Source organism: Amblyomma maculatum, chromosome 10, assembly GCF_055883805.1.
Source record: "Amblyomma maculatum isolate TAMU_Amacu chromosome 10, ASM5588380v1, whole genome shotgun sequence".
Classification (NCBI taxonomy): Eukaryota; Metazoa; Arthropoda; class Arachnida; order Ixodida; family Ixodidae; genus Amblyomma; species Amblyomma maculatum.
In genome coordinates this window covers 158737775-158809863 of record NC_139353.1, presented here as the reverse complement: position 1 = coordinate 158809863, position 72089 = coordinate 158737775, and the positions used below count along the sequence as shown (strand labels likewise).

The following is a 72089-nucleotide window of genomic DNA, read 5'->3' as shown; positions in this document are numbered from 1 at the left end:
CATGCTGGATACGCTTGCTGTTGTGTTATAGTTACAGAGGATAAACCGTACAGAAATGTTTTGGATCATTTCCAGTGAGTGCGTTAAGTTTTTCTGGTAAGGATACCATATTGATGCTGCATACTCTAGTTTAGGTAATACGAGTGTGTTTTAAAGTATAAGTTTAAGAGAAGAAGATGCTTTGCGAAAGTTACGACGAAGATATCCAAGTGTTTTGTTGGTGTTGTTAATAACATGGGTAACATGAACAGCCCAGGTGAGGTTGCTAGTAATGTGAACACCGAAGTATTTATACGAGAATACTGAGTCTAGAAGCATACCGTTAAGGTGATAGGAGGGCAGATCAGTAGTCACTCTACACACACGCATGAATTTGCACTTGTTAACATTGAGGTCCATTAGCCGAGATTTACACCAGGTTGAGAATAAATCAAGGTAAGATTGAAGAGTTAGTACGTCACTTTCGCATTTTATTTACCTAAATATTACGCAGTCGTCGGCGAATAGGCGAATGTTAGATAAAATGTGGGAAGTTGTTGTGTTGGGTTTTTGTGGCGCATAAGCAACTAAGGCTATCATGCGCCACGAGCAAGGTGAAAGTTTTATTTTGCAAGAAATGGGAAAATGAGTGTGTTAAAAACTAATTTGTTTAAGAAGTCCCTTTTTAAAAACTTGGGTTGTGTTATATTCAACGGCGCTTAAGCTGCCAACACCATGATGTGCTTAGCACAAGGTTTCAGTTTCTCCTAGTGAAGTTTGTTTCATTTTTTCCACAGTTTGTGTAAAACATTTGCTTCCCTTATGTAACTGAAAACACAAGATAAATCAACAAGTCCATCATCTTCTAAAATCAGTTTAGGGTGAAAAGGAATGTATTCTTTCTAAAATTTTGCAAAAACTGTTTTTCTTATCCTTTCAAGACTTGCGCATGTAAGTAAAATGTGGTTAATAGTTAGTTCCTCTCCAAATTTTTCGCATCGTGGTTTCTCTTCTTTTTTCGACAAAAATTTGTGTGTCAGGTGCGTGTATCCAATGCGGAGACGGCATAGGATTACTTCTATAAAACTCTCCTGATGCCGGCACGAGATCCATTCTCCAAAAATGGGCTTTACTAAGTGTAGTTTATGGAACCATGGAAGAATGCCATGCCCGAACCATGGAAGAATGCAAACATCCTCATTTATAAGAAAGGGGACCCGAAAGACCTTAAAAATTACAGACCAATCAGCTTACTGTCTGTTAGGTATAAAGTATTTACTAAGGTAATCGCTAATAGAATCAGGACAATGTTAGACTGCAATCAAGCAAAGGATCAAGCAGGTTTTGGAAAACGGTACTCTACTATCGATCATATATATACCATCAACCAGGTGATAGAAAAATGCTCGGAATATAGCCAACCCTTATATATAGCATTCATTGATTACGAAAAAGCATTTGACTCAGTTTAAACATCGGCGGTGATGCAGGCTGATAAGGGTAGATGGAGAATACCTCAGTAATCGGCGATTTGCTGATGACATTGCCTTGCTATGCAACTCGGGTGATGAACTGCAAATAATAATAGATGACCTAGAGAAGAAAAGTAGAAAGATAGGCTTGAAAATCAATATGCAGAAGACTGAGGTTATGTTCAGCAGCCTCGGGAAGGAGCAGCAGTTTACATTAGGTAACGAAGTACTGGAAGTAGTAGGCGAATATGTCTACCTAGGACAAATAGTGACCGCAGATCCGTACCATGAAAAGGGAATAACAAGAAGAATAACATTGGGATGGAGCGCATTTGGCAAGCACTCGCAGATTATGACTAGCAGCTTACCGGTATCGCTCAAGAGGAAAGTATACAACAGTTGCATCTTACCTATACTCACCTATGGGGCTGAAACGTGGAGGATAACCAAGAGAGTTCTACTTAAGTTGAGGACAACCCAGATGGCTATGGAACGAAAAATGGTAGGGGTAACGTTAAGAGATAGGAAGCGTGCAGAGTGGGTCACAGAAATAACTCAAGTTACCAACATTCTAGTGAAAATTAAGAAGAAGAAATGGGTATGGGCATGACAAGTAGTGCGAAAGGAGGATAACCGATGGTCGCTTAGGGTAAAAAACTTGATTCCAAGGGATGGAAAGCGTAGCAGGGGCCGGCAGAAAGTTAGGTGGGTGTATGAGGTTAAGAACTTCGCAGGGGTCAAGTGGATGCAGCTAGCACAGAACCGGGTTAAGTGGAGAGACATGGGAGAGGCCTTCGCCCTGCAGTGGGTATAGTCAGGTTGATGATGATGATGAAGATGATCAGGAAGGATCATTTATTGACTTGAATCTTACAAGTCCACATCAGTGCCTTCGGGATAAGTCGTTCCCGGCACGCAAAATGCCCTTTTTTCACAACAATTGAGTTCGCAAAGATGATCAGGAAGGATCATTTATTGACTTGAATCTTACAAGTCCACATCAGTGCCTTCGGGATGAGTCTTTCCCGGCACGCAAAATGCCCTTTTTTCACAACAATTGAGTTCGCAAATAAATTCTAAATGAAGCTGATGTCGTAAAAAGACGATTGCGAAGCTTAATAAAGAAATAGAAGACCACGCACAAAACCTATCCGAGCGAAACTAGGGAGGCAGATGCAGTCAAATGGAAAATGAAATGGATATGGCTAATATACGGATATAATGCGACACCTGCTAGACCCAGGAAATTGTATACAGGTTTACTGTACAGGATCTGGGATACAGGATTGTGGGCTATTTCAGAAAATTCCTGTACTGCCCTGGAAAGTCCGGAATGAAATCGCGCGGAGCTCTGATACCGGAATGGCCTGTATGATTGATGGCCCTCGTTTCCAGAAAGAAACGCGTCGCCAGGGCGGAAAAAGCATGCAACAATATAAAATAAAAAGACTACATTTAAAATAAGAAATAAAATTAAAAAAGAAATTAACTGCCGAACGTGGAATCGAACCTCGGTCCTTGTGGTCTTCAGACGGGCACCTTATCCACTACTCTACAGCGGATTTTTTTTTTTCAGTAACAAAAAACCTTTATTTACACATATATGTACAAGGCTGCAACTCAACCTATAGCCGAGTGCATTGATTGCTTCTCGTGTTAACGTCGGCCATGGAAACGTGAGGGGAGATTGAGCACAATAGAGAATTATGTCGAGAGGTCTGGAAATAAAGGGCAGAAAAAATGTAACATATAAGCCTAAAATTCACCATTGTAGGTCAAAAAGAACCCCCCCCCCCCCCAAAAAAAAACAAAAAAAAAAAACACTTGGGCAACGCTGCGTGAAGCATCAGCGGCACCCAAACCGTTCGTACTGGCGTGTCTTGAAGACCGTCACAGCGCGGCAGCCTCGCTGTAGTTCCTCCTGCAGGCTTTCGTCGGTGCCAGAGGACTCTAGTGCACTCACTGTTCACTCTGTTTTCTCCAATAGGTGCCGCCACGCTGGTTTCGGCCAACGCACACACTCCACCACATCCACGCGCGCACGCCAGAGGGCATGCAACGCAAGCACTATCACAATGTCTCGAAGCTCTGGACGATCACAAGACGCGTCGAGACACAAGAGCCCTGGCCATGTGACTTCCAAATCAGTGGCGAAAAATCCCAGTACTTCGTCCCAGAAGATGTGCGCCGTGTTGCATTCCATAAAGACATGTTGAGCGGTCTCCCGTCGACCACACAGGAGACAGTTTGCGCCCCATGGTAGGAAGAAACCCCGCTCTTCCTGACGAGCTTTCACGGGCAGAACTCCCGTGTGGAAACGGAAGAAGAAATCCTTGGAGCCTGTTGGAACGGGCAGCCTCCTGAGTCGCTTGAGGACATCAGTCTTGCCCACCCCTATGGGTGGTTGTCGATATACTGGAGGTTGCAGAAATTGTGCCAGCAAGTCCCAGTAAAGCTTTCTCGGCTTTACTGCGAGCAGGTACTCCCACGAAAAAAGCCCTTGCAGCAGCGCCAGGGACTGCGCTACCTCTTTGTAGAAGGCTGTGGCTCTCATGCCGTGACCTGTTGTCTTAGTTGTGGCCAACCAAGGGACCAAGTGCGCCGAGCCTAGATACTGCGTGGCCGCGCGAAGAAAATTATCCTTTTGGCCTCGAAAGAAAATGAGCCTTTGGACTACAAGTTTAAGTTCTATGTTCACTAAGCCCAGTCCGCCTCGCTCCATGCTCCAGAAGAGGTTGCTTCGGCGCATGGGCTCTGCCGTAGAGCGCCAGACGAAGACTGCCCATGATCTGTGTAGCCTGCCCACGGAGCCCCTGTCGATTGTGGTCACTCTGGCTGAGTATAGTACCGCCGGGTAAACCACCGCGTTGCATACGTAGGCTCTCGTGAACATAGCTATGTGTCTCGGCCGCCATGGGTCTAGCTTCCTTTCAGCGGCAACTAGTTTGGGTTGCCACCTGTTCATGATCGCTTTGCTAATATCTAGATTAACGCCTAGATATTCATCAATTTTTCCCGTCCATTCTACTCCAAAGAGTTGGCGGGGCTTCCCTCTCCAGTCTTCCAACCAGGCGCCTTGCGATTTTTTTAAATTTAGTTCGGCTCCAGAAAATCGACAGAAGGAATCCACTACTCTACAGCGGATTATGGTTAGAGTGGTTGTTATTTAGTATATGTAGCTACTTTTGCTCTTTCGTACTTTTATATTTTCCTTGGCAGTAGAATTTCTGGCCGTAATTCACCGATCGCCCTTTAAACACGCTGAATATCTTTGCAGGCTATCACGAAGATTCACAAATGTGCCGTATCTTTATAATGCGTCGCTTTATTGAAAGCAAACCTCAAGATATCATAATTTACTAGTGCTGATGAGTTTTGCATCGTCTACGAACGCTTGTAAGTTTTCCTACATACAGAGATATAGATTCACGTGCTACCAGCGGAGCGTCGATGTCGATGAATACACTTCCGACTTAGCGGTTTCAATATGTAAACATTCGAGAACGCGTCGCCCGGTGTGCTGCTATATGCGCATCTTTCGATGGTCAGCGATGTTTGTTTATTTTTTCTCGAACAATTTTTGGTCATCGCTAGCGAAACGATACGTTCGTGCTTCTACTTTCGTGTTATAGGCGGCAGATCTTCAGTCGCAGATATGAAGATGCACCGCAAGATCGTACGAGCTGCAGCGACTGTTGTACGCGCAAAAGCGACGCGACGCGCGTATATGCTTGCTAGCGCACACTTCGACGGCTTCGCATTTTCGAGGTATTTGGGAAACGAAGCGTGCCCTTTATATACAGAACAGTTGTATAATATGTTTTGTATCATGCTTATTTAGTGCGCTGGCGTGTCCGGCATGGTCATTCTGGTTGAGCTTCGTCGATCGGCCCGGCTTCTGTTCAGAAGCGGAATACTCTGCCCGGTATCAGTTCCAGAAATGACGCGTTCGTCCGGTTTCTGGTTAATTGATACAGGCTGAACACTACATAACACCACTACATTTGAAAAAAAAAAGAAAAAAAGGAAAAGAAACAAAAAGAAAATAAGAAAAGGAAAGAAAATTTACATGTGATTCGAACTTTGGTCTTTTCGGCCAGCAAACACGCACTTTAACCACTACACCACGGCAGCACACGCTACCGGTGGTTATATAACTGCTTATGTAGTCGACATTGCTATTTTGTAGTTTGTGTATTTTTGTAGGGTGTGGATTTTGTGGTCGTAATTGAACTATCGCCCTTTAAACACGCTGCATCTTTTTCCTGGCTATCACGAAGGGTTATCCGTGTCCCGCATCTCTACAATGTATCGCTTTCTTGCAGACAAACCTCCGAATGTCACAATTTACAAGTGCTGATGTGTTTTGTCATCGTCTTCGACCGCATGCAATTTTTGCTACATATAGATATATGCGGTGCACCAACACTTGTAATACTGCTTGTTTTAGCTTCACCTGCTACCAGCGGAGCCGCGACGTCAATGAATTTACTTCTGACCAAGTGTTTTGCATGCGTAAACACTCGAGGAAGCGACTCCCGATGTCCGGCTGACCTGTGCATATTTCGATGGCCAGCGATGTTTTATTTATTCTCGAGCGTATTTTATCCGCGCTAACGAAACGCTATGTTCTTGCTTGCACTTTCGCGTTGAAGATGGCAGATCTTCAGTCGCAGGTTATGAAGATGTACCGCAAGATCGTACAAGCTGCAGCGACGGTTGCACACGCAAAAACAAAACGCGATGCATGTATGTACTTGCTAGCGCACACATCCACGGCTTCATATCTTCTAGGTATATACGAAACAACGCGTACTCCACATATACAGAAACGTTTTAACGTATATTATGTATGGTTTCATGCTTATTTAGCGTGAAGACATGTTCCGACGTGGTCAGCCTGGCTGACCTTCACGATCCGCCCGAGTTGTACTGAGAAGCGGAAATACTCTGTCCCGTATCAGTTTCATTCATATCGGATTTGTCCGATTTCTGTTAAACCGGACATGACCTGTATGCGAGCTCAATTAAGGACTGGTCCGCCCTGTATCATATTCATACCGGACTGGGATGTCATGTATAAAATGCATACTGGAAAATGTCTGCCCTGTATTAACTCGATACCGGACTGGATCGTCCGGATTGTCCGATATAAACCCGTTTATGGTGCACACAGGACTGGTCAGCCCTGTTTCATATCCATACCGGACTAGGATGTCATATATAAGATGCATACTGGAAATGGTCTGCCCTGCATTAACTCTATGCCAGACTGGACCGTCCGATTTGAGATTCATACCGGACATAACCTGTCCGATATAAACCCGTTTAAGCTTCATACAGTACTGGTCACACCGGTATCAAACTTATACGGGATAATACAGGACCGGTTCAAACCCGTTTGTCGCGATACGGGATTTTTCACTAGGGAAATTTCCATCAAGTTGATAAAGACTAGGCACTGTCATGGAGGCAACGATGATGACCTTCTTAAAGAACCTAAAGACAAATATATCCGAGAAGTAAAGAAGAAAAATTAGAAAACTACAAAGAACACCCAAACCAGCAACTAGATGCCCCCATAACGGTAGCTGAATGGGTGGCAGAAATCCGTAGACAAGAGACGAAAATCAGCTCCAAGGCCAGATGAGCTGACCAAAACGATGCTAAGGAATTTGGATAACGACTTAATAGTGGAGCTAATTTCATACAGAGATGCTGGGAAACAGGAGAAACCCCAGAGAAATGGAAATTTGCTGACATAGGGCTAATGCCTAGACCCGGAACACCTGCGACGGTCGATAATTTGAGACCAATATCACTCACATCATGTGTGGGAAAACTAATCCAACATTGTGATTCCCAAAAGACTGAACAGATATATGAAGGAGAATGAGCTATGGCACCGGAAGGTCGTAGAGTTAAGGCAACATCTTAGTACGCAAGATAGTATGCTCAGGCTTCACAATGATATAGTAAAATCAAGATCGAAATATGGTAAAGTTATCTTAGGATTGGACCTGGAGAAGGTATTTGACAGTGTAAAACGTGATGCTATTCTACAGGGCCTCGCGGATCTAAACGTAGGGGAAGGATTTATGAATACCTATATAAGAAACTTTCTATCAAACAGAAAAGCAGAATAAGATACGAAGGGATAGAATCTCAGATATTTGAACTGGGGAGCAGGAGAACACCACACGGAGCAATGCTATCGCCCACACTTTTCAATATAGCCATGCGTGGACTTCCGGAAAAGCTAAAAAAATAGAAGGCATAAAATAAAGCCTATATGCGGATTACAAAACCATTTGGACAAACAAAGGTAGCTATGCTGAAATCGAACACAAATTGCAAGTTGCGGCGAACAACACTGTACAATACGCAAAACAGAGGGGCATGAAATGTTCTTTAGCTAAATCGCAGTTGCTTGTATAAAATAGGAAACACCTAAGGCAAGAACAAATGGACGTAAGTATAGAAGGGGACGGAAAAGCGGGCCCGAAAGTCGAACAATTGTGCGTGCTAGGAATGGTTCTTTTAACAAACTGATACAATAGAGAAACAATAAAGAAGCTCGAAGGACAGGTCATAAAAAAGAACCATCCTTATAAGGAGAATAGCCAATAAAAAAGAATGCCTTAAGGAAAGTAACCTAGTAAGGCTCATACAAGCTTTCGTAATGCGCAGGCTCGGGTATGCCATTCCATACTTATACCTGAAGAAGGCCGCAAAAAATAGGATCGATAGCATGATCAGAAAATATATCAAGACAGTGCTACACATCTAAGCAAGTACCTCCACTGACAGGCTAATAATGCTGGCAATACATAACACATTAGATGAAATAATTGAGGCAACACTAGCTACGCAACAAAGGCTAGATTAAAACTAAGAGTGGGAGGAGCATATTTAGGAAAAGAGGTATAAAACTGAAGGAATGCTTGGACAAAACAGAGGAAATGAGAGGTCAGGACCAGAAAAGAATCCCCCCTTACCAAAGAAAATGCACTCTGAATACAATAAGCAATGATGAGAGAAAAGGGCGAAAAACCAAAAAGGGAGATTTGAGGCAGAAAATCCGGGTAGAATTGCATATGTAGACGTTGCATATTGCGGCAAAGGAAAAATAAATGTAGTCGTAGTCAATTGCAAGCAAGAAATCATTACAGCTATCTTTATAAAAACAAGATCGGTACAGACAGCGGAAGAGGCTGCAACAGCACTGGCTCTTGCTCAGACTGAGGCAAAATACAAAGTGACAACAAACGCGCAGTCAGGAGCTACACCTCGATCAAAATCCTATAGACAGAAACATCAGCCTTGTCCGGACGCCAGCACATGCAGCCGGGCCCAAGAACGAGGCAGCACACAAACTAGCCCGCGATCTCACACACCGGGCAGGAGGAGTGCCACCGGAGCAATGCAAACAAGACGACCTGATTACTATTGCGAAAAAACAACGCACTACAAACTGAACAGGAGGGTCCTACCATCACCGGTTCCCACGTTAAGCAAAGAGGAAGCAGTAGCATTGAGAAAGCCACAGACAAAAATCATATCCGAACACAGTTCTAGTCAACCATATACGGCCGGAAAAACGATGAGACCTATGTTCATTACGTACGGAAAGGGGATCTCTAGATCACATAATATGGGAATGCGCAAAGTCTGTCTTTCCACTTTCACTCCCACCTTCCTCCCCTTACTTACAGCGCGGTTCAGGTGTCCACAGAGCGTGTGACAGATACTGCGCCTTTCCTTCCTGTGAACCAATTATATATATATATATATATATATCTGGCAGTCTTGAAGCCATAGGTAGCGTAAGAGGGTTCTAGCACAGCTTTCGCCCTCGCTCTTGATCACGTTCTACGTGACGCTGGCGGTAACAAAGGACGTCCCACGTCCGCCGCTATGGCTGAGGGCGGCGCTGGTGAACACTCTCAAGGTTCGTATACAGACAACATAAATACCCAAGAAAGTAGCAGGGGGGACAGCGGCCGATGTAGCTCAGTTGGTAGAGCACCGGACGCGTTATTCGGAGGTCGTGGGTTCGTATCCCACCATCGGCACGTTGTTTTTTCTTCTACTTTGTGTCTAATTATCTTTCCCCTAAACAGATTACATTACTAATTTCTGTGGTTATCGAAGTAAACATTAAAAAAAAAAATGACATAAACATACCATCCCCAACGCTTTCCTTGGCCTCGCCGACTGTTGGCTTCTTTCCTTCATATATATATATATATATATATATACAGTCGTGCCTCGTTAATATGGACACTTTAGTTTCCGACCAAAACTGTCCATAAAGCGAGTCATCCATAATAACGAGTCATGAATAAAAACAAAAAGGATTTTATTGAGAAAAGAGAATTGTAATTAACGACTGCTTTTGTACATAACGGTGTGCATTGGACTCAAAATTTCACAGAACACCGGCACTTTTGAGTGCATTATCCTTGTCATTGTTGTCTTCGAAAAATTGTAGTGCAGCCTGAAGCGACTCGCTTACCATGACACCCGTGATGCTGAGCTTTCTGTTGGTCGAACTTTCAAGCACGAACTCCCCACTGGGCGATGAATCAGCGTCTGATTCTCTACTCACCGCCACTTCCAAAATGGCCTCTTCACTGAGCTAAGTAGCCGCTAAGTAGCTGCTTGAGATTCTCCTGAGGCGAGGAAACAGCTGAGCTGTCGATACTAGTCTCTCGCAGCTTGGATTGACTGAGATGCCTTTTGCTGCTTGTATTCACAGATTTCTTCGCGCCTACGTTCAGCTCTGTTCTTTCGCGTTTAACTCCTGCCATGCCAAAAGCCAGACTCAAGTTCAGGGTTACAGGCTCCTGATGCTGTGCACTTTTTTGCCTAGTTAACCTTTCTGCTTTTCCGCCCTTCTGATTCTTTCTTTTTTTTTTGCCTTGTACTGTTTCTGTAAGAAAGCGAAGGAGTCAAGCTGGCAAGCTGCTATGCAGAGGGCTATCGAACATCCCATCTTCTTGGCGCCGTTTTTATGTGTTCCCGTAAAACAAACACTGCAAGCTGAAGTACAGTTCAGAACGACGGCTAGCCGACTACGAAGAGCTCAGACCTTGTCAAGGCAGCATCGTTGACTCAAAGCGGAGCCGACATACGGACTGCCTAGTGTGCAAAGTTTGGCCGTTTGGCAGCGCAACAAGGACGAAAACCAGGAGCATGAGAGGGAAGCGCGTCCAGGACGGGACGCCCGGTCCGTGTTGCGTGTTCGTACGTCGCCTCTTTTGTGAGCGTGTCTTAACTCTCACCGAAAAGCGTTAACGGCTTCATGGAACACACATTGCGCTTTGGGAAAGAAAACTTCAGTTCCCACCGTCACTGTAAGCACTTGTCTTTCTTCCTGTCATTTCTTTCTTACGCTTTTACCGGCCTCTCTGTTCACGTTCAGCAGAATTTATTGCAACCACATGTTGCTGTTTTCGCGACTGCGGCGGCACTTCCGCTGCACCCAGAAGCCTCCTGGTTCCCCCTTTCGAGGTCTTTCTTACGCTGGCCCTCGGTTTGCTGTGTACGCTCCTCTCCGCTCTTGCGCTCCCCTCCCCCCCTCCCCCCTTCCTTAAAACGGCGACACGCCGGCTTTGGTTCTTTCCAACCCCTAAGGACTCGTTCAGGCATCCCGCCGTATCGGCTGTCGCGTAGGTTCGCGGGCGGCGCACCCTTCTTTAACTTGCGTTCAGACTACCCTGCTTTTTTTCAAGCACTGTCCATATTAACGAGACAAAAATACATGGGCCCAAGTGGGGCGCGTGAATTCTTCCCCTGTCTATTGTCCGGACAGCGAGTTTCCATTTTAACGAGGCATAAATACATTGAAAAGGTTTCGTTCCCAGAAAAACTGTCCATAATTCGGGTCGTTCATATTAACGGGAGTCATATTAACGGGGCACGACTGTATACATACCGGGTGTCCCAGCTAACTTGAACCAAGGGTTTCAAAATAATATCTTTGAAGTAGGTCAGTGAAACCAATTGCATACAACTGCCAGCCTCCTTGCGCACTACAGGCAATTTTATGTTTTGCAATTAATTAATTAGCTAATTATGTTAATTTCCCTAATTTAATAAATATTAACTTTAGACCAAAAATATGCATTGGAAAGCTGTAGAGCACCTTCAGAAACCCCCATTCCATTAATTGCGATAAAGGAAGACTCACGTGTATCTTTTTTTCCGGGCTCAGAAGAAAGCCCGCGTAATACAAATAATACCACGTGACCAGCGCATTTGTGCCCCGCGATTGTGGTGCTCTCAGTCGTGGTTTAATCGAACGAAATCAGCTGCGGCCGTGACCCGATGGTCCCGTTGCAGAGGCAGGCATAAATGTTGGCGATGGTTCGAGCGAGCCGTCGCCACCGCGATTTTGGCCAGGCCTGCGCACCGCAGCAGCCTACATCACGACAGGCGGATGGCGATAAAGAACCGTCAAATGAAGGTGCAGCGCTAATTTTAGTCGAGTCACATGATGTCATCTCGCCCCTTTACCCAAGCCTGTATGCGCAGCTTCAATGGCTGATACCTTATCGCTCATCCGTTTGTCGTGACATTCGCTGTTGGGAGAGAAGGAGGCCTTGTTAGAATCTCGGTGGTGTCGGCTCGCCGCTCTCGCTGCTACTGCACCATAGAGAAAGAGATTGGTAAAGAGCGGTCACTCGGCGAAAACTGGCCCCAGGAAATGACGCGCGACTTTTTGCGCTGCCGCCGATTGATGGATGGCGGCACCAACGTGCGCATGCGCGGACGCGCGCGACGGCACTCGCTGCAGCGGTAGCCCGCCGGAGCAGACGACAAGAAGTTGTCAAAGGGCGCGGTTGCGTGCTCGTGCCTCGCCGCGCTTGTGCGGCACAGAGTGTTCGGTGACTGCTGTGTGCGTGTCACCACACGACTGCCCCCTTGCCAGGGTATGGCCGTCATCCCAAAACAAAAACCTCCGCCTCCCGGACATCCGGGAGGGGGGGGGGGACGTGCCGGGGATGATGTATGAATGATGACGGGTAGATAGGTTATGTAAGACCTTGAGGTGCGGTGCCTTCTGGTGCCAAACCTCCTCCCATCTGACAACGGCACCTCTCGTGGACTGCTGCGCAGAACGACAGCGGTTGAAAACGACGGCAAGGTGAGCAACGTTTTTTGCTTAACTACGCTGCATTTCGAACAGTTTACGCTGACCATGTCGGCCGGTTCCAATAAGTTAAGCAGCTCGTGAACAGGCGCGCCGGCTGTTCAGGCGCAGTTCATTACGCCGTAACTCTGGCGGTTCCCAACCACGGCTAGGTGTAATATGTTGTGTTCCCGGGAAGCAGCTTCATTTCGAACAGTTTAGCTCGTCACGCTTGACAAAGTGGCATGTGAAGGCACCATGGCACGCCGTTGCGCCAAAATGGCGTGTTCGCCGGCCGGTGCGGCCATGCTGACGCAGTTTGCCGAACGGCTATAGTTTTGCTAAGTGTCGCGTTTAGCAGAGCAACGGTAAAATGAGAAACGTTTCATTCTTGACTTTCTTGTTAAACTACGCAGTATTTCAGGCGGTGTAGCTCAGTGCGGCGGTCTGCGCTTCACAAAGACGCACGTGAAGGGCAGACAACAGGCATGACAAGGCGCTCGCCAATATGGCTCGCCGGCCGCGATGACATGTGACCTGGCGTGAGGTTTTGCGAACGGCTAGTTTTGCGTGGTGTCGCGTTTAACAGGGCAACCGCAAGGTGAAAAATGTTTCATTCTTGTAAAACTGCGAGGCATTTCGGGCAGTTTAGCTCAGCGCGGTGGTCTGCGCTTCACAGTCTCGTATGAAAGGCAAGTCAACATGAAGTGCTCGCCGGCCGCGGTGAGGCCAGGCCGCGGTTTTGCGAACGGCTACTTTTGCGTGGTGCCGCGTTACATTTAACGGGACAACGTTAAAGTGAAAAATGTTTTATGCGGCAAGCTTCATTGCTTCAGCTGTTCAGTGCTCTTGAGGAATATTGTTAGATTAGTGGCTGTTATTTCACGCTCTGTAGAAATGCATTTTCAGATAGGTTAGGTTAGCCTGCATTTCCTGACATCTACGTTGCAAGAGTAGCTTTTGTATCAATTTTACGAATGACAGCGTTTCTGTTCTGGACCATAACTACTGCTCACTAAGTTTTCAGTACCCACCCACATGCACAGATGTGTGCGCGGTGCAGTGGCCTTACATTTCATTGCAACCTTCTCCATCATGTTCATTCCTTTTCCAACTGCACTGCATGGACCCACGGACTGCAGCCGAAGCACGGCAGATGCGACGAGTGAATAGTGTGGCCTTCCCTCAAGCGTCAGTACTCCTCTCTGCCCTGAACAATACAAGTTACCCTTGCTAAGGTAGCCACTACTGGGACTGTGTAGTTTATGTATAATGCCCGTTTTGTTAAATATCATTTGCAATAATTCGGAAATCAACGTTATGCTATTTACTCTACCCAAGTGCTGTTTTTCACCTTGTGTATTTTTATTTTTCCTTATTGTGCACATCGCCTAATGTGTGTCAAGTATTCTCAATGCATCCGTCTACATCTGTTGCATCTCGTGTTTTATATGCAGCAAAATAAATTCATTTCACAAAGCACTTGGCGTCTTTTCTGCAATACTGTTTTACAAAGGCTGTGGCGCAACTGCGTTGATGGCCAGTTTAGAGAACTGGGAATCTATTTTTCCTGTTGTTATGCATGCTGAAAATAAATAGAAACACTAGCAGATTATTTAAAACCAAAATAATGCGCCAAAAGGGCAGGGAAGGGAGCAGCGCATGGCTAGCATTCAAATCGCGCGCCTTTCAGCAAGACCGGAAGTAGTTGCCGCCGGCCGCTTGGTGCACTACAGTCAAATGGGCCGCTGGGCCCTATGGGAGTGTCCGCTCTTTACCAATCTCTTTCTCTATGACTGCACCGTCAGGTGGGCCTGCTGTCTGACGCGGGCGAAGAAGCCATCGCAGGCATATCGGCCTGCCGCTTTAACGGGGCCAAGAAGACACGGCCGCAGAGAGCACCACAATCGCGGCGCACAAATGCGCTAGTCACGTGGTATTATTTGTATTTCGCGGGCTTTCTTCTGAGCCCGGAAAAAGATACACGTGAGACTTTCTTTTTCGCAATTAATGAAATGGGGGTTTCTGAAGGTGCTCTACAACTTTCCAATTCACATTTTTGGTCTAAAGTCGATATTTATTAAATTAGAGAAATTAACATAATTAGTTAATTAAGTAATTGCAAAACAAAAAATTACCTGTAGTGGGCAAGGAGGCTGGCAGTTGTATGCAATTAGTTTCACTGACCTACCTCAAATATATTATTTTGTACCCCTTGGTTCAAGTTAGCTGGGACACCCGGTATATACACATATATATATATATATATATATATATATATATATATATATATATATATATATATATATATTGAAATGGGTTTTACTGAGGGTTCAACGGAATATAGTCCTCTGTAAGCTGCACGGCTCAGGCGGAGGCCGCGCAGCCACTGCCGCGTAGGTCAAAGGGGCTGGGACAGAAGGTTGGCTATATTGTAGTGGTGCTCCGACGTATCTCAAGGGAGCGACGGCAGGAGCTTCAGGAAGCGTGGGAAGTGCTTCTGCGACTTGTTCGCGGATGACTCTGCAACTTTGGCACCAAAGGAGAGGAAGCGTCAGGACGATGGTGTACGAGGGACAGTTGACGGGCAACTTCTGCTCGAACGAACTGCTTGATTTGTTGCAGCAAGGGGGACTGTTCTGTGAGAGCGAAGAACGAATGATTTGACGGCGCTTGCTTAATTCCTCATTGATGACGTCAACCACGGTTGCTGGGTTTCTGGCCAGAAGCATCTGGCACGCGTCATTGTCGATTCCTTGTAAAATATGACCAATCTTGGCATGTTCTGTCATTGAAGCGTCCACGCGCTTGCACTGGTCAACAACATCTTCAATATAACTTGTAAAATTTTCGCCGGGTAGCTGTGCACGGCCGCGCAAGCGTTGCTCAGCGCGCAGCTTGCGCACTACAGGCCTCCGAAGATATCGGAAAAAGTGGTCTTGAAAGCAGACCACGAGGAGATATCGGTCTCGTGGTTGCGGAACCACAGGTTGGCAACGTCCGTTAGGTAGAATATCACGTTATTTAATTTGAGACCATCGTCCCATTTGTTGTGCGTACTGACCCGCTCATATGAGGACAGCCAATCTTCCACGCCGTGGTCGCCGGTTCCGCTGAAGATAGGAGGGTCCCGTTGGCGCAAAGCTCCAGCGCAGAAGACGGGGGACGAGGAGGCGATTGGACTAGGAGTGGTAGCATCGGTCATGGCTGTTGTCGGTAGTGTGCGGCTGCGAAGCTCCAGGGTGGACAGAAATCCTCACCTCCACCAAGTGAAATGGGTTTTACTGAGGGTTCAACGGAATATAGTCCTCTGTAAGCTGCACGGCGAACAGCACAGGAACACAGTCCATCTAGGCAGAAACCAGTGAGCTCGAGCAGCGCAGCGGCACTTCGATGTTCTCTTCCTCGTGTTTCGTGACATCCGCTCTTCGTTAACTACAATATATATGTATATATATATATATATATAAATATATATATATATATATATATATATATATATATATATATATATATATATATATTATATATATATATATATATATATATATATATATATATATATATATATATATATATATATATATATATATATATATATATATATATATATATATATATATATACCCGCCGGGGTGGCGCAGTGGTTACGGCGCTCGACTACTGTTCCCAAGGACGCGGGATCGAATCCCGGCCTCGGCGGCCGCTTTTCGTTGGAGGCGAAAAGCAAGGCGTCCGTGTACTGTGCGATGTCAGTGCACGTTAAAGATCCCCAGGTGGTCGAAATTTCCGGAGTCCTCCACTACGGCGTCTCTCATAGCCTGAGTTGCTTTGGGACGTTAAACCCCACGAACCAACCAACCATATATATATATATATATATATATTGATTCAAACTATAGTCGACAACGAAGCGGAGACAATCAGTGGCTAGTTGACGTAGACGATGAAGTGGTTGCTAGTTGGCGTAGACGACGAAGTTGGTTGCCTGGAACCGCGCTCAGACAGCTGCTCGGACCACTCTCGGACTTCGGCAGTCTTCTAGGCTCAGGGCGTTGCCTGGACGTTTGGCGCCATACCCGTTACAGTCTGGTGGAGGTGCTGGGTTCGCTTTCCCACGTTTACACGCTTCACGACGGATCTGACTCCGGTCCACCAGCGACTCAGTCCCCCCCTCCGCGGACAGTCGCCTGAGGTTGGGCCCCTTTCCACCCCTACGATGATCATCATCATCATCCGCCTGATTATACCCACTGCAGGGCGAACGCCTCTCCCATATTTCTCCACTTAACCCGGTTCTGTGCTAGCTGCATACACTTGACCCCTGCGAACTTCTTAATCTCATCCGCCCACCTAACTTTCTGCCGCCCCCTGCTACGCTTTCCTTCCCTTGGAATCCAGTTTGTTACCCTCAGCGACCATCGGTTATTCTCTCTTCGCACTACATGTCCTGCCCATGTCCATTTCTTCTTCTAATTTCTAGTAGAATGTCGGTAACTTGAGTTATTTCTCTGACCCACTCTGCACGCTTTCAATCTCTTAATGTTACTCCTACCATTTTTCGTTCCATAGCCGTCTGGGTTGTCCTCAACTTAAGTAGAACTCTCTTGATTAGCCTCCACGTTTCAGCCCCATAGGTGAGTACAGGCAAGATGCAACTGTTGTATACTTTCCTCTTGAGCGATACCGGTAAGTTGCTAGTCATAATCTGCCAGTGCTTGCCGAATGCGCTCCATCCCAATCTTATTCTTCTTGTTATTTCCTTTTCGTGGTCCGGACCTGCGGTTACTACCTGTCCTAAGTAAACATATTCGCCTACTACTTACAATATTTCGCTACCTAATGTAAACTGCTGTTCCTTCCCGGGGCTGTTGAACATTACCTTAGTCTTCTGCATGTTGATTTTCAAGCCTACCTTTCTACTTTTCCTGTCTAGGTCATCAATCGTTATTTGCAGTTCATCCCCCGAGTTGCTTAGCAAGGCAATGTCATCAGCAAATCGCAGATAACTGAGGTATTCTCCATCTACCCTTATCCCTAACTGCTTCCATTCCAAGTCTCTGAATACTTCCTCTAAACAAGCTGTTAATAATACTGGGGAGATTGTGTCTCCTTGCCTAACTCCTTTCTTTATGGGAATTTTGTTACTTTCCTTGTGCAGAACTATGGTTGCTGTGCAGCCACTATATATATCTTCCAGCACTTTCACGTACGGCTCGTCTACCCCCTGATTTCGCAATTCCTGCATCACCGCCGAGGTTTCAACTGAGTCAAATGCTTTTTCGTAATCAATGAATGCTATGTATAAGGGCTGGTTATATTCCGAGCACTTTTCTATCACCTCATTGATGGTATGGATATGATCGATAGTAGAGTACCGTTTCCGAAACCCTGCTTGATCCTTTGCTTGATTGCAGTCTAAGGTTGTCCTGATTCTATTAGCAATTACCTTACTAAATACCTTATACGTAACAGACAGTAAGCTGATTGGTCTGTAATTTTTAAGGTCCTTAGAGTCCCCTTTCTTGTGAATGAGGATTATGTTTGCATTCTTCCATGGTTCGGGTACCGTCGATGACACCAGGCACTGCGTATGCAGGGTGGCCAGTTTTTCAAGCACGATATCCCCCCCGTCCTTCAGCAAATCTCTAGTTATCTGATCCTCTCCAGCTGATTTCCCCCTTTTCATAGTTTCTAGTGCTTTCTGGACCTCATCCTTCGTCACTGGTGGAACGTCTGACTGTTTTTCCCTACCGCCAATCTCATTACGGTCCTGACTACTTTGGCTACTGTAGAGATCTGTATAGAACTCCTCGGCTGCTTTGACTATCTTTTCCATATTAGTGAGGACGTTGCCCGCCTTGTCCCTTATCGCATACATCTGGTTTTTGCCTATGCCCAATTTCTTCTTTACCGATTTAAGGCTACGAGGATCACGCAGTCGCAACTCTCGAGCCACCTCGACATGGCCAGTGATCCCAGGCTCTCAGCTCCGATCCTTTGCCACCCGCCGCGAACACCACCATCTTTTCACGGCGACGTCTTCGAAAACGCTGAGGATTGGCTAGCTACCTTCGAGCGAGTGGCTCGGTACAACGGCTGAAGTGACGAGCGAAAGCTCAATAATGTTTACTTTGCCCTAGAAGAGTCTGCGCGTACGTGGTTCGAAAACCACGAGGGCGCCCTTAACACCTGGCAAGCATTTTGCCATCAACTTCTCACCACCTTCCCCAACACCGATCGCCGCGAGAAAGCTGAAGCTGCACTTCAGTCCAGTAAGCAGCGGCCAAATGCAAGTGTACGCATGTTCTGTGAAGACATGACTCGTCTTTTTCCAGCGCGCAGACCCCAATATGAAAGAGGAGACGAAGTTTCGCCACCTCATGCCTGGAGTTAAGCAGGAGCTGTTTGCGGGCCTCGTTCGCAGTCCACCGCGTACCGTTGCTGAATTCCTCGCGGAAGCAACGACCATGGAAACGACGCTCCAACAACGGGGCCGGCAGTACAACCGAGATGTCAGCAGCCTGGCCCCAGTAGTTTTTTCGTCGTGCCATGGAGGCGGTGCGAACGCCTTACGTGACCTCATTCGGTCGGTTGTTCGAGAGGAACTCCAACGTTTCCGTCTGTCGCAGAGTGCGCCAGTGACATCACTTACCGAAGTCGTCAGAGATGAAGTACGCCAGGCTGCTCGTGAATTCCCGGTCACCAACGTACTGCAGCGCGGCGATGAAATGCCCACGCACACATCCGTTGTTCCTCAGGCAGCTGCCTACGATCCTGTCGCTACCATGCCTCCACGGGTCGACGACAAACGAACGTACGCGTTCGTTGCACGTCAAGCAGCTGCCTGTGGTCCTATTGACCCGACACCGGTGGTTAGCCACATCAGTCCCGGCTCAAGCTGTGGTGCCTGTTACATGCCCTCGCAAGTCGGACGTGTGGCGTACGCGGGACCGCAGGCCAATCTGCTACCACTGCGGGGAGGCCGGCCACCTTTACCGTGCACGCCCGTATCGCCGAGTGGGACTTCGCGGCTTCGGATCCGAAGCGCCCTGACAACGGAACGGTGAACGGCCGCTCGAAATAGAAGCTCATCTGTCGGCCAGTCAGAGGCCTGGGAGATACAGGCGCTATGACTCAGGATCGTCATCTCCGCTGCGGTACTGTTCCCCAAGCCCTCGCAGAGACCCCAGCAATACTGAGCGGCGTTCTTCCAGTCCACACCGGGAAAACTAATTCCAGCGGTCTAATTCCAGCAACAATATAAAGTCTTCAGACAGGGCTACAAATATAACTAAAGACACCTAGGATATCCCTCCGCAAAGCTCAGACACAAGAGCCAAAAGAGAAATTGTTCGGCAAGCCGAAGATGCCACCGCATTACAAGAACTACCGGCCGGCAACTAAGGCGACTCTCTATGGGGTACATTTCACCACAAAAGTTCGACGAGCCGAAAGCATTTATAGCTCGGTGGTCAGCAGCCCTCCACTACAGCCCCTCTTCTTTGTTTCACTGCTACCTTGCACTTTTTGTTTAGGCGTGGAGGTGTGCGACAGGTACTGTGCCTTTTCATTGCTGTAAACAAATTTCAAACGCTGCTGATGCCTACTTTACTGCGTATGCTTCTGTATGCTACGTGGTGTGGCGTTATGGAAGCGCCAAATGAAAAGCGCAGTACGGACTTCTGGATCGGACCCCCGGCGGACTCAGGTTTGTATATGCGTGAATCACAACCTCGTGATATCCTGCTGGACCTCGAGAAGGGCGACACTTTTTGTGGACGCCCGCACAGACGGTCATTCATGAGCTTATGAAGCCTTCTTGTCTATAACTCTCACTAGATGGAATGAAATAGGAAATGATGCGCACAAACAAAATTAAATACCTGGGCACTTGTGTCGACTTTAAAAACGTTGTATAATGCGGAGTACGATGTACACTTACCAAACACTTCCACAGTATATAAGCGAGGTATACCTAGACCTATACTTATGTCAAATACCCTACAAGTACAGACTGCTGCCAAAAAAAGGCGTGCTTTCTAAAACAAATGTCACGCCATTCGCGTTACCAGAAGGTTATATTCTCGTCTGTTTCATTTGGAACCTGCATTATTGTTGGCATTATAAGCATAGCAGTTTTGTAAATTTTCTTTATATGAAAACAACACCAATCTGTTAATTATAAGAAGTCATTTGTTTTCATGGTTGCACTTTTCTGGCACGCGAACAAATAGATGTCCGGTTTAACCTCATGACTTGAAATTAACACCACACATGGAACTTAGGGAATGGAAAAGGATGGACTCTACTTAAAAAGGAATCACACCACATATAATCTCATTTCAAGATATTCATGACGGGGGCCAAAAACAGTCTTCGGCTACCTGATTTCTAGGTGTACAATCTAAATCAGATACCCAAAAAACAAATATGCAATTATAACTAAGCTGTATCATGTATTCAAGCATTACAGATAGACTTTATCATTATCTTCGAGCTATTGTAAAGACACAAATTACGCTGTGCCCATACATTCATACCTGTGTTGTTCCCTTGTGTGGCAAATCAAGATATAATCTAATCTGCATTTTCCTGCCCAAACGAAATTAGCACTCTGTGTCATCGGTGGATGGCATCTGTCCGATTGCTTTCCGTCCTGCATTATATCGTATTTATTACAAGACACTGGAAGCTATGCAAATAAAGATCAGCAGTTCCTGAGTTATTGCAAATTCCAGTCAGGCAAAACAAAATGCTCAACACTACTCCAGAATACCAGGAGCGCCTATGAAATAAGAGAATGGTACTTATCCTTTTCGCTAGCACTGGCGTACCGGTACATGCTTGTGGTTCTCCCGCGCAGTGTCACTACAGCACCCGTACACTGTAACTGTGCGTTTGCACCTGCGCCCAAGAGCAAAGCGGGCGTGCTCGGATATGTCGCACCATCTGTCGATTAGCTTGAGAAGCTCGTTTTTTCTCCCTTGCAGTTAGAGCATGTATAGACCCAAGGTGTAGTAGTAGTAGTAAAAAAACATTTATTTTAACATAGGAGTTCGGGACGCGCAGGCCCCTGGGCCAACGAACGGCCCCACTACACTCAAATATGCATGTTCCTACGGTTCATGACGTCGGCAGCTCGGTCTGTGGCGGTCTTTTGCCGGACCGGGTCCTTATAGCGTAGCAGGGCCTCCCATTCCTCCCAGGTGGTAAAGTGCTCCAGACCCCGCGGGGGAGGATCCGCCGGGCATTGGAATGGAATGTGGGCGAGGGTGGCAGTGGGGTGGTCGCAAAGGGTGCAGGAGGGGTCGGTAAGAGTGGGGTGGTAACGGGACCTAATGTAAGGGGATGGGAGGGTTCGCGTCTGGAGGCGGCGCCATAGTGTTTGGTGGTGATTGCTGAGGGAGGAGTGAGTGGGGGGTAGATCTGTCTCTCGACCCGGTAGGCCTGAGTCATCTCTTAAACGTGTGCATGCGCTCCCGCGATAACTCCGACGTGGGGACCGCCCGTGCCCGGCGTATTAGACCTCGGGCTAAGCTGTTGGCGGTCTCGTTGCCAGGGTTCCCCGAGTGCGCAGCCACCCGGATAAGCTCCACGTGGGGGGGCACGTGGGCGCGTTCATGTTTCTGCTTTTTTTATACTGACCTCGCCCACTGCCAACCCAAGGTGTATACACTGCTTTACCGAAATCAAACCGACGGGGAGGAATTAATCCTCTATAACCACGTTCTGTGCGCCTGCTCACAGTTGCCAATGCGGAGTGGGCTGTGCATTCGCATGCTTTACGCACCATAGAGTGGCCTTGCTCCTCAGTATATTATCGCTTAAAATACTTACGTCCCTTCATTAGGACCATTCCTTGTGGTACCGTCATTGTGATAGCAATGCATTTTTGTGGACTAAACAAACATTAAAGAAATCGAATGCTTTCTGCCAAGAGCTTATGTAGGAAGAATTCAACATCAGTCCGAATGTCGCTTCAACGCTTTCCAGTGGAGCCTGATTAATATCGTCTGTGAAAATTTTATGCAAACCAGACAGACTTCATACGTACGACGGACTCTCGGATATGATACCCATTTCACTTCCACCCTCGCAGTCAACACAGGACGCCTAGCCGGCCGCGGCTTCCACAACTCCCGCACCAACGATACGATGAATCCCTTGTGCCAGCGTCAGAAGAGCCTGTTAATTTTTTTTTCCATAAATAAAGAGCCCACTCTCAAAACCAAATCTTCCCTTAGGAGCATTGACCCGTGCTGTGTGGTAATTTAGAGTGCTAACTGCAATACAAAAAAATTTCACCCCACAGCCAGCTGCCACAGGTACGGCGCGACTAAATATCTTTGCATGCTGGCTCCGCTGTGCTGATTCGCCACCAAAACCAAACATATCTTTCGTTTATTACATGATTCAATAGGATTGGTAGTAAAGTAGATTCATAACATATCATTTACTACAGCTTTGAGCAAGTCGAAAGGGTCGTCTTATCTGTCTCCGATGCGAAACGTTATTCACAGCGACGACTCAGCAGTAGCGTCTTCATCCAACGCTACACCGGGTGGCACAGCAATTGTGAGCTCCTGGCATCCGCTGCTATAAGTGTTAGGAACTTGTCTACGTTAATGGAGGGGCTGTTCAACGTTCTATTCAACGAGACGCCGTGAGAGTGATGCCGCAGCGACGGTAGTGGGCTGTGTTTTGGCCGCACTATAGTACATACTCTAAGGTTTAAAAAAGCACCGTTAAAGCTTGTTTTATGCAAACTGTGATATGTTGAAGCGGGCGAGCTTGATTGTACGCTTTTAGCACATGGGAGACGGCGCGCCACCGACGCCAATTTTCGCTAAGCTTGGTTCGCGATAGCAGCGGTGAACACTTCACGTTTATAACGACACTCAGATCCCTTACTTCGACATGAAGGGAGAGCAGTATCGAATAGGCACTGTCGATAGAAAATGCAAGACATGAAATGTGTTACACTTGACGGTAAACCAGTGCGGCGATGAATAGAAAGCATCCATCATGGTAGTCCCGCTTTCGGTAGCTATCCGCACGCATATTTCGCTGTGCGTTTGTGCTTACAGTTAGCGTTACAATTGTGAAATATAACTGAAACGAAGTCATCCTTATAGTTTACTGTGGCACGTATCATTATTTAAAGTCCGGCTTGTACAAACGGAGCGCAGTCCCTCGCAGTTACCCTGGCCGCTGCTGCCAACAGCATCTGCATGAACAAAGGATGGCATGGTTTGTTGGCGCGCTCAAATAAAACACAAAATTGCGCCACGATGCCGACAGCTTCCACGAGAAGCTCGCAGTAACGTTGTACGCTGCCGCTACCACGGCACTGGCGGTGCTCATACAGCCCAAGATGCCGTCCAGTGGAATCTGTGTGTTCTTTCCCTGTGTGGCTCATATGTGGCGCCACCTTAAAACCAATATGGAGGAGCCCAGGCCTCTAAAAGACAGCACCCACTACTCTCGCGAACAGAGCGACCATGTGTTCGTCCTAGTTAGAATGATGCTTTGTCTGCCATCTGCGCAACGATGCTGTTCTTTTTTTCTTTATTCTATTGTCGTGTCTACTACGTCCCGTCATGCCAGGCGCGCGCTTTTGCTTTTCGAAAGATAAGTGAATTGCCCCTTCCGCTCGCTCCAAGCTAACAGCCGCAAACGAGGTCGTTGTATTTCCTTTCCATCTTTATCTATCTCATTTTCATTTAACAAAGTTGCCTTTTTAAGCGTTGTGTGGGCTACTCAATCTTCCTGCGTACGATTGTTTTCGGATATGTGACGACGAGGTCCTTTTTACTGCGTACCGGAGTAATGGCATCTGATTCCGGATATGACACGAGATCGGATTAAAAGGACACAGGAAGAAATATATTTCACTTTGTGTTATACGCTGCCTTTTTAAGAAGACGTGCGAAAAATCGGGAGAGGGGGGATCCAACACCGAAACACTTCCTGGCTGCGCCACAATGGGATCCTGATTCCTAAATGACTAAAATATGTATTTCACGTCAAGCATGTTATTGTTTGCAGTTATATAATAAAAAGCTAAATAGGTATACGTTCCTTTCCAGCTATGCCCCTAAACAAGAGGCCACTTAAGTTGCATTATGGCCTTAAATATCATACAGTAAAATGGTTAAGCGCTGAGCTGAACCAGGTACCCATATCAATATTTAAATTGCCCGACAACAGATTTCAAACTCGGAATCAAATAGTTCAGAGCATAGATAGCAGTACTTGTATAAAAATTTGGTCTAAAATAGCCAATGATTCGCTCTTAAGTGAGGTGTTTTCAACCGCGCCTATGTGTTAATTTTTACACGTGCTTTCATACCTCCGAGTTTCGACTGCTATTTGAGTACCAAATACAGTTTTCTCTCTTTAGAAAATGTTTGCCCTCCCTCACCGAAGTAACAAATTACCTGTCATATCCCACCGAGGTTGGAATGGTGTGTTTGCTGTATTATAGAAAATGTTTGCCCTCCATCACCGAAGTAACAAATTACCTGTCATATCCCACCGAGGTTGAAGTGGGGTGTTTGCTATATTCGTACATGAGACCTATGTTTTATTGTCAACTGCTGTTTTTCACAAAGTGGCATGACCTCGTAAACAATTCCTGCACTCCTTGACGTCCCTGAGGCAACAGCTATGAATTATTGCCGTGAACAAGTAAATGGGGAATGAACGAAATTATCGGAGAATACTGTAGAAATAACTTTTTTTTAGACTTCCTGTACTCAGAGGACTCGTAAACATACCAAGATACTTGCCGCATAATGGTGTCACTCACAGCAGCGAATTTTTATAAGGGACGCTTTTTGTATACCCTAGACCTATATAGAAAATGAGACTCAGATTGGGAAGGAAACCTGTGAGAACTTGTGTTTATCGTTGCGCTCAAGAAAAACCGACGTAGAAAACGATACGAGACACTGGGAGCGCAAGCTATTAAATGAAATTTTATTGCGGTGAACACACATATGTAGCACTACTCTCATAGTCTGAGTCGCTTTGGGACGTTAAACGCCAAAAACTAAACCGCACAAATAAACATCAATAAAACCGACAAAACAGCGAAGAAGCTATCGGATCAAGGGTGAACGTGATACATCTGTCACAAAAACCATTGACAAAGCTTGACGCCACCGGCTTCGCATTAGAGGAGCGCAGTCATCGACGTGGCGTCTGTACAACATATACTTTGGTTACAACATTAAAACGCGTTATATATAGACTTAAAAAAAGCGATAAAAACAATTGCAGAACATTGACACTATACGGAAGCAGATTTTATTACAGTTATAGCAACAAACAAAGAAATGTAACATGATGACGCGGCACAGCATTGTTAATTTTGAACAAATGATTTAAAATATCGAGTTCACTCATATTGCAGAAATGTTCAGGCCGAACAAGGGCGCCTATATAAACAGGTAAATTAATGTTACAACAGTCAAATTAAATTCCTTTTCTTCTTTCAATAGGGTGACCAGAGGTTCGCTTACACATGTCCCTTTCCCGGAATCGATACAGTGGGCCTCCCACAGTTGCCTGGTTAGCTTGTCTCTAGATTTCAGAAGAACCACTGTCTCATGGAAAAGTGGCGCAATCTTTGCATCTAGCGCAGTGCGGCGCCAGATTTCTAGACACACCAATCTGGTTGCAGTTGTGCATGTGCTCTCTGAGCCTTTTGTTCAGGCATCTCCCCATATGCCCCACATATGCACGACCGCATCAGACCGGGATCTTATAAACTACTCTCTCGTAGCACTCGACAAACCTAGCTTTTTGTCTAACGCCAAACGACGCCTCTGCTCCAGGCTTGCGCTCCTCATTTGCTTTCACGCACATTATTTTTAATTTATGCGGGTCAGAGAAAACGACCCGCATGGAATGCCTTTTAGCAACTTTCATCAGTCTGTGTGATAGGGCATGAATGTACAGGAGTACCACTGGCATCTTTTTTTTTTCCTTTTAGCTTGCCTAAGCCGCTTTTGATGGCTTGTTGGTATTGTGGACGCGATCCCGTAGAGCCGCGCCCGAGGATAATCACTTGCAGGTGCGCGGCTATGCATGCCGCCGTCCCCCGCCTGTTTGCTTCTTGTATTGTGGACGCGGTCCCCCTTCTACAAGAGTGCCGCGTGCGGGGAAAGCCGACCGGACTGTCGGCGCCGGATTTGCGGAAAGTCTCCTGAGAGGAGAGGATTCGACATCCTCAGTGCAAAAAGAGTTTCGCCGTGCTCTTTGTTAGTTTAATTTGTATTACTAGTGGGGCACTGGGTTAGAGGCTAAGGCCTACCTACAGGGCTGTGCCCATCTAGCATATTTCCTTATTGGACAGTTGATGTGTGGGGCTGGCCTCTGAAACTGACTGCCCCTATTTCTTTCTTTTATGAAGGTGTAAAACGGGACGTGATCCAAGAGAGTTCAGTCCAGTCTGAGCTCCATGCGTAGGCATGTAACGCGGCTGTTCTGCTTAGGCTCTAACCAGTTAGGTCGAAGAGTAAAGTTGCGCAGAGTGTTCTTTTATGTAATTTCTTTCAACTTCCAATTTCGCTGTCTGTATATATATATATATATATATATATATATATCGTGTTAGGTAACGCGAAGGTCGGACTTGGGGGATCGGGCTTTATTGCAGACCGGAAGCCTTGGTCGCACACTGCAGCCAAACACACTCCGCGATGACGATGGGTATCTACAAGAGGGAGCAGGATGAAGATGAAGCAGCACGTTCAGCCGTGTGGAAGATGAAGCGCCACACAGTGCTCACACTATTTCGCCCGCGCAGTTAAATCGGCCAGCCTGGCCGCAGTTAGTCCGCAGGATTGCGCCGAATAAAAGGTTTCATACGAGGAGCGTGGACAACTTCAGTGCCACGGTAAAGACTGTCCGGAGGAGGGTAAACAGGGGAGACGCGATAGTTGACCGGGGAGGTTTTTGCAAGAACTGTGTAAGGACCAATGTAACGGTGCTGTAACTTGTCACAAAGACCAGGAGTGCGTACTGCGGTCCAAAGTAACACCTCGTCGCCGGGACGGAACGAAACTTGGCGATGGGTTGCATCATAGCGGCACTTGCGGTCTTCCTAGCTGGCTTCCGTGTTAACGCGAGCAAGCCGACGAGAGTTGGCCACTCGGGAAAGGAACTGGTCAGGAAGAGAGGATGAGGAACTGGCATGTGTAGAAAAGAAAGAGGCGTCAAGAAAGGTAGTGGGAGAACGGCCGTAAACGAGGAAAAACGGGGTGTAACCTGTGGTCCGCTCTACAGCCGTATTGTAGGCGAACGTAACAAAAGGAATTATTACGTCCCAGTTTCGGTGGTCCTGGTCGACGTACATAGACAACATGTCAGAAAGCGTGCGGTGGAACCGCTCAGTCAACCCATTGGTCTGCGGGTGATAGCTGGAGGTCAATTTGTGATGTGTGGTTGAGGCCTCAATAGCTTCGGCTACAATCGTCGACAGAAATGTCCGACCAGGATCGCTGAGAAGCACTTCAGGGGCCCCATGGCGCAGTACGAGCGATTCCAAAAAGAAGGTCGCGACCTCATGTGCTGAGCCATTAGGCAGGGCAGCGGTCTCTGCGTAGCGTGTTAGGTGGTCGACGGCGGTGACGATCCAGCGATTACCTCGTGCGGACAATGGGAGTGGCCCATACAAGTCTATGCCAACAACGGCAAAAGGAGTAGCTGGGCAAGGTAGCGGCTGTAGTAGGCCAGCAGGAGGAGAAGTGGGCCATTTGCGGCGCTGGCATGGCAGACAAGAGCCGACGTATTTTGCCACACTTCAGGCGAGGCCTGGCCAGAAGAAACGGGCTTTCACGCGGTGGTAAGTTTTATGAAATCCTAAGTGACCGGCTGTAGCATCATCGTGGAAAGCCGCCAGGATACGGGTGCGAAGCGCTCTCGGAATAACGGGGACCCAACGGGTGCCTTCAGAGCAATAAATATAACGGGAGAGCACGCCGTTGTCAAGTTTAAACTTTTGGAGTTGCCTGCGCATCCTAGCGGTAGGAGGGTGAGAAGCGCCTGTTAGAAGGTTGATTAGGGAAAGGCAGTAGGGATCGGCTCGCTGGTGTGAAATAATGGCTTAGCGATCTCGAGCAGCGGCAGCAGTAGCACAGGGGATATTTGGAGCTCTGGACGACATTGGGACTTCGAGGGTGCACGCAGGAAGGCGCGAAGAAGCACTAGGTGGTGATTCTGGGAGCGGGCAGCGGGAAAGAGCATCGGCATCTCGATGTTTGCGACCCGATTTGAATATGACATCGAAGTGGTATTCCTGCAAACGCAGAATCCAACGGCCCAGGCGTCCAGTCAAATTTTTGAGGGTTGATAACCAGCACAAAGCGTGGTGATCGGTAACGATCGTGAAATGGCGGCCGTAGAGGTAGGGGCGGAATTTCTGAACTGCCCAAACGACGGCGAGGCACTCTTGCTCTGTGATGGCGTAGTTGCGTTCCGCTGGTGTTAGAGTTCGACTGGCAAACGCAATTACCTTTTCCCGAGAAGCGGTATCACGTTGCAGAAGTACGGCGCCGATACCGAGGCTGCTGGCATCGGTGTGGAGAATGGTGGTAGCAGTGTCGTCGAAGTGAGCGAGAACAGGGTTCGAAGTGAGGGCATTCTTTAGGGTTTGGAAAGCTTTTTCGCATTCTTCGGACCAATTGAAAGTAGTACGGTCGGTAAGGAGGCGGTGGAGCGGTGCAGCAATGGTAGCGAAATTGCGAATGAAACGGCGAAAGTACGAAGACAGGCCAGGGAAACTGCGTAGTTCCTTAGTCCGCTGAGGACGTGCAAAGTTCAAAACAGCAGCAAGCTTGTCAGGGTCGGGTCGAATGCCATCGCGGCTGACGAGGTGGCCATGATCTTGATTTCTTTCTTGGCGAAAATACACTTTTTTGTGTTCAGCTGGAGACCGGCGGATGCCAGGCACGTTAATACTTGATCAAGGCGGCATAAATGATCAGAAAAAGTCGAAGAGAAGATAACTATGTCGTCCAGGTAGCACAAGCATGTTTTCCACTTAAGTCCTCTAAGAACAGTGTCAATCATGCGCTCAAACTTAGCGGGGGCATTACAAAGTCCAAAAGGCATGACATTGAATTCATAAAGCCCATCGGGAGTAGCGAATTCGGTTTTTTTCTTTGTCGGCTTCGTGCATCGGTATCTGCCAGTAACCGGAACGCAAATCCAAAGTGGAGAAATATTCGGTGCCCTAAAGATAGTCGAGGGAGTCGTCAATTCGTGGCATAGGGTAAACATCTTTGCGAGTGACTTTGTTAAGTGCGCGGTAATCAACGCAAAAACGCACGGACCCATCCTTTTTTTTGACCAAGACAACCGGAGATGACCAGGGGCTAGCTGAGGGCCGAATAATGTCTCGTCGGAGCATATATTCACATTATCTTCTATGATTTTACGTTCTGATAAGGAAACACGGTAAGGGCGGTGGCTAACAATAGAAATACCTTAGAAATACGGATGAAGATGAAGCAGCACGTTCAACCGTGTGGAAGATGAAGCGCCATACAGTGCTCACAATATATATATATATATATATATATATATATATATATATATATATATATATATATATATATATATATATATATATATATATATGCTGTAAATATATGCTCTACCATCATCACCTTCAAGTACGCCTCCTGGCCTTCCCTACGCCCAACTACATAAAAGGAAGGCTTTAAAGAACCTTCCGAAGAAGAACGAACAACATAAGTTCTACTGAAGGGACTCATGGAAGCTAAATCGAAATGAAACATGGGTATTTAAAGATATATATCCCGCGACTAAAAGGAAAGCCGTTTAAATTTGACGGATTGTCGAAGTTAAAAACATTAAAAAAAGGTTGAGCATGGTAATGACTTTCACCACCCCATTTTCAGGGGAGCGCTACTAACATCCATCCATCCATCCATCCATCCATCCATCCATCCATCCATCCATCCATCCATCCATCCATCCATCCATCCATCCATCCATCCATCCATCCATCCATCCATCCATCCATCCATCCATCCATCCATCCATCCATCCATCCATAACAGAATGATAGAGTTCCTACATAAAATATACCGGGATAACACAGTAGAAATTTCTTGGGAAGGGATAAGAAGTACGGAAGATGTGAAAGTATGCAAAGGATTAAGACAAGCCTGTCCTCTATCACCGCTGCTGTTCATGCTTTATATGCTAAACCTGGAACGCAGGATACAAGAGAGTAACCTAGGTTTTAACCTGTCATATAGATTAGGTGGAAAGGCGGTAGAGCAGTGCCTCCCCGGTTTGATGTATGCAGACGATATTGTGCTGCTAGCTGAGAGTCTGGAAGAATTTCAAACTCTAGTTAAGTATTTCGGAGACGAGCGGACGCTCTAGGCTTCAGTTTTAGCGCAGTTAAGTCGGGTATGATAATTTTCAACGGCTCAACTGTTCAGGGTCTTAGAATACAAGGCCATGAAATACCCAGAGCAGCAGAATACAAATATCTGGGGTTGTGGGTAAACGAAGGATTGGCATACATTGGAAAGCATGAGCAATCACTTAAGGCCGAAGGACGAAGGAATGCCGGGATAATGAAGCATAGGGCATTGTGGGGATACAACAGGTATGAAGTTTTGAGGGGTATTTGGAAAGGAATTATGGTGCCCGGACTTACTCTCGGGAATGCGATTTTGTGCCTAAAATCAGAGGTACAGTGGACATTATAAATAAATCAGAGAGCCGTTGGAAGATTAGCACTAGGTGCCCACGGCAAAACCACAAATGAGGCGGTGCAGGGAGATATGGGCTGAGCATATTTCGAAGTACGGGAAGCTCAGAGTAAAATATTAAATGAGAAACGCCTGAGGATATTGGACAGTAACAGATGGGCAGCTAAAGTATTTAAATACTTGTACTTAAAAAGCGTTGACTCACAATGGAGGAAAAGAACTAGGAAACTAACTAGTAAGTATGCTAGTCACAAGGACGGAGAAATAAAGAGCATTAAGCAACAGGTGAAAAACAGAGAAGGTAAAAATTGAATAAATTTGATGGAGAAGAAACAGAGTGTGGAATTATACCAAAAGTGGAAAATGCAGATGAGGAAGGAAGCTTTCTTTGACAACTCAAGAGGCAGTGCCCTACTTTTTGAAGCTAGATCAGGGTGCCTTAGAACACGCAGCTACAAAAAGAAATTTAACTATGAAGATGACGCATGTGCTGTATGTGGTAACTCCAGTGAAACAATTGACCATATTATACTCGAATGTAATGGTATCCATCAGGAAGTTGATGCAGGCGCAGTAACTGTTCCTGAAGCTCTGGGGTTTAGAGATACCAGTGGCCGGGTGAATAAACCGGCGGTGGAAACTAGCAGAAAATGACTGGAAGATAGGTGGCTTAAAAGCAGAGAATCGACATAATGTTAGTAATGGAGAAACAAAAATTTTATAAATAGAATGATGGTTTAGTTAACCAATCTAAATCAATAATTAAGATATAGGGACAAAAAGGAGCACGATAGCTACTGCTGCCACCCCGTTTCAAAGGGGACGCTCCTATAGTCCATCCATCCATCCATCCATCCATCCATCCATCCATCCATCCATCCATCCATCCATCCATCCATCCATCCATCCATCCATCCATCCATCCATCCATCCATCCATCCATCCATCCATCCATCCATCCATCCATCCATCCATCCATCCATCCATCCATTCATTCAACCATTCATTCAACCATCCATCCTTCAGGATAACACACTGGCAGAACGAGTATGCTTCATGTGAATACCGCGCCAGCAGCCATCCAGATTTTGGAACCAGTTTGACTGGAAGGAGGCCTACCCCCTACCCAGATGAGTCCCCTGATGAGAGCGCCCGAGCTACGACAGATGCAGCTGCTAACAGAATGTTGAAATATGCTTGTATGGACGCAAGCAGAGCGCTGCTACGTGCATGCGAAAAGCGCAGCAGCGCACGAGAGTCTGTGCGAAGTATTAGTAGTGCGAGCCAGGCGGAGGTGCTAGGTTATGTCGTTGAGCGGACGGCTCGCTTTGGTGTTGGGCGGTTCGAGCGGAATCGGCGAGGCCGCCTGCCGCGCCCTCGCGGCCGAAAGTGCCACAGTGGTCGTCGCGAGCCGGCGCATAGAGGCTGCTTGGAGAGTGGCGCAGTCTTTGCCAGGTGAGCATTCTTGACTAAAACAGATTTGTAAATTTTCTTCGTTGCAGTGCTATGAGACGTACCTAGGTTCGGGAATATCGGAAAGGAATCGAAGTCCTAAGGAATGTGTTTTGGGAGTTGGATGAGCATTGTAGTTAGGCGAACGAAGAATTCAAGTCTACGTTTTTTTTAGACCTCTGTAGTGGACAGTCGCTCTCTTTGTCTTTGCTGGCTCTGCCTTCGGTCTCCAAGTGCATTGTCATCACCCACAGCGTTCGCCAAGATTCCGAACGCATAAGAAACATTCCGTGGTAAGGCAGACCTTGGGGTTCTCGTTCCATCAAGCTAGATACCAGCACGCTGACCATATCAAAATTACTAGAGTATGATACTGCCTTCGTGAGGAGGTGCTCAGCTCTACTCGAAGTTAGTAGGTTAAGTGATAAATCTTTTTATTATATGGTGATTTCTTTTTATCAGCTTCGTTCCAACATAGTATGTGGGATGTCAGTGTTCGTGGCTTCCCAATCGTGTCTCCTGTAGAAACATTCACCAACTGTCATAATCGCAGTTCATTACATCAGCACTTGCAAATAATAGGAAAGGTTCATTACTCAATGAGTTGTTCTGCAATTTTTTGGCCAACTATGCGTTACTAGGTTGCGAAGTACATATTACTAAATAAACTATCAGCCCATTTATAAGTTTCAGGCTTAGTAGCTACCACTTTAGCCAACATTTCATGAACTGTTTCCCTATTCTGGGCCCAAGGTGACTTCCCCATAACCTGGGCTTTGTTCTCCCTAGCCGCCATGTCCCGCGAGGACCTAATGTCTTCAGCATCAAAACCCAAAAGCGTGTGAGACTGGGTGCTGCACTTATCACAGATAGGAGAATTAGAATGAAGGTCGTTTGGATTTTTTAATTTTCTCTGGTTTTGAGCCCTACTTTATCGGTCCACCCCGGACCCCTCCAAATCTGGCACCGCCTCGGCAACGGCTACGTGGACTGCGGGATGGTTACAATGCCACGGGGACCCCTCTGACAACTATCCGGGAATTGGCAACCCCACCCTTTGAGATTCGTCGAGTTTTATTTACCGTTGGCTGTGTCAGCAGAACAAAACCTAGCAGCGCTCACAGCGCCGGCCTATCCAAACAGGGACCACATATGCGTCGCCAAATAGCATTTACACTATCTTACCTCGTTTTGGAGGCCGGGGCGCACAGTACAATGTTGTACTACCTTCTACAAGAAATAAAATACCTCATTCGTGTTGCTGCTAGGTTGATGGACGCAACAATACGTAGGATCTTAATTACTTTTGAATATTTAAATTATTAGAAATTTGTTTTCAACATTACATAGAACATTATTTCTCCAGAGAAAAAACTGAGCGCCAAAAAATTCATAATGAACGATGGGAACGCGAGAATAGGGCAAATAGGTTTTCATGACTGAGGGTTAAAAAGCCTGCAAATATTTTACATCGTTTTTTCACACATTATTTGCAAACAAGTAGAAGGTCAGCCAAATCTGCGCGCAAAAACAAAAAACAAAAACACATGTGGACCTGTCTTGCCGACCCAGAGGGCTTCTCTGCATTTTAATCAGTAGCGGAACAAAGATGCCAGCCTTCGGCTTCAACGCCTCCCATTACTGTGGATTGGGTATGGTGTTTGCAGTATAGAACAATGCACCGGTATACCGGCTCCATAGATTCCTCAAAGCTATAGATTTGGCCATAGTGTAAAACTCCCGAATCTACCTAACGTAACCCAAACTGAGAAATTGCTACCGCGAGATCTCCTCTCTAGACATTCTCGTAAAGGAAGATCAAACAGTGTGTACCATGCATGGATTGGAAGAGCTATAAGTCATAGACAGCGCTTCTGGCAATACGTCTCGCTTTCCTTGTCAAGAATTATTTGCAGGGCGTCCAAAACTTCACCGGAGGCTCATTATCACAGGGGGACTCCGTCCTGCGTCCTATATATGTCCTTACAAGATCGATGTTTCTTTTCAGCTTTCAGCGAAAGGCATCCTCCAGAATAGACAAGCCTGTGTACGTTAAGAAAGTTGTCTTGGGAATTATTTCTCGAGTTCTCCGCCTTTGAATGATTTTTCTCTTACTGAGAAACAGCGATTCAATGTGCTGAATAAAATCACTCAGCTATTTCCTCTCATTGGGTATCGATATTTTTGGCCATTTCCGCAGGTCCCTAGGTCATTTCCCAGGTAATACCGCCTCAGTGTAGCATCCTAACCGACGCAGGTAAAGTTATTTTCATTTCCATATCAGAGTCATTTCAACGGGACTACGCTTAAGAGTAAAACGATTGGCTTTTGGGCTGGGGAACAGATCATGACTCCTTTCTTCATTCCATCGACTGACCTACATGCCCAGCACTTCACGGAGGCAACCTAAAGGCGTATACTACCGCACCCATCCAAACGCTGCGTTCAGAAAGGTTTCAAGAAATTTCAGTTTAGAGTTGAATTTGACAAGTAGACCGTGCGCACTGCCCAGCTCCTGCTCATTTCAATCCCGCCAGCATAGTTCGTTGGAATGCTGAGCGTATTTTCATTTACACTTTTTTGTTATTGCGAAAGGATGTACACTAATGTTTTTTGAATATGACGTTAATCTATGCATCGTAGACTTTCTATTTATTTTAGTTCTGCCCACGTTCTGCTGTAGCCGGTTTATTAGTACGTGGGGGTGCGCCCCTCTGGCATAGCGATCATAGGCTTTTTGAGCACACCCCTAACAGCCCAGATGTTGACATAAAGATATTTGTATTCGTATGAATAAGAAAAACCGCATTATGAACATCTTATTGAGTCACTTAAACGACTCTAACGACGGCCAACGCAGTGGCTTTGTTTGGTCTCTCATAATTCACTGACATGGAAAATGAAATCTTTATTTGCCATTTACACAACAGTGGCCTCCTAGAAGGTAAAGACTGACACCTCCCCTTTACCTACGTTTGCACGCTCTCGATACGGTCAGCTTTTGAGTTTTGTTTCAGGGTCATTCCTTTTCACGTTTTAATATTATCTAGCACACCACTTTAGTCCATCATCATCACATCTATCCTGGCTTTATTCACAGCGCAAACGTTCTGCCCATGCGCGTAACATAAATGTGCTCTGTGGCCATTACAGTCATTTATTTTGTAAGAGTACGTTCAGTCAGGTTCTCAGGTCGATGTTTTCGTCGAGCGTTTTAACTAGCAGGACAGTCTCTTGCGTCGTCTCCTCCATCTGACGTCTTCTTCTTTAGCACGCGCCTTTTTACATACGCTCGTCTTCTTTGCAACAGTCACCGAGGGTTGGTGTGACACTACAATTACCCCCGGGAGAAAAAGGAGGCATCCTGCCGACATTTAGGCCGACTCATGGCGTCGACAAAACAGGCGGGTCATAACAGGGCTTGAGGCGGTCAAGGTGCACTGTTTCATGCCCGCGGCGACGCATATCGGGTGTCGGTGCAAGTGGTTCTATTAAGTAGTTCACCGGAGAGGTCTGGCAAATAACCCGATATGGACCATGATACTTGGAAGAAAGTTTAGTAGAGAGGCCGGAGGGGGTGGCGGGAACCCACACAAGGGAGTCTGTGCTGTGTGAATGAGCTGGACAAGTTGGTGCATGAAGGAACTGCTGGTGGCCCTGGTTCTGGATTGTAAATGATCGGGATAACTGGAGGCATTCTTCTGCATATGCGGCCGCTTGAGAGACTGCGGTCGATTCGGAGTTGTCAGGGCAATAAGGGAATACGCTGTCCATAGTTTCGTCCATAGTTGAAGTGGATTCACGGCCGTATAAAAGGAAAAAGGGAGAGAAGCCGGTCGTGCTTTGTATTGCAGTATTGTAAGCGTATGTGACGAACGGGAGAATCCGGTCCCAGTTTGAATGGTCGGACGCGACCTCCATGGCCAGCCTGTCACTCAAGGTGCGGTTAAAACGTTCCGTGATGCCGTTTGTCTGCGGATGGTAAACCGAGGTAAAACGGTGGAACCTGCGGCACTGCTTAAGAAGGGCTTCAACGGTTTCGGAGAGAAGAACACGGCCACGGTCACTGAGCAATTCTTTATTTGAACCGTGGTGCAGAACAAGATGGTGCAGGACGAAAGACGCAACGTCTGGCACCGACGCTGAAGGTAAAGAGGATGGTTCTGCGTAGTCAATAGACACGATGACCCAACTGTTACCAGCTGGAGTGATTGGCAGTGACCCATAAAGATCAATACCCATACGGTCGAATGGCCGGCTGGGGCAGGGCAAGGGCTCTATCGGAACGATGGAGTGGTGTGGAGGGTTTTTGTGACGTTGGCATTCCTGGCATGCGCGGACGTAATGACGCACGAAGCCGTACATACCCTGCCTGTAATAGCGGAGGCGAAGACGAGTGTGAGTTTTCAACACTCCGGCGTGGGCACACTGAGAATTGGCGTGAAACGCAGCGCATATTTCCGAACGGAGGTTCCGAGGAATTACAAGGGAGGCACTTGCGTCTGTCGGAACGGTAATTTCGGGGGTAGAGCATTCCGTCGCGGATGGCAAAATGATGAGCTTAGGGACGAAGCGCTCGAGAAGCTGGGCGCAGAGAAGGTGCAGATAGAAGCGTGAGAATAGAAGCTACCCAAGCGTCTTGCCTTTGTTCATTGGGCATGTCGACAAGTTCTAAGGAAGATGAGTCACCTACGGTGATAGCTGTCGAGTCAGCGCCGCATTGCAGAGGTGACCTAGACAGGGCGTCGGCATCAGATTGCTTACGGTCAGACCGGTATATGACCTGAATGTCGTACTCTTTTAAGTGGAGCGCCCAACGAGCAAGACGGCCGGATAGATCTTTAAGGGTGGACAACAAGCAGAGTGCGTGAAGGTCCGTGACAACAGAGAAGGGACGAGCGTAGAGATATGGGCGGAACTCCCAATGGCCCAAACGATGACCAACCACTCCTTTTAGGTTACAGAATTTTTTTCGGCCTTTGCTAAGCTGCGGCTGGCATATGCAACAACGTACTCTGGGCAGCCGGGCTTTCATTGTGCAAGAACAAAGCCGACACCACTGGCATCAATGTCAAGTTCGGTAGGCGCCGTGGGGTCAAAATGGCGGATGACGCCGCGGTGAAGGCTGTCATTAACGTGCTTGGTGACAACTTGAAATTCTGCAGCCGATACGCCATAAGAGCGCTGGCGTCCGGGGTATGCGTACCGGTGTCGATGCAGTGAGTGACTACGGATGTGCGCCCCAAAGATGTCTGAGGAAAGTCTAATGAAAAACGGAAGCCCCGAAGCAAGCTGACGAGCTGGTCGCGTTGATCTGCTGAAAGACTGGCATCCAGACAGCTAAAAAAAGCTGAAGTGGAGTTGTCGTTCTGTAAAGATGCAGGCAAGTCAATAGTATCGAGCTTAAGTGGGGCTGGGTCTTCTGAGACGTCATATGTTTTAGTGTCATCAAAGGGCTCGACATAACCTAGACGTTCTCCATGAAGAAGCGTTGACGGACAAGGAAACGGGTTAGAGACGTTCATGGCACTGTAGCCACCAGAGAAGGTCAGAAGGTCGAAAGGCAGGACTAAGCCATGAAGACGATTAGCGGCATGAGTCGGAGTGAAAAGCACAGTCGAATCGGAAAAGCAGACGCAGGAAACGGGCACAAGGACGGTAGAGTAGGTGGGGATGTCAGTATATTCGGCAACGGTTATCTTATCGACGTGCAGCGGTGTGTCGGACGAGGCGGCAGGTGAGAGCGGAGACAATTCGATGCTGGCTCGGGCACAATCAATAATCGCAGAATGACTGGTGAGAACGTCGCAACCCAGAATCAGTTCGTGAGAGCAGTGAGACAGCACAAGAAATTCGGCGACGTAGAATGGCAATTCGAGCAGTGCACGCCGCAAGCGGTTGAACGCAATGTGAGCTTGTAGTTCGGAGAAAACATTTCGAAACAGGCGTCGTAACTTTACGAAGTCTGCGGCAAAGATTAGCACTTATATCAGACACAGCGGCGCAAGTGTCCACAAAAACACTTCTATAACTTTAGCCGGGGAAGGCGGACTTGCACAAGTAGAAGAAAACGCAGTTCTTGCCTCTGGAACTGCGGTTATTAGTTTTCCTAGGGGCTAGCAGGAGAGCGACGGTGGAGTGGCGAGAGGGAACGACGGCGGAGAGACGGGGTGATCGGCGGCAGGAGTGGGAGGAGCGGTGAGGATAAAATGAGTCCGTAGAGGGGCCAGTAGCGAGAGGGGGAGGGGAATGTTCATAGTTGGAACTCAGTTGGAACTGTACAGGCGGGGTCCATTGCGATACGACTGCGCGCGCTGGCGGCAAAGCCGGGCGACGGGGCCAGGAATGCCACATGAATAACAGATTGGGCGGTTATCGGAGGTCCGCCATGGATTGTTGGTCGGGCGTTGAGGAGGCAGATAAGGGTGGGGCGGAGGTGGTGGTGGTGGTAACAGCGCAGCATACACGACAGGGCACGGTGGTGGTCTGGCGGTACAGCGGCTTACGTTAGCGGGGCTGTCACAGGTGTAAGTTGAGAGCTTGGCGGTAAAACTTTTGCAACTTGCTCCTGGATGGTGCGTCGAAGTGCAGGATCTAGCGAGGGAGTGGTTGCTGCAGTAGCAGGGAGGAGCGACAGATGGCGAGCCACTTCTTCCCGTATAGAAGCCTTGATCTCTGGAGGGAAGCTGGTTTAGATGCGAGGCCGCATGCTGTCGGATGCACTAATAAGCGATCGTTCATGACAGAACGTCGAGTAGAAGCTCGTTGCCTCTTAAGGACGTCGTAACTTTGACAAAGCTGAACCACTTCGACGACGGTTTGCGGCTTTCTGGCCGTCAACATATGAAACACATCGTCGGAGATTCCCTTCAGGATTTTGGTGATTTTGTCAGCTTCGCACATAGAAGGATTAACACGTTTACGAAGATCAACAATGTGTTCTATGTAGCTGGTGAATGCTTCCTCAGAAAGCTGAGCGCGGGCTTGGAGGCGTTGTTTGGCGCGGAGGTTGCGCACGGCGGGGCACCCGAACACCTCAGAAAAGCTCGTTTTAAAGGCCGACCAGATGGGCAGGTTGGGCTGGTGGTTGCGAAATCATAAATTGGCTAAGTCTGTCAGATAGAAGAGGACGTTAGCTAACTTGGTGGCATCGTCCCACTTGTTGTAGGCGCTTACACGTTCATATGAAGGTAGCCAGTCATCCACATCCTGGTCATCTGCGTCACTAAAGGAGCTGGGGTCACGCTGGCGAAGCCCACCAGAGCAGAGGATGGTAGGCGGAGTGGTGGGAGCAGTCGAGCATGGTGTAGCGGTCTACCTTGTTGCCTCAGGCATAGCGGATGGCGGAGCGAGTGTGCGACTGCGAAGCTAAAGCGTGAGAGGAGGAAACGAAGAGCAGCCTCCACCAAATGTAAGAGTTCGTTCAGCCTCAGGTTCTCAGGTCGATGTTTTCGTCGAACGTTTTAACTAGCAGGACAGTCTCTTGCGTCGTCTCCTTTGTCTGACGTCTTCTTTTTTGCCTTTTTTACATACGCTCGTCTTCTTTGCAACAGTCACCGAGCGTTAGTGCGACACTACAATTCAATCATCGTAAATTGCCTGAATTCATCAGTTGGATGAATTCAACAAGATTATAAAAATAATTTGGTGGTTTAACTCTGGTTAACACTGGAGGAAAGCGAAAGCTCATTGCCAAGCTTGGATTAAGCAGATTGTGAGGCATGGTTTCACTTTGTTTCAATTTTATGGGTTCCAATGTTTTCAATGGATTGCAATTTTATTGTTTCCGACGGAAACACTCCGATGGTCGGTAAAGTAGTGTGTCTTGGTTTTTTCTTAGGTTTGAAGGAGCACTGAACAAGGGTAAGGGGACACCTCAGTTCGCAGGTTGAGCTAACATTTCGACAGGTGGACATGTTTTCGTCTGACACATACTATTGTTCGACCTACGGGGCTCAGGAGCCCTCCAATACAGAATCCCTTTCTTTCCTTTGCTTTCACTCCCACCTTCCTCCCTTCCCCTACGATGCGGTTACGAAATTATTTGTCACCTTCAAAGTTTTTCGAGGTCATATTTGCTCCCATGTCGACGGCTTGAATTCCTGGCGTGATGAAGCTTTCACTTCAAACCTTGTGACGGAGCCGTAGCTCGGCTAAGCCAGTATATATGTACCGAGATCTAGTTTCCTCGCGTTTTGTCATGGTCCCAAGCCTTTGTTGATCTTATATTGAATAGTGAGTTTGCAGTGACTTTTGTCGTCACACATCATTCTTTTTATTTCACGCACAGAAGGGAAGACTGCCCGGTGATCGGTATAGTAATACGCGGCCATTTCGAAAGAAACACTAGATGCAATGGCAGGCAGCCACTCTGTGGTTGGGAGGTTGAAACTTGATGTCAAATTAAAGTGGAATTTCATTTTTATATGACAACTAAACGACTATTCCTCCTTGTTGAAGCCCCCCAATGTCACGCACAACTCTGAAACAGTGCCGTAAGCTGGCACACAGGTGCAAACCACATTAATCGTATGTTTGATAGACGTTCGCGGCGCCACCTAAACTCATTGTTTGCCGCTCTCCGCAAGTCTAACAAAACAGCCTTCTTTGTTCACTGCGATTCAAAGCAGACATCTGACAGCAGTGCCGACTCCGGCTTACTTATCAGGTTCAAGACGGCTGGCATCGCCTTGTTTCGCCTGCATTTATACACGGAGTTATGCGCATAGCCGGCATGTGCCATTCGCGGAACGGCGCGTGCGTCAGCCGAGCCCCCAACCGGCAGTGAAGCTCTGATGCCACCCCTCGCATCTGCTCCTTCTCTCCGCGGAGCATTCCACAGATTCCTGGGCTGTTCCGCAGCAATAGCCTCGACTGTTAGCCGAATGTAGCTCTCGCTATAAAACCTGCTGGAGTGGAAGGCGCGCCCGTCGAGACAAGCTTCCGCGACGCTATCTTGAGGTGGAGAGAAAAGCGAGCCAGTATCCTCAGAGCGCCCGCTGAGCTAACGAATTAGTGAAGGTTGTCCGAGTGGGCGGCATGTTACACGATCATGAAAACAATATTATCGGTTCATGTGTTGCTCACGGTTATACGAACCGTGTACAAACGACACCAGGAGTCGCATTTCCTAAATTGCGCCCATTAGAGCTCTTTCCAAAGTCACCACACTCCTTGCATTGCAGCGCGTACGTTTGGGAATATACCGGCTGTTTCTTTCTGTTAGGTTTCCAAAGGATCCAAAGGCTCTAACACTTCGGGAACGGGCTGTTCACCACTAGGGCTGGCAAGCAAGAAAGGGAGGCCGCTTGTGTTCGGTTCATTTTATTCTACAATTTCTTGGCTGGGCTAAACAAACGGCGCGTTAGCGGATAAGCTCTGTACCGGCTCTGTTATCCCTGGAGCGGCTGTAGGCGCCGGTAATCATATTGCAGCGCATGGAATGGCCTGGCTCATGCACGCTGACGCGAGACGCAACTTTATCACATTTGTAGTGCGAGATCACGCCGAGACTATTACCGAGTGATCGGCGACAATATCTAAACATTAAAAATCACAGGCCTGCAGTTTACCGTGCTCTAGGGCAAGATCGTGACCTTTCTTAGAATAAAATAATAAAATCCGCGGTCTGCCAGTGTCCAGAACAAATTTCCCTAGTAATTTACTCTAAAGGGAACGGAATGAATTCAGTGATTACGAGGATTTAAAGAGAGGTTGCTACAGCAGGGAGCGCCCCAATAACCGCTCTGTACATGGATTTAGGAACCGGATAATTGCACGTTCATCGCCGAAGTTGCAGAAAATGATCAAGAAAGCTAACTGGAGAGTTCAGAGTCCTATGGTGGGCATAAATAAGTTACTGATTATTATGAGACTAAGGTAAAGAAATTTGGTTTTCCTGAACGCTTTTGCGTGACTGTTATTAGAGAATGGTCTAAGGCTATCAATTCATATATTGTTCCAAATAACGTATTTTAAAAACTACACGGGGCACTTGCTTGTACACATCAACCTTCGCTCATGATTCCTTACAATAACAGCATACAAAGAAAAAAAACAGGACTCGCAATTTTTATTGAATATCAATATGAGCAGTGGCGATACCTTCTTTTGAAATAGTCCACGCACGATGAAAACTATTTGATGTCATGTTGAGCGCCGTTTTCTTATAGATATACATTTCTTGGTGGGTAGAAATTCAAGTTATTCTACGCATTTGCTCATGTCGAATGATGAATTAATATTAGCAACCTTCTTAGCTTTGAGGCAGCTTAACGTTCTCTTTGTTTAGCATGTATTTATTAAATGTGATGAATTTGTTTGACATTTGATCGCAGCGGCCCCTTCATTTTGTAACATACTCGCAGGGGATACAAAGCACTGTGCCATGTGCGTGGACGTTGGTGAGACGGCGTCCGTTGAGGAGCTTTTTCGGAAGATCCGCAGTATGTTCTCGCAGCCACTCAGCATCGTGGTCAACTCTGCCGGAATAGGCGGCCTCTCTCCTATCGCTAACTGTACCGAAGGCTTGTTCGATGAAGTCATCAAGGTTAACTTGAAGGTGAGCTGCCAAAGATGACGTTTCTTCCGCCCCTTGGAGGCTCCTCGCCGCTAACTTTATTCGAATTGAATGCAAAAAAATCTTATTTACTCAGGTTCCAGCCCTACTGGCGTGATGAATGTTGCCAATATTATGACCTAGAGCGTACCCGAGGATCAGTTGTAGCCAACAATTTCGATATGGCATAAATATCTACATCACAATAGAGGGTGAAAAGGATTGTTTAGGAATAAATCAAGTTCACTTCCCATATTTAATCAGACCCGACATAATGAGAACGCAATGTTCACGTTAAATATCTTCCTCCTCACTGTATTCCCGTCACTGGAAAGATTAATGAAAATACGCTGCAACAGTTGTTATTTACTCCCTCAACCCATATAACTTGACAAGTTGGTATGAATACATACCGAGCATGAGTGCATAAACAAGGACGGATAGATTGAAAATATGAAGTCTATGCGAGTTCATTGTGCACAGTGTTGTGGACACACGATTGTTGTTGCTTTGGACACGTGGGTGCTCCTTTGCAGCATGTATTCCGGGTGTTATTGTTCTAGTTTTGATTTGATGTACATATATTTATATTTATTTTTTATTGTGTACATATATATTTACTATTTATCTCCTTCATTGTGGCATTAACCTTTTTTTGTTCTAATTTTTCTACTTTATTCACTGTTTGCTTCCTGGAGCTGAACAGAGGTTCAACTGAACGTTTGTTGTGTCCTTATAATAACGTCGTATCAGTGTTTATGTGTTCATGCTATTTATGTTCTATCTTCAGCACTATTAGCGCAGGTTACCTGCTTGTTGTAGCAGATTTTTCGTCGTAGTGTGGTGGGCGCTGTCTGTATTCCACTACATCGTAAAGCAAACTCGTCCAAAGCTCAATTATTCCAAGGAATCTGAGTGGCAAAACTATTTTACAGATTCGGCATTATAGTTAGTCGGGTTTCGTATTGGAGAATGCTTCAGTAGCTAAATGGATCTTTAGATCACCATATGATTTCGTAGATTAGATACGTTGCGGGATTTGCGCAATGCCCTAAACTTCTCTGCAGTACCTTCCGCTTAACGACAACCGAGCAAAGTGCGTAAGAAACATGGTTCTTATAATCCAGGCAAAAAAATGTTGGCGGCGGTTCAGCGTTGCTAAGCGCCATTAGAAGTAGATGTTCGCATTCGTTCAGCTAAGCCTTGCTGCGTTTTGTTTTGTTTGTCCCATCCTAAGATGTTCAGCTATATAATTAACGGATTCAACCGACTATAATTAACCAAAAGAATGTCTAATAAACGGTTTTAGTGCATTAGTGTGTGTGGAGACAAAAACGATGCAGGCGACGACATTCGAATCGCCGCCAAAAATATCTCCAGCTTTTCCCATGAAGTAGCCCACTGCCGAATCTATCCGGAAGGCAGACGACAAATGTTCTCATTTAGATGTTATTTCATCTACCGATTTATCGGTAGCCTTTCCTCTTCTTTTTGGACAACAGTGCTTCACAGAGGGCTGAAAATAAAATATATATTCAATCGCCTGCAAAGACTTTTAAAACTTTTACCTTTTTAAAACTTCTCACGTCAACTTAGTCAAATCGTTTCGAGCCTCAAAGCACATGTATGGATGGCATGGTTGGAGGAAAAATATGCTGCTGATTATAATTTTCTACGCCTGGGTGCCGCTCGACCACTGCTCACAAGAATGCGGGATCGCATGTCGACCTCGGCGGCCGCTTTTCGATGGAGGCGAAAAGCAAGGCGCCCATGTGTTGGGCGATATAAGGGCACGTTAAAGAACACCAGGTGATCAAAGTTTCCAGAGTCCTCCACTCAGTTCAGTTCAGTTAAGAGATAGAACTGAACTGAGTCCTCCAGAGTCCTCCACTAGGGCATCTCTTATAGCCTGAGTCACTTTGGGACGTTAAACCACAAACCAAAATGAACTCTTTTAATTCTCCTGAAGGCATGTGTAAGAATTCATAACGCATTCGATTGCATTGTCGGCTGTGCGCAAAACGCCACTATTTTGTATTCCGCAACGGATCGTAGATGTCAGATATGTCCTGGGGAGGAGGGTGTAGCTTTGACAGTGGGGGTATCCCAAGCTCGACAAAGAGATAAAGCACGCCATCAAGGAACACGTGATTATAGTGTAGTAAGGGCCTGGGAAGTGCATTAAAAATATTGGTCACTCAATCACGGGCAATCTGTTCTACGTAATACGAACATTATATGAAATAAGCAATATTCAAGGCACGTTATGCCAATTCTACTATGAGCCATTTATGAAAGTTCACTGCGTCCCTACCTCTTAATCCATGCCTGCAATTGACTCGTGGAAAGTTTCTCAGAGGGTAGATTGTCCGCTTTATATTTATTGGAGAGAACGAGGGAAATTCAATTTCAGAAAAACCAATCATATTGAGGATTGTAGACGGTGAAAGCAGATGCCTGAAAAGAGCGTGTCATGCTGTATTCAGGAAATTTTTCTTGAAAGCCCAGTGGAGGACGTTATTGCAAACATTGCTGAACTGGCACCGGGCCTCGCGCTATTCTTTCCGGCGATAGGAGAAATGTTACTGTTCTTTTGAACATGTCTTCTAAGTCCAACATATACACTACGCTTTTTTTTTGTGTTCATTGTCCATACTGATTTCCTGCTGAACGCTAAGCATTAAGTTAGGAGCCACAAGCTGTATTCATATTGACAGAAGCGCGACAGGGACGTGTGAGAGAGAAGTACGACCGCTTACTCTCAATGAAGTTTTTAATAAAGCAAATTTGGTAACTACGCAGGCGTACAGGGGTGATGCTACTCACATCCAGTGCGCGTCACATGGTCTAAAAAAGCATTAAAGCATTTAAAAGTAAAATCAATAAATAAAATGAATAAAACAAGCACTAAAACATTTAAAAGTAAAATCAATAAATAAAATGAATAACAATAAACTTAACGATGAACGCAACACAAAAGCATGGTGTAAAGAAACAAGAGATATAAAATTTAAGAGGCGGGTGTAATTAGTGCTGCTATGTATTAGAACCTATCGTGACTGCATTAATTAGACGTGCACTATATCAGTTCTGCCCATGCACAAATTTCGGCAACAGGCGTTTTCATGACAATGTTCACACTCGTACAATTTTATGATCGATCACTGGCTCAGGCTTAGCACTTTCTTTATGAAAACGTCGAAAAAAGGTTTCGCTATCATATTATATTCCGATTATTACTTTTCCCGAATCCAACATTGTTCAAGTTAGATATTTCGTCCGAAAGGTATAAGTTAGCCAAGCGGAAATTTTTCTAAGACACTGCATTGCTTACTCGGCTTTGCATTTGTGGGGCAGTAAGCTTCTCTTTTTAACTAATTTACATACAGGAGGGCACTGCTGTTACAAGGACAACGGTGCTGTGTCACACCAAGCGCATTCAGATTCTGTTCCTTGCTGCAACAAATTGCATAATTCATGTCTTTAGTTTCACTCAGCAGCAGCCTTTGTCAGAAAGTCACCAGGGTTCATCATAACGTCTCCTTGTAGATAAAACATTTAATGAAGAATATTTAGTTCACTGAATCCGCAGTGGCGTCTTTAACCAGGAGAAGTAGAAGCGGCTTTCGATATGTCAGTAGTATGATTTAAAAAACTCGCGTTCCAATTTTGCAGACTCTTTACCGTGCGCAAATATTTGACCGCTCTTGCATTTTACCACCTTCACTTGGCCTGCCCATATCAAGCTGCAACAGAAATGGGTTCATCAGCTACAACGCCTTTGGCCAGCATTGCTACATGCTATTCGTAGCCTGTCCAACCGGCACGGCGGTGCGCGGCAACATGCCTGCCGTGCGATGGCCAGAGCAGCGGCGATAGGAAAAATCCTTTATGATACACCCGTCCTCCAACTGTCGAAGACTGACTTCGCTAAGGTCGAACACTTCATCGCGCAACACTACGCGCTATTACCGGTCTACCTAAACACACTCCTATAGCCGAACTTGAGCGTTTGGCTGCTCTTCCACCGCTCAATAGCATCATTACCGAGTCACAAACGCGTCTTCGAATACGTCTAGAGACCACTGTCCAGGGGCGTCGCCTGCTGGCCTGAGATGAACAGCGTAACGACCAAACACCAGCCCTATATGAATCTCTTCCCCCTTGGGAGATGCCAGTAGTCACACGCCTCCATCGCCGAAATATAAACCACGATTTTGTCATCCCCCGGGAGCTCCTCGCTGCCCATCACCGACAAGAGCGAATCCCTGATACGATTGACATATACACCGACGCATCGATTACAAGTGAATTTGCATCTATGGCCTGGGTATGCGATGACAACCCTTCCCTTTCAGACGATTAATTATGCCTGCCACCTACCTCAAGGTACTCCTCTTCATGCAGAACTCCTCGCGATTTGGGGAGCCTTGTCAGGAGTGCCCTGCACCGGAACTGGGTCAATACGTATACTTACTGATTCCTTTGAAGCTTACAAGGAAATCACTACTCCGGGTTCACAAGATGCAACAGCTGCGGCCATACAGCGCCTCCTTAAACGCCACCAACTCGCGTCCAAAGCTGTCGCTATTAACTGGACCCCAGTGACTCGGACGAATCGGGGGCAATGCGGTGGCACACGCCGCGGCTGCCTTGGCACGTGGGATGTCCACATTTACTTCTCCACCCCCCTTGCTTCATCCTTATTCGACCTTGGGCGGGCAACTCAGCCCTTCTCTTGCCCTTATGCACTATACTCGGACCAGTCTTCGTAGCCTCAGTGAGCATCGCATGCAGGTGGCCACACCAAACCCACCTTTTACGAGAAAAACCCACCTCACCCGAATTCAAGAAGTCTTTTTGAACAAGCTCATCGCCCATGCGGCTTACACGACCCGTATTATGGCCCGCTGGCGTCAGAGAGAAAATGATTACGTGCTCCCACTGTACGACTCTAACTCGAGGCGGCATATCTCATTTACTCTGGGATTGCCCCGCTTTTTCTACTGGGCGCTCCGAGATCGAACCCTACCGCCTGAACTACCTTTCCCTTCTAGAAAGTGATGCTAACACACAGATGATATTTGCCAAGTATGGCTCGCTTAGTGGCCTGGTTAAAGTAATGTGATTCGAGTGACGACCTAAACAATGACGATTCTGTCTACTCCCCTTTATCCCCATCCATGGCCATGAGCCTTCCCATTCAATAAAGGACATTCAATCAATCAATCAATCAATCAATCAATCAATCAATCAATCAATCACTACCTGCAGTGGTTACCTCGAGGAGTTCGGAGCAGGAACTTCTTCCTTCTAATTGCAAAAATCAAGAATAAACAAAAAAGAAATCACCATCCAGACGGTCCAGCGTACGCCGTAGCCCTCCACTACGGCTTCCCTTTCTCTCTTTGCACCTTTACTCCCACCATCAGCTCTTTCCTTACGGCGCTGTTCAGGTGTCCACAGAGTAAGTGGGACCGATACTGCGCCTTTCCCTTCCTGTGAAGTAATTATTATTTATTATTATTACTTGTGCATCATGTGCGGTGGTCCTTCGATTTGCTATTGCAGGCATCTGTTTCAGGCATCTGGGTTGCAAATAAATTTGGAGGGCTCTAGAAAAGCATTCAGCAGATGAAAGGACATTCTCTAACATGCAAGCGAGATGAGGCGCATACATCGTAATGTTTGCCGAACACATCTTTATTCTCTTTGAGTGAGCGCAAATAAAATTTCCTTTCTAGTACTGTTCGGTATGACTACATGCAGTCAGAGGACCTCTTAATTGTTCCCTTCATTACGCGGTTATGCAGTTTGCTGTCTGTTTCATACACTATTCTGCGTAATCTGCGAAGCTTATAATCAGCAAAGCTTTTTAATTTTTTTTCTTTCCTTTCAGGGTGCCTTCGCGGTAATGCGTGCAGCCTGCCGAGAAATGATCCGCGCCACTGAAAAACTGCCCGATGGAGGCGGCGCCATCGTAAATGTAAGCAGCACGTCGGCCAAGCTCTGCAGTTCCGGCAGTTGCGCATACGCTGCCTCCAAGGCTGGAGTTGAGGCTCTCACAAAGTCAGCGGCTAAAGAAATGGCAATGCATGGCATTCGATGCAACTGCGTGCGAGCTGGATGGACGGAGACAGCGATGACTGCTGATCTGAGTGACGCCCACAAGGCCTTTTTGATGTCCGAGACGCCCATGAAGAGATCCGCGAAGCCTCTGGAAATTGCTCAGGCTATCGTGTTTCTGTGCTCGCCTAAGGCTAGTGCTTACATTACAGGGGCTTCGCTCTTAGTCAGCGGAGGATTTTGTATGTAACTTTGTACGCAAGGATATATGCTGCCGACATAAAGTGCGTCCGATACATATCTCTTTATCGGTAGCTTTTGTTAAAGGCGATGATGTCTCAGGGCTGAAATTTTGCGTAGAAAAGTATTCACTAAAGCGTAACAAAGTGGTTCTACGCCTGTTCATTTAGTGGCGCAGATTTTAGCACTGCGTCGTTTCTCTGCATGTTTCGAGAGCGAACGCTAAGGGGCACCTCTACAGTGGCCAGACCTTCGCGGTCTTCACAACACAGAGGGCTAACATGCGCTTTTTGTAACCCTTACAATACAATTACAATAAAACCCTTATTATAACATTGGTTTGAAAGGAGAGACAAGCAAGAAAGGGGGAAACGAAGGAAAGGTGAATGAAAAAAGGACAGGAAGACAAATGAAACGCAAAATAAAGAAGTGTGGTTCAGGTAAGATTAGCGGTGAAGACAGAACTCAAATAAAGAAGATAGGCGTGGGTGAATGGCTTAAAGTGAAAGCTAGCACGCGAGTTGGCCATGACCTCAAGCGACAATGTGGCTGTCAAGCCTTCCTTCTGTGTGTGGTTTGAAAGCTAGAGGGGGCGAGAGGAGGCTAGTATTCTTTGCGGCCACTCGTTTCTTTCTACGGGGCGGTGCCAGGAAGTGTAGCTTTGTTAGAGGAAAGTGTGGCGTTTATTAGAGGAAACGGTTTGCGCCGCGCGTGCTGTAAGACGGGGACTGAATTTCAATAGATGGCTGACCTCTGCAGTGCAGACCGAGTGCCGGGGTTTTCACTTATACCAATCTGTAGAGTATTATATCCTAAATTTAAGTATGATTACATTTGTTGCCATTTACGGGAGTTGTTAAAACGCGCTGTAGATGTGTAACCCTTACCTCGCTGAACTTATGATTTTTTGGTGAATGCGCTCAGAGGAAGGAGCGGAACGGGTTTTGCGCGAACGCAGTGGTTACTAAGCCTAATTCGGAATGAATTATCGGTCTGACCAATGTATTGGATCTAAAACTTGCCACACTCGACCATGTACTCAGAGTTACAATTTGCCACAGTTCAAATTTTCACGAATGGAATGTTTCAAGTAGGAATATGTGCTTTCAACTAATGTTGCTGTCTGCATGTGCTTGGAAACTTGTCTTCCATTCATCCCGTAAGGTAGGCAAGGTAGGTAAGGTAGGATGCTAGCGTGAACTACCAATTTTTGTCAATTTTTGATCGGCAGTATGCTTAAGTGTCGGTAAATATTTTGGAGTAAAATGTTTCTAAAATCACCTCGCACATTCTTTAACAGTCCTGCGCGAGCGTCGACTGCCCAGTGCAGCGGCGCCGAGTTCAAGCAAAGCGGAAATCGGGAGAGGGAATAAGCATGGGTGGACAACCATGCTGCTTGAGCAAGTAGCGTCTGCCTGACTGCTCTGCTCCGTCGGAAACAAGCCCTGGAATCAAATTTGATATCCCTGTACTGAAAGCGCTTCTCCTATCTGATGAGGGTTTGTTGCTTTGATTGGTGCAAATTAGTAAAGTTTAAAATACTACTATTGTCCCCGGTTCCATTCGCGGGTACTGTTTCGAGAAGGTTTCTTTTGAAATAAATTAATCTGCAGATACTTACTCTCTGCGGCAATAGTGTGTTCCGAAAGAAACGAAGGCGAAAAGTTATTGGGTATGCTATAGGCTATTACAAATGTGGCTCCTTTACAGATATTAACTGCATTTATGGAGCGAATAAAAATTAAGTACTGGCAGCATCTGGGAGGAGCGATGAATAGCAGCCAATTTTGGCAGGGTCTCCTTGTCACTTATCAGAAGACGACGCTCACTGCAACAGCAGCAATTGTAGGCATGCCATTTCCGCAGCGTTCTGTCTCATCTCCCGCGTCTTCTGGAGCAGCAGCGCCTAGAGGGTGGTGGTCACGCAGTACTAATAAATAATTGGTCCGGTGTAATACATATATAGTGTGCCCAAGCTAACCATAGAGAAGGGTTAAAAAATAAACCATTAGAAGTAGCCCATAAAATCAATGTGTGTACATCTGTCAGCCATCTGGCGCATCGCAGACAATTTTTGTTTTGCAGTTGACTAATCATTATATTGGCAAATGTTTCTAATTTAGTAATCGTTGCGTTGCTGAGATAATGAATGTGATGCAAAGTTGGAGAACACCTCGTGAAACCCCAGTCCATTTATTTCTGATAAAGAAAACCTTACGGGTACCTTTATTCCAAGCTTGAATGGAAGCCCGCGAATTACAAAAAAACATCACGTCGCTAACGCATTCGCGCGCCTTGATTATGGTACTCTCAATCGTAGTTTGAGTCAATAAAATTAGCAGCGGAAGTGACTGGACAGTCCAGTTCCAGCGGTAGGCTGATGTGTTGGCGATGGTTGCAGCGAACGCGGTGAGCTCGCTGCAACTTGCACCGTCACGTGTGCCGACTGCCTGAAACGGGCGAAGAAACGATCTCAAACTTATTGGCCTGCCGCTGCAGGACATGGCAGCAGCTGACTGCGTTCACTCAAACCACGGTTCAGAGCAGCACAATCGTAGCGCGAATGCGCTAGACATGTGATATTTCTTGCCTTTTGGGGGGTGTTTTTTAGAGCTTGGAAAAAAAGTACGCTGAGGCTTTCTTCACCGGAAGTAAATGGAATGGGCGTTTCAGAAGGCGCTCTCCAACATTGCAATCGCATTTATTGTGTAAACGCATCATCATAATCATCATCATCATCATCTTCTTCTTCTTCTTCAACCGGACTATGCCAACTGCCGCGCGCAGATGCCTCCTATATTCTTTAAATTACCTGGTCCTGTGTTAGTTGCATCCACTTGACCTCTGCGAATGTTTTAATCTTATCCGCCCACATAACTTTCAACCGCCCCCTGCTACGCGTTTCTTCCCCTGGAATCCAATTTCTTGCTGCTTTCCCCCTTTACATATTATCTAAGCTTTTTTTACCCTCCTCCTTCGTCACTGGCTGAGCGTTTAACTGTTTTTGAGTATCACCTATCTCATTATTGCTTGGATTGCTTCGGCAATACTATGTACATGAGTATAAACCTCCTGGGCTACTTTGACTATCCTTTCCATATTCGTCATGACATTGCCCGCCTTGTCCCTTAGTGTATACATCTGATTTTTGCCTATGTCTAATTTATTCTTCACAGTTTTAAGGCTTCACCCGTGCTTTATAGCATGCTCAATTGTCTTCATGTTTTATTTAATTATGTCGGCGCATTACAGTAATTGATTACTTTTGATATCTCTGCCAGTTTTATCCTGTCTGCTGGGTTGGAAGCTTGCAGATAGTGTTTCTTGATCAAATCTTTCGTCTCCTTGGATAGTTCACCGGTATCTTTTCTAGCAATCCTACCACCTACTTAAATCATGCACCCAGTATTGATATCTCTGAAATTATTATTCATTGCTTCTACTCTAATGTAATCATCCTAGGTTAAAGCAGAACATCTATTATGTAGTGAGAGTCTGAATGCTTCTGCCCTCCCACTCACTGCTAATTCGTTGAAGCACTTTTTTCCTGCTAATCTTTTCCGTTCCCGTTTCAGATCTAGACAAATGTCGGGACTTACCGTTGTGTGTTCACTGCATCGCAACTTTAAGATTGCCTCTACATCTGGCATAATGAAGAAGATAGAGCACAGTATGAAGTCAATTTCAATTTTATGCATTACAAGCGCTGTATGTTGTTGTTTTTTCTCTCATGGGCCCATCGCTCGGTAAACTACTCTATTTCTCGTTTTAGTTTTTCTTTCTGCTGTTTATACTGGTCCGTGGTGCAGGCTACGCTCGCCTGCGATTGAGCCCGCATTGAACATTTTGGCAGTAATCATTGTGTTAGAGGGCCCTTAAGATCAGCTGTGAAGTTGGTTATGCATGGTCGCCCACATTATTCAATTCCAGCTTTAGTTCTACGTTAATCGTCAGTGTGTCATGAGATAGAAGCGCGGCGGTCGTGGTCTCTCTCGAAACGCTCGAAACAACCTATCGAGACATGGAAACTAGAAAAAAGATACTGCCTTTGTTTTCTTACAAATGCGCAACGACTTCGCAGCAAAAAGCGCTTGCTTGAACCATATTTTTCATATGCGCCCCGATGGTCGATTGCGAGTACGCTGTTGCCCTGTTGGCCCCTAAGGGATGCTTCTCCGGCTGACGCCGCAGGTGCACCGGCTATACTGGGGCACTGGGACCAGTGCGGCTCCTGCGCACATACAGCGCTTCTCCCAGTGCATCGAGGATGCCAGCGACACACCCAGCGTCAAAAGACTAATCCCACCGTTTTTCTCCCATCGCACCAGTGCAGCCAATGTCTTCCCGTTACTGCTTCAGTGAATATCGCAAATCTCCAGCGTGCCCAGCAGATCCAGTGAAAAACCAGCGCGAAAATCTCACTGGTTTCGCACTGGAAACGCTGGTTTTCGCAATAGGGTGGTCCCACGTATGTAAGCATTTTGAACCAACTGGACCATCATTTTACGCTCCTGCTTAATGTACGAGTCACCTTCGAATGTATCTTAGCATAAGCTAGAAAAAATTATATATAAAACATTTTTCGGGCAATATTGTGTGCTTTTATTGCGATAGCAATACTGCGACAGATTTCGAGCCGTCGCGTGGTCCCGGCGAAGGCCACGCTTTATTTTGAACAGCCGAGTAGAGGAGGAGCAGAGGAAGAAGAGGAAGCATGAGGAGGAGGAGGAGGAGACTGGTAACTTATGCTCTCGTGCCATAATCTTAAATTATGAGCTTAAGTGCCCTCAATGGGGCACCTTACCTGACAGGCGTATAATGTAGCAGGCAAAAGAACCTTCCACCGCTGCAATCGCAATTCAACTAGGATTACTCAGAGTTAAACCACAACTAATTTTTTTGCTACTCAACGCTCAAATTTATCATCAAGGAGTTGTCCCGTATCCAAAACTTACGCGCTGGCCTTTTTGCTCAGAACTGCTCCTACTACAAATCAATACTTGCCAAATATCCTTAGTGTACATAAGATATTTATTCCTGAGTAGTTATAATCGTGTTGGTATTCTATATCACTTTACATATGCAACTCAGTTATCGAGGATGATGGGGCTCTACAACCAACAATTACACTTTTAAAACATAAATTAGTCTAACATTTTCTGGTGGTTTTTATAAAGCAGGTCTTCATAAACTTTTCCCGATAGCCAGTGTTTCCGGAGAATGCCAAGAAGCGGGAGAATACCCCAGTCTGCAGTGTAGTGGACCCTTTAAATGTTTAACATTTTTAAGGACACCAATGTTTTCTTGCGCGAGGAAAATACAGTTGAAATCGATTTTTCTCATTTGTGTAGAAGGGCACGATGCGTTTTTGAGTGTCTTCAGTTTTATTGAAAGGTAGTTTTTGTATATATTGTCATTCACGCTGATTTGTGCCACCTTTTGCGGAAAGTGATGGCATCATATGAAGGGCCTGAACTTTATGGAGCAAATGAAGTCTCTCTGCGCCCTGAAGGGCGCAGTGTACAGTTTACAGTGTACAGAAAGGCGAAGTGTGCAGTTTGACTTCTTTTCGACGGCGTCCGGTCACCATGTGCAATTTGCTGTGTTTTCACTTTGGCCGTATCTGATGATTTTTGGATGGAATGTTTGTCAACCGCTTTAGCGTTATTTTTCTTGTGGCGACCATGTCATCCATATGACAGACAGGGATTTTTCGTCTCAGTTCCCTGCACGAAAACATTCCTTCATTGCCGCTGCTTATACTGTATTCCCTCCACTGTGGGAAAAAACTTAACTTCTTACCGTTGTTTCTGAACGCATCACTAACGGGGATGTACTCATCGCATCATTTCATTGTCATCTTGCACTTGAAATCGCCTTCCCATCAAGTATTGTATGGTTCTGAAGCGACTTAGTCATAGTAGCGCTTATGAACTATTCCTGTGAATCCCTCATGTTGCCTAATGGAACTTCCCTGCTATGCATAGTGGATGCTCAACCTACGCCGTGATGGTGCTAACCGCCCCTCTGCCTCAACAACGCGATTCATCGCAAGTCTCACTTTCCATGCTGTCAAAAACAATCAATCTGAACCTCACGCCTCACCAACGCCAATAATTGCGGACATTGCTTCAAAACCACCGAGCCATTCTCGATGCTACTTCCCCACCACTGGGATGGACTAGTATTGCACACCACCGCATATTTACTGAAGCTGATTCGATGGTAGCCGACGACCTTTTTGAGTTTCTCTCTCAGAAGGCAAAGTATTTGAATAAAATGTCAATGACATACTCTGTCGCGATATTATTCGTCCACCAACAAGCCCATGGTCCTCCTTGGTAGCTTTAGTTTAAACATTTCCGGATCGGTACGATTTTGATTACCGTGCACTGAACAAATTGTCCGCAAATATATCTGCCCGATGCCGCGAAATGACGCCCTTGACTCTCTCCAAGGCGCCAAATATACCTAGACCTTAGACCTCCGCTCAGCTTAAATTGACACATACCTATACCCGAGGACAATAAAGAAAAGACCGCTTTTGCAACTCCTGATGGACGTTACGAATTTATTGTTGTGCCCTTCAGCCTTTGTAACGCACCAGCGATATTTGAAAGAATGATCGATAGTGTACTTTATGGCTAAAATGGAGAACTGTTTATGTTACATGGTAGATATTGTTATCCTTTCGTCAACGTTTAACGACCATCTCACGCGCATGAATGAAGTCCTCAAGTGTCTCGCAACAGCGGGCCTTCAGCTCAACACCAAGAAATGCCACTTCGCATGAAAGGAAATTAAAATATTCGGATATCTCGTTAGCCAATACAACATTATTCTAGACACCGAAAAAAGTATAGCGGTCCCAAACTTGCTCGTCCCCAACGGCCTGCAGATTTTCGCAGTTTATCTCGGCCTGGCGTCCTATTTCCGGCATTTTACAAGGCTTTATGCAACTATTGCTGCTGCACTTCTTGAACTACTTAAAGCGCGCAGCCCTTTCGTGTTTACTGAACAGTATCTAGCACCTCCATCACTTGTGAAAGAAGGCCAGGTCGAGACTGCAAGGTCGTGACGGCAAGGCAAGATGTGCCGTGTCTGGCGTCTATTTTGATGGCGACCCTAAGCGCATGCCGGATGCTGCGCCGCGGGGTGACGATGATGGTATGTGCATATGAATGAAGATCCATTGAAAGGCTCACAATATCTGAGTACTTTTGACCCTTACCACGTTCCTTTTTTGTTATCTTTAACATCGTATAAACAAGTTCGCATTTCAACTTCTAAATTGAAAGTCAGCTCTCTTTCTCACTCCTTACTTTTTTGGCGTTCTGACTGACTGCCTTCCCCTAATTTTTTATGGCCTCAGTAAGAAATACACTCTTTACATAGGTTCCTAATAGAAAAATTTTGCTTCATTAAAATCACTTACTAACGATTTTGCGGAGGCATGTCAGTAATTTTTTAAGGCGTGGGCAAATATTTAGTTCTACATTACCGTAACGCAAAAGGGGCAAGCTTTAAAATTAAACACGTCGGTGCTTTCATCACTGCCTTATTATTCCCAAAATATTTCGCAACAAGGGACTGGCACAAAGATTTGGAAGTGTTATGCATTATTGTTTCGTTCAAATGTTTGGAATGTGACGGTGCAGTAGCTATCGCGATTCTTGGCGGGCACCTACAGGACATATTGTTGCGAAAAAATCGGCAGGGGCGCGAGAGGAGCCCTCGCACTAGGCCAGCCTATATATCATCGTGCTAAGCCATGCTGCAGAGGACGATAAAGTGCGACAGCTACCTGAAAGCAACGAAGCTGATGGTGGATAGATCTGGGCTGTCATCAACGCTAGTCGTGCAGTCTATCGCTTGTCGATCTTGCCCGAAAAAGGTCTTGGTAGAGATGACTAATCGATCCCGTACATGCTGGATCTCCGCAGTGCCCGCCACGTCGGTTCCATCACGATGTCTACAGACGCATCCGCCCTCTACGAGTGCCGTCCCAGTTGTCATTGCTCAGCCCCGGGACCCAGGCATCTTCTGCGGGACCAGACGAAATTGCTGTGGACGACTGGATGGCCCTCTACGAGCGAGTAAGCAAGCATAACCGCTGGGATGCAACCCTCATGCTGGCAAATGTCATGTTTTATTTCACCGGCACCGCGTGCATCTGGTTTGAAACTCAGATGGAGACGAGCTGACATCTTGGTACGTATGCAAGCAAAAGTCTCATGACCTCTTCGGCAACCCTATTGGACGCCAACTTGCCTCCAAGAAAGTTTTGGCATCTCGCGCCCAAACTTCGCCCGAATTCTATATTTCTTACGTCCATGTGTCGAATTGATTCGGTCATGACTAAGGCCGATAAAATAGGCCACATACCAAAGCGTATTGCCGACAACGCTTTCCACCTCCTCTTGTGTAAGGAGAGCTGTTCTACTTTGGACTCTGTTCTTCAGCTGTGCCGGCGCTTCAAGCAGGCGAAATGAAAACGCATAAGTCACCGTTTTTACCGCCTTCCGAGCACAGCTGCTAGCTCGTCATGAACTGACCTGCTTACTCTCCGTTAGCCTTCCACTCATAATACCTTGTTCCAAATCGTTATCCGCGAACTTGAGGATATTACTCCCGCTGTTTCCTCATCGTAGCTGGCTTGCAACAACCTCCCTATGTGTCCTTCATCCGGATTCTTCACCAGGAGGTTGCTAATATGGGCACCCCTATTGCCTACTTCCCGGACACCATCGACTCCAACTCAGCCCCTCCGGCGATCTCTACGGCCTTCAATCCCAGCATAATGCTTCGATACCGCTACCGCAATTCTAATGATTCGCGTACCGCTGACGATCGCCCAATCTGCTTCACTTGTTCCCGTGTTGGTCATATCTGCGTCACTGCTGTAACCGCTGGTACTCCCCGTCCAGCCCATTCTATTATGTCATTTGCAGTGGCTGATCTTGTTCCACATGTTCGCGTTTTCAGCCGGTCGCCTTCCCCGCAAACCCGACGTTCCCGCTCTCCTCTTCACCGCAATTCTTCACCGTCCTATGCCTGCCGCTTATCGAAAAAGTAGCCGATGCAGTTCCCGAAGGTGGCGCTGCATTTGTGACCCGGACCGAGAAACCCTTGCTGACTCCCACACAATACCATAACCGGCCAGCTGCTTCTCATTCATGTACCTTCGTCCCGGCTACTGCCAGATCTCATGCAACAAAAGAAACCGCGCAAGAACAGCCCTCATCACCCCTGCCGACCTCTACCAACTTAAATTCATGCCTTTTGGCCGTTGCAATGCCCCAGCAGCCTTCGAACGCATGATATACTCTGCTTCTAAGCGTCAAGTGGACCGCTTGTTTGTGCTATTTTAACGACGTAATTTTATTCTCCTCTACATTTTCCAACCACCTCAATCGCCTTTCTACAATTTTTGCGCTTTTTCATCGAGCCAGTCTTCAACTAAACTTTAAGAAGTACAGCTTCGGTCACCGAGAAATGAAAGTCATTGCTCACGTGGTGATAGCTGCCGGCGTTCAGCCTGACCCTGTCAAGATTCACGCTGTCAGATATTTTCCAACTCCGCGTTTATCCAGCGATGTTCGAAGCTTTATTCACTTATGTTCCTATTTCCGACGACTTGTCCCGAACTTCGCAGCCCTTACTCGTCCTCTCACTTAACTCCTGAAGAACAACGTTTCAGTTTATTTGAGGCCGAAACAAGTTGCAGCTTTCTCGGAGCTTATTGCTGCTCTGACAACTCCACCCGTCTTTGCCCATTTCAACCCAGCCTCGTCTACTGAACTCCACACCGACGTCAGTGGCCGTAGCATTGGAGCTATACTCCATCAGTGCACGGCCGCACAAGGGTGACTGCGTATGCCAGCCGTGTCCTACCTACGCCTGAACAAAATTATTCTATCACAGAGCGAGAGTGTCTGGCGCTTGTCTGGCCCATTACAAAATTCCGCCCCTATTTGTTTGGTCGCCAGTTTACTCTTAAATAGACCATCATGCTTTGTGCTTGCTTTCCTCCCTCAAAGATCCGCTGCGCTACGATTTCAAGAATATACATTTTCCGTCATCTACAAGTCCATTCGGCTTTACCAAGACGCCGACTGCTTGTCCCGGCATCCCGTCGACTCCGCTAGCTCTTTTGACTCCAACGACGACGCATGTGTCTTGTCTGTCTCTGACATTTCTAATATTGCCGACGAACCGCGCCTCGATGCTTCTCTGCATTCCGTTATCCTCCATCTTACCTCCTACCGCCCTGATCCATTCTTCGCCTTATTTGTACTCCACGGGAGCACCCTCTACCGACGTAATATGCGACCGGTGGGTCAAGACCTTTTTCTCGTCATTAAGCAGCATCTCCATTCCGCTAATCTTGAACAGTTCAGTGATGCTTATACGGCTGTACACATGGGTGTGTCCCACACATACGACAGCTTTCCCCTACGTTTCTACTAGCCGAGGCTCTACCAGCACTACGTGGCCAAATGTGAACTGTGTTAGCGTCGGAAGAAACCCATAATTTTGCCTTCAGGTCACTTGCAACCGATCTGCATACCAACTGACCCGTCTTCACAAGTTGATTTTGACCTTCTTGGGCATTTCCAGGTTCCGCCCCGGTTAACGAATTGATCGCCGTCGCTACCAATTACAATACGCGGTATGCTATTACCAGAGCCATCCCGACCAGCTGCGCCACGGACGTCGCCAACTTCTTTCTAGAAAACGAGAGTCTTCATCATGGCGCCTCTCGTAAACTACTAACTGAACATGAGATTTGTGTCTATCCAACCTTTCTCATTGGCACGCACTATAGTGCCTCGCGCAAAGTTCACAGACTTGGGGAGTGTCTTGCACTTGATGATAAGAAAAGGAGGCAGGTAGATGACGAAATTTTCAGTTCGCGTTCTGATCGCCAAACATTAACTACCCTGTATCCCCCCCAGACGAACAGCCTCACGGAACGTCTACATCATACATTCACAGACATGCTTTTCATGTACGTGTCTGACGACACCAGGATTGGGACGTTAATGTACCTTTTCTGACGTTCGCCTACAACTTATTGTCTCTCCATTCTATATACCGCTGGATACTCTCCCTTTTACCTGCCATTTGGTCGACACCCGTTACTGCCCTTCGACACCTTACTACCGTGGTAGACGTCTCCAGTACGTAAGCCAGTGATGCCGTCGACCGCGCTCATGATGTCAGTCGGATTGCTCATGCCAGGCTCTCTGCTTCCCAAGACTCAAATATGCCGGTGCAACAGTCACCACCGTGGTGTGCACTATACTAATGGATCTCTCGTCTTGCTGTGGCTCCCCTGCTGTAAAGTGGGGTTGTGCGAAAAATGTTTGCCCTGTTTTACAGGCCCTTACCGTGTTTTACGCCCCTTCACTGACGTCATATACGGGGCTAAACTTGTGCATCCGATGTCCTCGTCCGCAGTGCCACCCTCCGAAAATGTGCATGTGTCCTGTATCAAGTCCTATATTTCATTTTCTATTTAACGTAGGAAGCGCCGGGACTGTGCTTTTTCACAGTGAGGGAGAGGGGGGTAGTGTTACTAGTGGTATTTATTGGTCATGCTACAGAGGACGATGAACTGCGACAGCTGCCTAAAGACGACGACGCTGAGGGTGGACAGATCTCGGCTGCTATTAATGTTAGTGGTGCGGAGTGCTATAGCTTCTGGATCTTCCTCGTACAATATAACTGGGAGCTCATTTGCTCTCCGTTCTAATTCCTGTTGCAACTAGCCTTCACTTGGATCGCAGTTGGGTGCTAAATGTCGAAAGAAATAGTACCAACCGCGCTAAAAGCTGCATGAAACCACTGGCATCAGAATTCTGACAGGAAATCACATGCGTATTTTAACAGCAGGAGCTTACCTTCCTGGCTGCAACTACCGAGTACGCGGGGTGTCTGGGAGTGATCTTGAACAGTTCACGATGCCTCATCTCGTGATCCCCTTATACCTCTGCGCGGGGATATGGACCTGTTCTTCACAAGGCACCACCTTTTTCTTCTAAACTCCAGCATTCGTCGACTGCCGATGAAAACAAACCATGGCCCTTCAAGGCCAAGCTTGGGCTAAATCTGTGGTGGTACTTTTCTGTGGTCCGTACCTAGTCGTTTTAAACAAAAAGCCCTTCATAGTGGATTAATACTTGTCTAGGCAGGAATTGTCGCACTGCATCTTTTAGTTCGGTTATCTAGCGCCCGAACCAGAGAGTCAACATTGCGATTGCCTAGCTAAGAAGCACAATAGGAGGACTTTTCGTATTCATGCGGAACAACTTGTTTAAAGCATGGATTACACGGACAGAATACCATCCCGCAAAAGCAGAGAGGTAGAAAACATTATTTTAAAAAAAAGTCAGAAAAGGATATAAATGAGAGGTGCAGTGAGTAGAGTCTCATTTCAAGACCACAGAGGCCTCGCCTGCCGCTGTTGCCTGAGTTACCAGCCTACGTTGGGTCGCTAGGTCAGAGCATAGCAGATTGGCCTCCCACTGCGCCTCCTAATGGAGTATGTCTATGGCGGCAGGTTTAGGGTCCGTGCACCTTCATATGACGTGGCGGGCGGTAGGCTGGTCGTGGCACCAAGGGCATATGTCTCTGTAGTGTTCTCGCAAGATGTACGTTGGGGAAAGTGTTGGTTTGGAGCTGTCGCCATTCGCGCGTTTGGCTAAAAAAAGCATGCGTGAGAACCGAAAAGGCGAGGAGGCCAGTCTGAAGCAGACACCTAGTAGAAGGCCCCAAGAGAAACGGAAACGCGAGAATCTCCAGCCATCTTTTCCGAGGCATCTTCGGTCGATAGTCAGCCGCTGACGTGAGTACGCATCAGCGCTTTAAATGTTCTCGGGCAACTGGGTGCGGTCGACGAACTTGTGGTTGGGTTTATTATTTCCAGAACTACTGTTGCAAATTCGCGCATGAGCCTGGAAACGGGACGACGTAGAGGAAGAAGAAGCTTTGGAGGGGGGGGGGGGGGGGGGGGCGTCTGAAACTGAAGGCTTTTTTGGGCTATTGAAAGCCGGAGGTTCAGCCGGGGAGTAATTGCAGTTAGAGGGAGCCGAGTGGCAGCCCCTATTTGTATATATTTACTTTGCTGAAACTCAGTAGGTTATCGCGAGCTCCTCTATTAATCATTCCTGAAGTAACAAGAAGAATGCCAACGATCCACCTGGAAGATATCAAGAGCTCTGCCAATGACCCCCCCAGGGCACAAAAACGCTTCACCGAAGCATAATTTAGTGCATAGAAAGAAAGCGCATCATCGAGCACGCTTTTCAGAGCCTACTGGTTCATGAGGGAAGTGAAGGTCTGAAATAAAATGCCGTAAATATTCTGCAGGTAAAGCTTTTCCACGCGAGACCTAAAACATCGAACGATGGCTGACGCTTGCTCGATGAGAAAAGGCAGCCTTTTCAATACAACATTTTGGCAGAAGACATCGCATCTGTTTTAAAGTATGAGGAAACTGCTACAAGAACAATGACGCTCCTACGCAACCACACCGACGCCCTTCAACGGCCTGCTCTTGTTGCCCCCACTCCTTGCTTTATGAATGCTTTACCTTAGCCACCAGTTGAAGCTGCATCCTCCTCAACAAAACAGGTTTAAAGAAAGAAGCTTGGACAGCTCTAGGGACCCAAAACATGATTGAAAACAAGGTGCTTGTCAAAGATTCGTTGAGGTCGACAGACATCAATAACGACATGGTTTCGACGAAGCTCAGTGCACCACATCATAAAATAGCGGCTTAGGTTGAGAAATCGAAGCTCTCATCCAGAAAAATTTTTTTGATAAGCCTAAAAAATTTCCCTACCAGGAGAGTTACTTCGTAACACGGCAAGAGTGCTTCAATCAAACGGTCTGAAACAAGATTTTCAGTTATTCCAGAAGACTTCAACCACTTGCTGCTATGGACCAACCTCTTGGGTGCTTGAACGTTTGTTTATTGAACCATCACTGGACATAACTGTCAAGCATGTCATCTGGCTTAAATAGGCATATATACGATGTTCCGCCAAATTCACATCGATTACCGATTTCCCTTTACTTCAGTCAGCTTCAAGAGCATCACCATATGAAGCCTGGTACATCAGAACTGTGCACAGAGTAATTGACCCGAGTGAAGGATTCCAGTGGTCTCAACGTCATACTAGCAGTCACCGAGGAAGGACTAACCAACTGCGCGGCACACCTTCAGAAGGTTTCCAGTTCATTCTGGTATTGATTCAGAGGGGGCTCTCCCACACCGAAGAGCGGATCGAACGGAGTATATCATGGAAAGACAGGCCAGACCACCGTGGAGGTTCCCAGAATGTTTGCGGGCTGCTAATCAAAATCGACTTCGCACAGGCGCTGATTGGTGAGATAATTTATGATGATGTGCAGTGTGATCTTGATGATGTGCTGTGTGATGTGCTTCGGGCTTGATCTGTGTGATCAAGCTCCAAGAGTACGAAGATCTCCTTATTCGAAGCACCGGAGACCTCACACAAAAACTCCACAATAAGGGAGAGGAAGATGAAAGGTATTCATCAGACCACAGAAATCCAAGCTGAAGAAGTGTGACAGGCAGGGAATCTCAGCCATCCTCGAAGAGTTCTGTCGTACAACCTACCTTAAGGAATTTCAAGAACAGGAATCTACGCTACACACTGTAATCGAAAGACGACACGCTATTCACACTGCAAACAAAACTAACATGAAAACCTTAGAACTGGTCGTCGGTGTGAATAAACCAGACACAGGAAGAGAGCCTTGCTAACCTACTAGCGTATTTAGACCACGCACTGTACCACAACCGAGAAAAAGACTTCGAGCAGCATAACAGCATGATGTTTGTTTCAAAAGTACAAAAAGGGCAATGACCATTTTGCTGGAAAAGACACACCGGAAAAATCTCAGCAATGGTGCCACAGCTTCGCTCAGTAAATGTCGGAGATACGTCTCACCATAGAGTGAAGAACTTGTTGCAAATGAAAACGGAACGGGGTGTAACAATTTCAGAAAGAGGGGTACGCGGAAGACAATGAGCCCTATGTTGAGAGAGAGGAATGCCTGGAGATTAAAAGCAGTTAGAGGCAGCCTGGTGTCTCCTCTCCGTCTCCTACCCCCCCCCCCCCCCCCGCCTTTGTGGGTGTACCGTGGTGCTCCTGGTGGGCGGTCATATCTCGTCGGGAAGCGTGACTACGCTATTCACGTCTGTAAAGTGGCTAGTCTACCAAAGATGTAACGAATTACTCGCCAAGTATCCTATGCCTAACAGACAGAGTCAATTATCTCCAGATGATGAGACTATCGACACAAGAGTATGAGAGGGAAAACCGACATAAAAATTGATTTTGTCATTTCGATTAAAAACAAACTTCTCTTCATGTAGGAAGGAGATTTGAGCAGAAGCGTAGGTGGAAGAACATGTAATTCTACTAAAAATAGCACCTAACGCTGCAAACCTTGCTTTTGAAAATCGTACGCGCACCACTTATTATATGCTTTTTATTTTCTGAAGCGCAATCATTAATGGTGTTATTAAAGTGAAAAGGTCGCTGTTTTTCTTTGCTTCTGCCTGCCAGACAGTCATCAATTTGTGGGGCACCTAAGTTTCGCCCTTAGGAAGATGACGAAACATTTGTGCTCTCCGTTTGTCAGCTGCCCTTGCCGATCCCTCTTCACGCACATGACATGCTACTCGCTTAATGACTGATATCAATATTGATGCCTTTATTTCCGCGTACACGAGGCCCCTCACAGTTGCGCTCGGGGCAGGCTCATAGGCTTTAAACAGCGTTAGAGCTCAATCTTGGAGCTAGAGCACTTCTTTCTCTCACACCTCTGCGCGTCTTCGTCGTCAGCGCATGCTGCATTGAAGTGGGCGCAGAATAGCTGTCACTGTTGTCTATCATGAAAAGGCTTCTGGCGGACCACGGTGGACAACTTCAGAACGCTTGGGACGTCGTAGTTCTTGTTCTTCATTGGGGACCACTTCATAGCCCATATCACCAACGCTTCAAAGAACGCGGTAGGGGCCGAAATACCGGCGCAAGGGTTTTTCACTGAGTCCATGTTGTTAAATAGGGTGCCAAACCCAGACAAGGTCACCTGGAAGGTAATATTCAGTGCGCCGCCGCAGGTTGTAGCGTTCTGCATCTCGGCCTTGATGCTGCTGGATTCGCACTCGTGCACGTTGGTGGGCCTCTTCGGCATGCTGTAGACAAGAAGCAACACCTTCATTTGGAATTTCGTCTATATGAGGCAGCATGGCGTCGAGCGTGATCGTCACTTCTCTCTCGTAAACTAGGCTGAGCGGAGTCATGTTGGTCGTTTCTTGAACGGCGATATTATATTCAAATGTTACGTAAGGTAGCAAGTACTTCGTCCCACGTCTTGATATGGGCGTCCACATACATCGACATGTCGGCAATGGTCTTGTTGAGACATTCCATCAGGCCGTTTGTTTGGGGATGGTATGCAGTTGTCCGGCGAAGGTTGGTGCCACTAAGAATAAGGACGTGCTGGACGAGTTCTACAGAAACTGCTGCTCCTCTGCTTGTAATCAGAACCTATGGTGTGCCATGTCTCAGGATAATTTGAAGAACGAAAAATTTTGCAACTTCAAAGGCGCTAGCACGAAGAAGATCAGCGGTTTCCGCGTAGCGGGACAGGTAGTCAGTAGCTACCATATTGTACTTGTTCCTACAGGTGGAAGTAGTGAAAGTGCAAGCAAGTCTATCCCTATTAGCTGGAATGGTCTGAACTTGCACTGTAAAAAACAAAAACACCTTATTAGGTGTTTTCGCATGTCTATAACTAACACCCATGCACCCTTGAAAAAAAGTGGCTTCAGAGTGCCAGTACACCCTCAACGATGGTGCTTCGGTTGGTCATAACACCCTTCTATGGGGCCAATGCACTGGGGTGTTTTCATCACCTTTATACCCTATTGCAGGGTGAAAGCAGTGGCATTGCACCCTTACACCCCTTGATAAAAATCAGTGCGGATAACGTCCATATATTGCATTCCCTAATTAGGAATTACTTTTGCCACTACACGTTCCTTAATGCTTTTCCTATGTACATATTTGCAATCAAGCTTAATGGTATTCCTTTTAACCACCTGTAATGCCAAATGAGCATGTAAAGAGATGCTACATGCCATTATTTTGACATCTCGAATGGCCCATGCCAGTATGATTGTTTTTTTCAAATTCACAGAGCATGTTACAAAAAAATGTCACACAGAAGGAAACTGGAAGTCTTTTATTCGGCATAGAAGTGTCAGGGTTCGGGCTAGTGGGTGCTGGTGGAGGGGGCAGGGGGGCACTTGTGTTCTGTTTCTTCATTGAGGCGCGCTATTGAACCTCATTTATTTAACAATACTGCCACTCTCCACCGAGAGCATAGCAGACGGACAAAAACATGTTATGTGCGTAAATACCTAAAAAAATGAAAGAAGCAAAACAGTTCCAACAAATGCAGACAACAAAGTATACAATTTTTTTTCAAAAGCAGAACCGAACAATGCACACAACAGCATGGTGACATTTCTTAAAAAAACAACAACAAAACTTTTAGTCGTATGCAACAATAATCGCAGTACACAATATTAATCCTATGCTTTGTCAGTGTCAACGCGTGCGCTTGCATAAAATTCGGCCTTAAGTGATGAAATAAAGCGTCGTGCAGCGCATCTTGGCTTCGACACGCAGACGCCCAAAAAGAGGTGCTCTATAAAGCAGCACAAATTGTCGGACCCCCATACGTCAGATTGAACAGCCAAAATTGACCCATTATTGGAACAATATCCTAAGTAGAGTCGATGACTCGAAGAAGCTTCCGCTGCTCAATGAAGGAAAAATGCTCTTCAGCTTCTTTGATGCTGCTCCCAGTATATCCGACGCACGGCGTGGCAGGCTTTTCTTCCTGTTCCTTGATAAAATTGTGAAAGAAGTGCATAACAGAGCAGCTGTATAAATATGCACTGCATCTGGCAAAAAGCAAATTCAACATATTTTCTACTCTATATTTAGAATACGCCAATGCCCCTTTAGTGTACAGCAATGTACTGGAAAAGGGCCCTATCGGAAACCACTGGTGGTTATCTCACGAGTCACAATTAACAATGCAGAGTATACTGTTATGGTTGGTTCAGGAGGCACAAAGCCAGCAGTCTGATCAAGTCATAAATGAGAGCACATAAGGTCAACCCATTTTTATTCATGCAGCATGCTGCTGCATGGTAATTTTAGATTATGCAAGGTATTTTATCAAACAAAAATGGCTACACTCATCAAAAGCACCTGGGTTAGAGAACTTCTATGCTGCCCCACGAACTTTTCATTTCACATGACCTGGAATGCTTATTATGATAGTTAAAAATGTAAATGAACAATAAACAGCACTGTAGCAAGGTGGTTACTACTAAAATATTAACAACTGAAGGCTTCACACAAGGCCTACAGCATACCCTGCACTGGCCAAGTAGATACTGCAGAATCAAACAAAAAAAAAAAACGTGGAAAGAGCATACTTAGTGATGGGGCACTACAAAAAAAAAAAAAACAAAGTGCATGTAATACATAACACATAATCCATTTCTGAACTTTTGCACGTCTTCTTGTGCTAAGTATGAACCAGCCAAGCCCTACGTCATCGCAATGCTTCCTGAAGTGTTTACATTTAAGGTTTAGTAACAAGGAAAAAATGTTCTCGCTGCTCTATGTGGCAGTTCTGAAACTTCATCACACATTATTCATTGAAAGTGTACACTAGAGCTTTGAGTTGAGCGACAATTACGTGTGCAACAGCAGAGCATTACCAAACAACCAAACAGCAGAAGCTCTAAAAAATGTCAACACTGAAGCATGGCATGTTAAAACATTTTCCACGCATAGCACATTGTATGCATAGACATCCAGAACATCAGTGGTGAGCCTCAAGAGGCGGCAGGAAGCTCAAGTGTTCAAGAAGTTGTAATCATTATAGCGGCAGGCAGTCTGAGCACTTTGAAATACTAAAGGTTCGAATACTAAAAATATGTTGACTAACTTGAAATGCAAAAATAACAATTTGGATTTATTGACAATGTTTACTATAAATGAGAATGTCTATGACAGTGCCACATGGTTAATGCATGAAATGTTAGCATCTGTAGTTGAAGGCATTATATTTATACAGCATGAACCTTGAAACATAGCAGTATTTTCTCCCAACCGATGTGGTAAACCTAATCTCAGAAGAATTAAAATTATTACATCATTTCAAACTTGGCTAGCAAATTACAGCATTTTTTAAAAACAACTATTAAACTGCATTACCCACCTTCAGAAGCCTTTAGGATAAGACAATGTGGCAAATATTTCTTTTTGAAGCAGTCTCAGATTATATATTCCAGACATTAGGAACATGTTAGGTACTAGCATGCATGAGCAGGTTGAGAGGCCCCTTTCCAGCAAATGCTAAACCCCACCAAGCTGCCTGCAAGAGCCATCTGATAAAGCACTGCTGGTCCACTGCAGCAGAGTGCTTAGTCAAATAGCACACTGCACCAATCTTGACATTACCAGTACTTCATCAGATGACTCTTGTATGCAATACGACGTGGTAAGCATGTGATGGCAGGAGTCTCTTAAAAGTGCTTTTGATTGTACTTACAGTGCAAATAATCCTTTCACAGCAAAGAATTCACAGTTGCGATGAAAACTTGTGTAGTATTTCTATTTGAATTATGAATCACTAATACATATTACAAGTTAGACTGTAAACCATTTTAGAAACAAACAAAATTCGCTAATAATGTCGGTTTCAAGTAGGCTTCCTGAATATTCAAATGACAAAGAGAAAACTTACAAATGATAAACATAACATCCAGAGCTCCCGGCTGGTTCCCAATGTTTGCCAAGAGTTGCAGAATGCGTACTGTCTGTACATCTGCAATAGAAAGAAGCAACACAACAATGGTGTACCTCCTTGCAGGTAAAAAGAGACAGCCGAGCTTTGAGGCGATAATTTATTGTCTAATTTAGGAAGGCAAATAAACAAAATTGAACATATGTAGAGGCACGCAAACTGAAAGCCAAACATCTGACAGCAGAAATCAGCAAAGCTTGTGAAGATTTGAATCAGGTATCACCTAATTCTCTGCAACTAGTTGAACTGATTCGAAAAGGCTGCACCATTACAATGTAGAAGAACAATAGGTAATTTAAATTTAGTTAATGCGAAAATTGTTATATATAAAGAAATGCACAGGCTAGTTATGGTTTTATGATTCTTTCTGATGCTCAGCCATGTTTTTAGTATATCTATAAGGCAATGCAAAATGGCAAAAATGTAGGCATTTAGCGAAAAACTGCCAATTAGATAGCACATGCAGCAAACAGAAGGAAACAGCTTAATACTTACGCTTCTTTCTCCTTTCACGCATTCACTCAGAACATACTTCGAGCACCCGGGCAATGTCCTTTTTTCTTGCACGAATGGTGTCTTTCAAAACCAAGACAAGTGTCTTGCTAAGGCCAATTTCAACTGCCTCTTTGCTGTCCTTCTTGATCAGCATGTTGACGTCATGTAAGAACTGCAAGTTTGTGTGAATGGTAGCCATAAAGAATTCATTTTACTCAATGTTTCAAGTAACTGAATATTAAACATCATTGTACAAAAGCTAAGGCAATTGATGCCTTTGTACATATCTGAAAAAAAAAAAAAAACTGACATTAGCAAACAGCAAATACAAATATTTACTAAGGTTAGAAAACTGCAAAAACCATCAGTATTTTGCCACTCATCGCCAAACTGCAAGCAATATTAAGGAGTCTAATATAAAAAATAAAGCAAAAATTATGATACTCCTTCCCTCAACTTGGCACACGGCTGAATGGCAATAAAATATGTAATATATCTCTAAACTAAGGGTCCCCGCTCCGCTTTAAAAAGTAGGCTTCAATTCTTAGAGACAATCTACAGACATGCATCGTTAGCATATGAAAGTCAAATTGTTTTCTGGGCCCTTTAAATCAGTAAACTGCTTTCAACACATACATTACAAATTTTTTAATAACAGTAAGTCACAAATCTGCCTGCAATATGCGCACTGTGATGAGCAAAGAAGGTAAGCATATGCGACTAAGGCTATGATAACCGCTTCATATGTACATTTAAGCAAAAGACAAAACAAAGTAAACATCTGGTCAGAATCAAACTCTGTAATAGCAACATCCGGTACAATATTTGGCCACAGAATTCAAGCTGTCGACCTCTACTTGAATGCTGAGGCATCAGTATCGAATATCCATTTATTCTAGTCTAAAGACACTACAAAAATCAAATAATGCGGTCAAACAGTTATGTTGAAATGTGACCACAAAAATAATGAAAACTGGATGGTTTGAACCACATCAGCTGACGTAGCACGTGTACAAGTGCCTTAATTGAAGTCTTGCTGAAAATAAAATACGTACCTAAATGTTTCTTCCAGAGCAAAAGTAAACGCCATAACAAAAGCAGCATAATAAAAATGCAAATTCACACTCCATGCAACCGCAAAATATGGACTCCGCAAAATGAAAAATGCTCCCATTGTGATTAAAAAAGGCAAATCCAGACGCGGGGAAGTTAACATAGGTTGATGATAGCGGCATATAGTTTACGCAGTTTGGAATAAACTATTATGCAACCAGGCCGGCCGACCAGCGCACTTCGATGCCGAGAGCACGAGCGCACAGGCGTGCCGCGCTGAACGGCCGCCGAGAACGAACATAGCCTCCTCGAACAAAAAGTTTAAACAGAAGGGCTGCGGGAGGACGCTCCCCGAGCAGCAGGACGGTGCGCGCCTATGCTCCGAGTAAATAAAAAAAAAGGGGGGGGGGGGGTCGCACCGCTCCGAGTGAAAGATGACGACGAAGCATGAAAGAGGTTTCAGGAGAGCGAGCGCGAAGTGTAAGAGAGAAGGGAGGAGGGGGGAGGAGGGGGAGGGGGGAGTCGAGAGTGCTAGGAGAATTAAGGTAGTACGCCAACATGACCTTGCCGCACGAACGGAAACGGTAGAACAAAACCGAGTCGTTGCGAACTGAGCGCAAGTATCAAACTGTCAAGAAACGAAAATCGTTTCGTGAACCTTCTGCGTGTACAAAATGCAAGGAAACGTAGCACATACATTATTTCTGTTCAAGAAAGTTGAGACTGATGTTCTTGTGCGAAATCTGCGTAACTCGCCGCGACATCTACCACATGTGCGATGTCATTTTGGCAGCCATTTGAAAACAAGCGCGTGTCTCACGTTTTCATTTCAGCACATTCTGGAGCGTTCCGGCACAAAAAGACACAGAATGCAGCAATCCGGTAGGACACTGTTCCCACAAAGCGCAATATGCGTGAGAATAGGCTTACCTTCA

General features: G+C 46.1%; 1 protein-coding gene and 1 non-coding gene across 2 annotated transcripts; both read left to right on the top strand.

Moving 5' to 3' along the window:
- The first annotated feature begins 9453 nt into the window (after positions 1–9453).
- On the top strand, positions 9454–9526 carry TRNAT-CGU (transfer RNA threonine (anticodon CGU)). Its single transcript has one exon. It is a non-coding gene; the product is annotated as a tRNA-Thr (tRNA).
- Positions 9527–32656: 23130 nt separating this feature from the next.
- Positions 32657–49765, top strand: LOC146177775 (carbonyl reductase family member 4-like). Its single transcript, XM_084580576.1, has 3 exons — positions 32657–32807; positions 43172–43365; positions 49262–49765. The coding sequence occupies exons 1-3, from the start codon at positions 32657–32659 to the stop codon at positions 49676–49678; spliced, it is 762 nt and encodes a 253-aa protein (XP_084436702.1). The 3' UTR covers positions 49679–49765.
- Positions 49766–72089: the final 22324 nt, after the last annotated feature.

What these genes read in the sequence shown, in the direction of transcription:
- LOC146177775 (XM_084580576.1), top strand. Translation starts at nt 32,657, where the DNA reads ATGTCGTTGAGCGGACGGCTCGCTTTGGTGTTGGGCGGTTCGAGCGGA. An exon ending in AGTGGCGCAGTCTTTGCCAG is followed by an intron (nt 32,808 to 43,171) that starts GTGAGCATTCTT and finishes ACATACTCGCAG; the next exon opens with GGGATACAAAGCACTGTGCC. An exon ending in TCATCAAGGTTAACTTGAAG is followed by an intron (nt 43,366 to 49,261) that starts GTGAGCTGCCAA and finishes CTTTCCTTTCAG; the next exon opens with GGTGCCTTCGCGGTAATGCG.